This window comes from Schistocerca americana, chromosome 6, assembly GCF_021461395.2.
Source record: "Schistocerca americana isolate TAMUIC-IGC-003095 chromosome 6, iqSchAmer2.1, whole genome shotgun sequence".
Classification (NCBI taxonomy): Eukaryota; Metazoa; Arthropoda; class Insecta; order Orthoptera; family Acrididae; genus Schistocerca; species Schistocerca americana.
The window spans coordinates 503,351,743-503,423,831 of record NC_060124.1 but is presented as its reverse complement, the minus strand read 5'-3'; the positions used below and the strand labels follow the sequence as shown (position 1 = coordinate 503,423,831).

The window sequence follows — 72,089 nt, the reverse complement described above, 5'->3', positions numbered from 1 at the left end:
CCCCCCGCCCTCACCATTTACTCCTCCCCCAATTACGTGTGGGACATAGTGGTGTAGGGGCTCTTGCCTAGTTTGCATTTCCAGGAAAGTCCCTTGAACATTTGCAACAACAGTTGGAAACTGTGTACAACATTATCTCCTAAGATAATATTCACCGGCTTTATGCACGCTTCCAGATCCGACTAGTTGCTAAAGTAGGGTATAAATGATAATTTAACTGTTGATTGACAATCCGTCCACAGGTGTATGAACCATTCAGAATGTGTAATATGCGGACGAACGTCATTTGTGTCAAACTATTCCGTATGAAAGTTGAATTATATTCCTGTTTTTCCTGTGTAATTATGCAGAAATACCGGGCCACGCTTTTTCAGTAGTTACGTTCCCAATATCTATAGTTCAAGGGTCATGGGAAGAAATATCGCCTCCTACAGAGAGACATAAATGAGAATTGAGCAACTGCAGGAGAAATATAGTGGCCAGCTAAATGCTAATCACACCTACTATGCACATGCCTGCCTGTTGTACAGTTATTCTCCTGAACATACCATAGGCCTGAGGATGTGTGCAGTTCCGATGTTTGCTGCGTATGTATGGTCGATCAGTGCATTGTGCATTACGCAAGGTAAAACTTCCAAACATATAAGTTCATCATATATTGAGGAATATGAAACATCGAGACTATTTCGGAGATAACGTATCCCTTTGTCCAGTATGTGGTCTTCAATTCTGTGACCTCTTTTATAAGAAGCATGACCTGTCCTCACTGGGAACCCGCAAACAACAGCGACATTTGTGGATTTTTTCGACTAGCTGAAAGTTGTAAACATTTAGCGCCGTCACTTCACTGGCACAAAGTCACTGCTTGCTCCAAGAAGAAGACTTTTGTCAACTGTATCTATTTGCGTAAGTACAGTACATCGATTGAAAGGTATCTTGTGAATGAAGTTTTGCTCACGTATCAATCTGACAATCATTGTAGGAAAGTTATACATTCTGCACTGAAGGCCTAAATAAAACGTGTTCTACAACAACCTGTTTTGCCCGTTGTGCACACGAGTCGACCTTGCACACTGTGCAAATCAAAACAATCGTCAAAAAATGAATCTAGAAACGCATTATCGTTAAAAAATTACGAATAAAAGTTTTGAAGCCTGACAAACAAAATGTCTACTCTTGAAAATGTTTACAGCATAACTTACATGTTTGGCTCTGTAAACAGAATTATATCTACAACATTCCAACCGTACATTTCCTGGAAATTCTAGCGTTTCTAAAAATATCCACCCTTCTTCTTTTATTCTTCTGACAATTACTGAGACTCTTTTATCGATTTTCGAGGTTGTACATGGGGCACATTGAAACTGTGAAAGACAGTATCTCCCTCTCTCTCCTTTTTTGTGGTTTGTTATCGATATGAGTAAGCTACACGCCTTCTCCCGAGCCGTCGAGCATAAAATTCCTATTTGATCACTATAAACAGTGTCACCTAACCTGCTTTTGGACTTAATCCGAGTTAAAGGCACACAGTTTGGCAATCGTGCACCTAACACCACCTCCTCTCCATACCTTGATACTGTTCCACTTGTGTTGGAAATTTCTTCGACCAACAGTATTCGAATCACTTACATCAAACGAAAAACGCAACATTTCTACTACAAGTTTCTACACTTTGCAGCAATTCACTCCTCGGGTATTTACAGTCACTATGCTTAAGTATAGCTTAGTGACTCTGTAGTTAAGTGAGTGGTTTTCACACGACTTCATGTAACCCCACAGAGATAAATATACTGATGGGAAAAAAAACACAACACCAAAAAGTAATTAAGTAGAGTAACGAAATTTCGGGGATGAATATGTCTACGTAACATATTTAAGTGATTAACATTTGCAAGATCACAGGTTAATGTAATTGTGAGATAAGCCATTGCAAATTTGAAATGCTGGCACATTAATAGCGGTGTAACTCCCAAAATGTTGAAACTAAGCATGCAAACCCGCATGCCTTCTGTTGTACAGGTACCGGACGTCAGTTTGTGGGATTGAGTTTTATGCCTGTTGCACTTGGTCGTTCAATACAGGGACGTCTCAATACAGGGACGTCTAATGCTGGTTGTGGTGGACGCTAGAGTTGTCGTCCAGTAATGTCCAACATGTGCCCTATTGGAGACAGATCTGGTGATCGAGCAGGCGAAGGCAACATGTCGACAACGTGTAGAGCACGTTGGGTTACAACAGCAGTACGTGACTCAGCGTTATACTGTTGGTAAACACCCACTGGAATGCTGTTCATGAATGACAGCACAACAGACTGAATCACTAGATTGCCGTACAAATTTATACTCAGAATGCGTGGGGTAGCCATGCGAGTGCTCCTGGTGTCATATGAAATCGCACATCTGACCATAACTCCAGGTGTAGGTCCAGTGTATGTCGAAGCAATCTGTGCAGTGAATTACGCTGGCAATCAGTGACAAAATACAATGTGCAATAGTGTAATGTTGATCAACAGCTCCGCCACTGCACCAGTGATGCAAGTGAAGCAGCAAGATGATGAAATCGTAAGTCATCAACTGTCATGTAAAAGCCTTTCACACTATTTTCGTAACACATAACTGATGCAAATATATCTGCATCCTATACAGGCTGTGATATCATACATAGTCAACCACAAGGAAGGAAACCAGCAGAAGACATCACTGACTTCGATTTATAGCCATCAAAAATGGTTCAAATGGCTCTGAGCACCATCGGACTCAACATCTTAGGTCATAAGTCGCCTAGAACTTAGAACTACTTAAACCTAACTAACCTAAGGACATCACACACACCCATGCCCGAGGCAGGATTCGAACCTGCGACCGTAGCAGTCCCGCGGTTCCGGACTGCAGCGCCAGAACCGCACGGCCACCACGGCCGGCCCTTATAGCCATCCACTGCCCCCCTCCTCCCCCCGCCCCCCCCCCCCAATGCCACACCAGCCGCTACAGCAACAAACAATGGACAAATAGTTCTATATTAATTTAGTTTAAGACCGTTTATTTTTAAGCAGCATTTCTCTGTATGTATGTATGTACGTATGTATCTACGTACAAACGCCGGAAAATGAACAGAAGATATTAGAAACGCGTTGTATTATGTTATATTAAACATAAAATAAAAAAGTGACTGGTGGCAGAAGTCAAGAATAAATAAGGTCCAGTGTGGTTAGCAGCCAGACACGTTGGTTGCAGGCCCACAACGTGCCTCGTTCTAATGAATACATGGCCGTCACTGGCACCGAGGCAGAACCAACGTTCATCAGAAAACACAACAGACCTCCAACCTGCTCTCCAATGAGCTTTCGCTTGACACCACTGAAGTCGCAAATGGCGGCGGTTTGAGGTCAGTTGAATGAACGATACAGGACATCTGCTTCAGAGCAGTCCTTGAAGTAACCAATATGAAACAGTTCGTTGCGTCACTGTGGTGCCAAATGCTGCTCGAATTCCAGCTGCAGATGCAGTACAATGCGCCAGAGACATACGCTGGAAACTGGGATCTTCCCTCGCGGTAATTCCACGTGGCCGTCTTGTGCCCGGTCTTCTTGCGACTGTACATTCTCGTGACCACCACTGCCAACAATCATGTACAATGGCTACATTCCTGTGAAGTCTTTCTGCAATATCGCAGGATGAACATCCAGCTTCTTGTACCCCTGTTACATGACCTCATTCAAACGCACTGAGGTGCGGATAATGGCGCGTATGTCGCCTTAAGGGCATTATTGACTAACGTAACACGTCGAATCTCAAACGTAACTAACGCTCACGAGCGTTACAGCGTGTATTTAAAGCAAACCTGATTTGCATCATCATAGTGGCGCTACTAGTGACCCTCTCACCCTACTGGTGCGGATTTTGAGTAGACATCATCTATCAGATGAGGAACACGTCTACCAACTTTCGTTTATGTCGCACAACTCACTCTTGGCGTTGCGATATTTTTTCGTCAACGTACATTTGAGTGAAATCTGGTGGTCGCGCTGACTATGAGATGGGACATGCCCTTCCAGTCCAATGGAGACTGTTTCTGTTGTTCATATGCTCAAAGACAACCAAATCAGACCACGGTTTTGCACCGACGTGTTTAAACCACGTTGTCTTCCAGACAACATGATTTACGAACTCCAGTAACTGTCAGGAAATTTAGAATTGCAAGTAATGTGTGTAGCTCAAACGGAGTGCCAGTGTCATTTCAGTTGATCTTCAAAAATTTCAGATCACAAGCTGATAGAAATCGTGGTTGTTAATGGGGCACGAGAGTGACGTATGAATTTTCGTCTCTCCAGACATGGCGGTTGCAGTTGATCAAAGCATCATTACAGTTGATAGATACCTCATCCTTCAGCAATACCAACTGTAGATAGTTCGGCAGTGCAGTACAGTGCAAAATAATCTTTTGGTAGAATTGAATTTGGTATTCAGAATCTTTTTACCCTATAGCTTAAACACACGTTTTATAATAAGGGTTGTAGAGCTGCTTCGTAAGTACTCTCCGCATTGTATTTTTAGAAGCCTGCATTTTACGCGCAAGTTGCCGATTGCTTATTGATGAATCTTCTCCTACATGTGCTGGACACGCCCCCTCCTTGAATTCTACAATGTAAACGGCTCTTTGCTGAGACCCTCAGATATCTTCTGGCTTCAACGATCTAGTCCCTCGTAAATTTCTTCCAACGGCCATAAATTTCTAAATCTGTTCCATATGCTGAAAATCATTGTGAAGTGCATGGCAGAGGATACGTCCCATTTTATCATGTATTAAGGTTTCTTCCCGAACCATTCGTGAATGGAGCGCGGGAAAAATAACTGCTTATGTATATTTGTGTGCACGGTAGTTAATCTTCTCTTCTCGTCGTGGTACCTACGAGAGTGATACGTAGCAGGGAGTAGAGCATTCCTGTATTACCTACTCAAAACATGTGTTATGCTCCTCGCAGTAACACTCAAAATACGTGGTAACTTCACTGATAGTTCAGTATCTTGCTGTTTAAGCAAACAGAATCTACAAGAGTTCCTTTTGTTACTATAGGTAAACTTTGTGTTATAGGCAACACTATGGAACGGGGATTTTGGGAGGAGGCGAGAATAATTCAACACCCCACTAGTATGTGAGCAGAAGCAGGCCAGGCAGTCGACTCCACTGTCACGACTAATCAATCCCCACTCCCACAGACTCATTATCATCTGGGTAAACAAGGTAACAGCTCTGTGGGGAATTTACCAAGTATCAGAATGTTTCTCTGGCAGGCTTCTTCCTATTCTATCATATAGCTCATTTCCCTTCTGGCTTCCTTCAGAATGCCACCCACTTCCACTGCCACTGTCAGAGGAACAAAATGTTTTGGCTAGTCTTTAATAATTTATTTGTGAGATACATGAGCTAAGCTGCTTGTAACACAGGAAGGGAAACTGTGAATACTACGAATTCGCCATCACTATGTGTGGGCACACAAAGATAACCAGTAGTCTGCATACCCACTCGCTGTATTGTCCACCACAGTTAAACCCGCTTACGGACGCACGTAGAGAATGCTGGTTAGCCAGTTAGCCAAGGTGCAGCAGTGTCAGTATGAGTACAACGTTACGCACATTCTGCAGTGTCTGCGGTCTTTCTCACACGATTTTAAAGAAATTATTCGGTAAAAAATATTGTTTTCTCCTTACCTACAGCTTATACGTCAACTCTATGACGAAGCGGCTATCGTTTCATTAAGGGTCACAGGTACTGTAATATCACATTTAAGTAACACATTGGGCAAAATTCGAAAAGTTTGCAATGAACAATAGGGGTTGAGTTTGATTCATTTTACGGGTTTGTTCCATATGAAATTTAGCTAACATACTAAATGTTTCCTTAGACTTTGGAGGAGGTCTATATGTATCTACAATCTCGAGATAACGGATTATATGTAGCGCACTGCATGTGCCACAGAAGAGTAAAGGAGAACTATCTGTAACTTTTTCAAAAACTTTGTAAGACATTAAAACAAGTTTTTGGGAAATGACAGTACATAAAGAGGAGAGTATTTTGCCATATGGTTAACATGTGGAACTTCCTTTACGAGTCACTACAGACGTTTTCAGTGGAATAATGTAAGTTTTTAAGAGTAATCGATAAAACTAGCATTAGTGTTACTTTGCAATAGCATAAGCGAAGAAATTACATGTTTATTTTTATACTGATGACGTGCTTTTTTATAAGCTATTGACGTGACTACGTCTCTAGTTCCTCATTTAAGAAACCACTGTTCAGAATTCTGTCGCAACAGCAACTGAACTAGTATGTTAGTGAAGTGAGATTGTGTAAACCCTTCTGTGTTTTGGCAAAAGAAGAAAATTTAAACATGATAGCACAAGATATGTAGGTTTTTAATCTAAATTCGCCACTGATAATGCTTCTGTGAAGAAGAAAAAAGTAAGAAGTCTGGGGCAGTAAAATCACTCCTTTCGTTGATATTTCAGCAGGAGCCTGTGACCCAAGTGTATTAATAATGAACAACTAGGATTGAAACATACCCAAGGATTTTCTACCTACACTTCAATAATCTTTGAAATATGAAAAAGTACAGCAAATAGCGTACCAAATTTCCATTCCTAGCCCTGTACAGAGTGAGGGAGTGAATCTTCTTCACTTGAAATATCTTTTATTTCATCAGTGATATTGGCTATGGCGAACAACTGGCGAGGTTCTTAAAATCGTCAGTATGTTCAGAGCCTCAGATTTATGAAAGGTTTGTATTACCTTAGTTCTAATCTGCAGCGAAAATGCAGTATCACAAATAAGAATATTATAACATTACAAGTAACATATTTGATTCCTGTTTATCCGTGAATAATAAGGTTACAAAAACATGATGGGATTCCGCCAATACTGGGTAAGGACTGGTGATTTATTTTTGTCTGAATTGTTAACCTTTTTCCTTTGAAGAAGCATCAGGAAAATGGCCCAAAATGACATACTAAAAAGTTAATTATTTTTCACAGCTCATGTATACCAAATAAAATTATATAATCGTAATTTTGCATTATAGTAGCATAGGCATACAGAATTCACTACAAAATAACTAGTTGCACTATGAATTAACAATTTGAAAAAAGTTGTGAGCATGTCATTTTAGGCTACTTGGCACAGCAAAATGACACACATTTTCTCTTAGCAGAGTCATTTGTTTATTTTTACTATTAAAATGTTAGTATAAGCATAAATTATGGCATTAACAAATTTTATACCTTAATTGTTAGAACTGTAATCCTAACAAATTAACAAAACATATACAAAAATTTATGGCAAATTATTTCTAGAATGGAGAATCTTACAACCTGTGTTAAAAAAAATACTTTTTGTGCTTGTTACTGCATCACTTTCTAATAGGTTTTTCATAAACAGGTACGCTGCGTTTCAGATATGTAACACACCCATGCAAAGCGACGTGGTCATATGTCATTTTGCCTCTTCAACACAAGCATAATCTTTGGTCATAACCTCAAAAAATAATAAACACGCAATCAAAATATTTCTACACATTTAAAGACTTACCTTTAAAAGATTTTCCGCTGAGTAAACCTTCGGCACAGATAATCACTTTTAAAAGATTCCTAACGGAAATTTGGGTTAGTTGACTTTGAAAATGGTTTCCCGCGTTTCACCAAATGGGAACAGTCAAAGAGTAATGGCTTGTGCGGTGTAGCCATAAGCAATTAAGTAAACCAACGATTATGATCCGGTTAAAAAAAGGCAATACGTCATTTTGCCTTTCCGTGTCATTTGGGACACGGCTTCTTTCATCAAAAGATAGTATAATTTATGCAGTAGATATTGCATTGAATCCTGAAGTAGAGTATCTTGTTAAACAAGCAATTGGCAGCCAGAGACGCCAACAGCATGTGGAAAAATTCGAGTGTCGGTTTGCAGTAACATATGTGAAGAAACTGCATGTTCATTTTCGTATTAGCAAAGTCTCTTTTCAATAACTATCTATGACTTTTACAAAAATTTCAGTGCTGCACTGAAAAAAAAAAAAAAAAAAAAAAAAAAAGAAAAAAAAAAAAAAAGCTACCACTCTATCGCCGTAGATAAGGAAGTTTTGTATTTTAAGTGTACGGCAAAATACTCAGATCTTTGCGTACTATAATCAGACAAAATTCTATATTCAAATGCAAAAATCATAGTGAACCGCGTTTTTGATTGCAAGCTATTCGAATTTCGTCTAGCGCAGTACGTAAATGTGAAATATCACAATAGCCACGACCATTAACGAAATGATAGTCACTTCAACTTGAAGCTGACATACAAGGTATCTCAAACCTTTCGGGTCAAATTGAAGCAGGTGATAGTGAGTCCACAACCGATTGTATTGAGATATAAAACCAATGGTCGGAAATGTCTGTTTATGTTATTTGGACACAGATTGCATAACAGTAACGTAGCTCACAGAAAGTGTTCGAAGTGACAGCCACCAATCTCAATGCATACACGGTAAGGGCTCATAAAGTTCACTAGCACACTCTCAAAGGTCCCAGGCGTCTGCTATACCAGGAGACAGGCATCTTGGACCCTAGGAAGCAGGTCTTCAGCCATGTCCACGGGAGTTTCAAATACCAACGTCTCGACGTAACCCCAGAGGTGAAAGTCCAGATGAATGAGATCCAGCACTGTATGTGGGACAGGAACTCCTCTTCCAGTCCAATGATGAGGGTACATGTTGTTCCAGTGCTTATGAACATTAATATTGAAGGGGGCTGGTGCAGAATCATGTTTGAAACAACATTCGCGTGGACAACATGGGGTACATTCCCCAAGAACTGTGGCAGTACATCTCACAGGAACACCAGGTAATATTGTCCTCACGTGAGAAATGGCTGTTGCAGCTACTGAAAACGCCATCACAGTTGAATGGAGGCGCATCTGTAAACAATATAAACTGTACGAAGTTCAGTATCAGCACTCCAGTGGATAATCCACTGAGAGAAGTGAATGTGGGGCTCAAAATCTGTTGGTCGCAGTCCTTGCACATGTTATTTATGATAGGAGTGTAATACCTGTTCCATCAGTACTATATCCTTCGAAGTGTGCGTTTTACAGGTAAGTTGACAGGTGCTTATTGCATGTTGGTCGACCACATGATCTAACACCATCTCCTCAAACTCTAGTGTTCAGACATGTCTTTGACAGGAGTCTCGGCGTGTCGTCTGTGCTGTGAAAGACTCAATCTCTCATAAGTTGATATCCATGGAGATAAACTTCTTCCAGTTAAGATGACACCTGTGATAAAAGTGTTCTCTGTACATTTGTGCTACTTTACAAGCAGTACATACTGCCACACCATACATTTAATGCATGTTTGCCAAATCTCATGATGGGGTCTCACTACGTTTTATGCAGTATATGCAGTAACAGACCTTACCGTGACTATATCACAAGCTAACTTATGCAATTGACAACTGACAGCAGGGATAGTGGTGTGCATGCAACACAGGTTAATGCACCAGTGTGATGCACGCGGTCGTCACATGACACATGTGCTATGAGCTAGGTTGTGTACAGCATGTGTGTTTGGTGTTCAGAGGTGTACACTGTTTACCACCTGCTGCCTGTTCCAATGTAAAACAGACCCCCGGGCTCATTGCGAGAGTGCAACAGAACTTCATCTGCTGTTGCAGTACAGGCACTGAGACTGGCGGTTTTCGCTTTGATTAACTGCTATGAGCTACTCTGTTGTTGTACAGTGTTCACCGTGTATGTCCATAACACAACAAATGTGTGTTTCCGAGCATTGGTTCCCTATATCAGTCTAATCAGTTGTGGGCCCACTACTATGCCTTTTAATTTTATCCAAAACTTTTGACACACACTGTATAGAGCTACAAGTAAAGAAAGAAGAAATTTTTTACGGATTAGTTTCTATAAAATCGTTTGAGAAAGATTTCAGGGCAGCTGGCATGTGTCCGCCTCAATTCTGTCATAGGCCACCACTTCAAGCCGCACTGCACTGGCGTGTGCTACACTGGTATCTTGCTTTCTTTGTGTGTGTGGTGTAAGACTTCGTATCGGCTCCATCGTCATCTGACCAGCTCACAGGACAAACAGGTAACTCAATGGAGCAATACAAAAGAACAGAATGAGGAAATACAACAAAACAATTAACAAAGCCATTTGCTTGGGCACAACAGTGAACACTCGTATGTTAGCTTCGTTACCTTTATTAGCTGCTCTTTGTCATTCACCAGCCATGGCTGGACAGACAGCGTCAATTTTACAACAATATTATCACATTAAAATTAAGAAATATTCGTATTTTAATCTATGATACTAAAGTGGATACTACAAAACATATATTTAAGAACTAGAATATAATCTACACAACAATAATAAGAGAATTGCTGCTGTTTTCATTGGCATGGAGTTAGAGCTCAGGAAGACACAATTCTATAAATACAGAAATACTCTTCTGTACTACATACTGGCTGCTCTTTTAGTATACACAAAATTTTGGTCTATTGGTAATGACAGAATTTCTTTAGGTAGAGCATTAAATAACTTTAGGGCCGCCAATGGAAAGCTGTTCTGCATCTTGGCCTGTCTGTGCTGCCTTTATAGCGAATGCTCTATTGACGAACTTCATTTCTCTTTCTGTAGGTTTCATGATTTGTCTTTGTGTGAACAGGGCAGTTGAAAACGTATTGGCTGAAAACAGTCAAAACTCCTAATCTGTAAATAAATTGGTTTGTAGTGGTCAGTCTTTTTTTTCGTTGGGGTTATGATCATCATTGCTTTCTTTCGTAATAAAAGCATATTCTTGCAACCTGCAGAATGGCCCCACAGCCGATAGCTGATGTGATTGTGGAACATCGTATAGCACACTGTTAATAGGTACTGGTGTGGTATAATACTTTTTAATTTTCTCAAGATGTGTAGGACCTGTCACAGTTTGGAGCGTACATGTTTAGTCTGCTGTTACCACGTTAACTTTGCATCAATTAAAAAAAAAGCCCCGAAACTTAACAACTGCTGTGTCACCCCCAATGTTCCAGTATCACTTACGCTGCGTGTCATCCTCTGTGTTTTGTCTCCGTTAACTTTCATCTTGTTCATGATGAACCAGGCCGTGGCCTCACTCAATAGGACTTCCACCTGTTGAACAGTAGTTAAATGAAACATTATGAAGGACGTATTAGTAATACTTTCTGAGATACAGAGTTTATTGTAGCATCTGTGAGGTTTTGAAGGATGGAGCGTATTACTGGCTGAATCTGAAGTGTGAGGGAGGCTCACGAGTTAAGTGTGGATAGCTTAATCAGTATATGTTCTGTCTGTGAAAGATATGGTTACGAGTGTCGACCTACACACAATTTAAAACGGTTATGAAGACTCAAACTAGTGTACATTCCACTGCATAGTGAAAGACTCATTCTGATTGTGGTTTTTGATTATGCATGTTTACCAACAAACTCAATTTAAGTGTCGGCCAAGTTTTCAGTCACACACACACCAAAACTGTTCTAAGCAACTAAAAACAATTTGTTTCATATACCCTGCGCAGTATTATAACTCAAGGAAATGGGGTTGCTTTGTGTGCAGAAGGCCAAGCACCAAATGTGGGAGAGTATTACAGAGAAACACCTGTTAGTGACACGGCACTATCTGTAGTAACATCTATAAGCCGTGCACGGCTCGCACTTATCCCATTTGTTGCTTGTCATCTTCTATTACGGTACTGCCACCTCGTTTTCTTATTCCTTTTACTGGCGCACTAACTTCCTGCCTTACTTGCCCGTGAGCGGCAGCAGCAACGCGTATCGATAAGTGCACTGTCGTACCATCTCTGGAGCGACCGATAGTATTTCCAGGTCATCGTGTGTCTGGCAGTCAGTTCGGGATGGACCAGAAGTGCAGCTGGGACGCAGCAGCATTGAAGTCGGGGACGGAGCGCCAGTGACCCGCCGACAACCAGTGCTCGCCGACCGCTGGCGACACACATGAACTGTCCGACGGAGGGAGATTGTAGCAGTACGATAGTTGATTGTTCGTTCGGTTGGTGGTCTCATCGCCGATGTATATTTGGTCCTTTCACCGTTTCTGGGCCTGGGTAGTTGTTCGGTTGGCATGGAGCAGCGAGGAAATCTCCGCAGCGCGCAGTTCCGCCGAGGCCGCTGGCAGCGTCCACGCGCGGTCGGGGTGTGTCGTACTGTTCCCATTGCTATGAGGTCCGTAGCTCACCGATCCTGGACACGAAAGTTGAGTTTTGACTTAATCTACCAGCAAGTCTCAACTGTTCACATTATGTCGTTTGGATTTCATTGTCTGCTGTTGGGACATTCCCGCAAGCAACAACTTGTGTTTTCAAGTTCGCAAATTTTAGCCACCCTCCAGTGGAGTTTAACTGTATTTGGTTATTTTGAATTGAAATGCACCAGCAGAATCTCCTGCCTTATGGCTGTTAACGTTCCAGTTACCTGCCCTGGCAGTTGACGTAAATTCAGACAAAATCTGCAATCTCTGTGATAACTTTACATGTGGCAAATTCTTTTTGGTGTGAGTGTGTGTGTGTGTGTGTGTGTGTGTGTGTGTGTGTGTGTGTGTGTGTGTGTGTGTGGTGCTTTGCACAATATGGTGATGTACAAGTTACGTAAGTGCTGGATATATTTAGGAATATGCGAAAATTACAATCCTGTAACTTCGCAACAAAATCACGCGGAATTTTCGACGGCAACAACACACCAAAAATACTTCGCCACAGTGGAATAATAAAAATTATGTAAAGTGTATCTTCAAAATCATGTGAACAGCCGTCTGATGATGAACTTGCCAGTTCGAAACCGGTAACGGCGCTATTTACCTAAATAAATAGCAGTATTAATAGGTGCTGGTTGCTGTTTTCTTCTTTGTAAGAATTAACCTACATTAAATGATTCCCATCTTATAAAAAAGATTTCTCTAGGCGTTGTCTGGATTTATGCAGTTTTCCAAGTCATACATAGAATTCTGCCAAATTTATAACACATATTTAAGCAATAGTAGGCATTCATATGGGAAAATTACGGAAATCTTTTTGGTTAAATTGTTCTGCAAGATCACAGTATGAATGTGGCTCAAACAACAGATGCACTCAGTATTAACAAATTAACAGTGATGTACAATATCAAATGCCTGTTTATTTGACACTTTCATCTGTGCATTGTTCCACGTGCAAATACACGCCAGTAAAAAATACACAAGGATCAAATTATTAAGATAGGTGGTCCTCCACAGCCATGATTCTTATTATGGAACTCTTAATTGAAAACACGGCATTACATTATCAAATGAATCTCTCTATCATACTACCAGTTCCCACCTACAATATCATTGGTAGGTCACAAAACATCACTTGCATGTGTGTATAAAGCAAGATAATCTTTCTGTCTCATCTACATTTATTTCATTTTACGTGTCTACTTCTGTAGCACCAAACTGAAGGGCAAATCTCCCGGTCTTCTGAGTGGCTCGATGTGATCCACGACAAATTTCTCACCTGTGCCAAACTCTTCATCTCAGACTAGCACTTGCAACCTATGTCATAAATTATTTGCTCGATGTATTCTAGTCACTTGTATTCGTCTACAGTTTTTACCAACTATAAGACCCTCTAGTACCATGAAGGTTATTCTATGATGTTTTAACGGATGTCCTATCATCCTGTCCCTTCTCCTCATCAGTGTTTCCCACACATTCCTTTCCTCTCTGATTCTATGCAGAACCTCCGCATTCCTTATCTTATCATTGCACCTAATTTTCAACATTTATACAGCATCAAATCTCAGATGTTTCGATTCTCTTCTGTACCAGTTTTACCACAGTCCATGTTTCACTACCATACAATTCCAAACGTACATTCTCAGAAATTTCTACATCAAAATAAGGCCTTTGTTTGATACTAGTAGACATCTCTTAGCTAGAAACGCCCTTTTTGCCAGTACTAGTCTGGTTTTGATGTCCTCTGGCTCCATCCATCATTAGATATTTTGCTGCCTTGGTAGTACAATTCTTTACTTTGAACTACTTTTTCGACATCAAACCTGATGTCATCTTTCTCGCTCTCTCATTTTTGCTACTTCTCATTGCTTTCCTGTTTCTTCTATTTTCTCTCAATCCATATTCTGTACTCATTAGACTGTTCATTCCATTCAGCAGATTATCTAACTCTTCTTCAATCTCATATAGGGCAGCAATGTCATCAGCGAATAGTATTATTGGTATCCTTTCACCCTGAGTTTCAGTTCCACTCCTGAACCTTTCTTTTATTTCCATCATTGTTCTCTGATGTATAGATTGAACAGTAGAGGCGAAAAACTAAATCCCTGTCTTACACACTTTTCAATCTGAGCACTTCATTCTTGGTCTTCCACTCTTATTACTCTGCCTTGGCTCTTGTACATAGTGTATATTGCCCATGTCTCTCTATATCTGTGATGTAGGGGTAGCATTTTTGTTTGGTTATCAAAACGTTCTCATTCCAGGTTCGATCCCCACCACTGCTTAAATTTTGAATAAAAATCAGCATAAGCAGTGAAAGACTTACAGCATAAGAAGTCACTGTTATTCTGCCAACGGCCTTGTCAAAGTGGGTGGAGGAGTGGACAGAGGTTTAGGGCACACTCTAGCCCATGTGATGTGAAACTGACCCTAAAGACAAAAGGAGCAGCTATGATCATTGGCATGAGGATGCAGAAGACAAAGTAAACCACTGCATTAAAGACTAATATTGTATATCCACAGGACATGTGGCCTGTAATTGAAAAAGTTTCATGATGATCTCTCCACTGGCAAAAGATTCTGGAATAGTCCCCCATTCGGATCTCTGGGAGGGGATTGCCAAGGGGAAGGTGACAATGAGAAAAAGATTGAATAACTAACGAAAGGATAATGGTCTACAAGTCGGGGCAGGGAATTTCAGAAGCTTGAACGTAATTGGAACGCTACAAAATCTGAAAAGGGAAATGTAAAGGCTCAGTACAGAAGTAGTGGAGGTCAGTAAGGTGAAATGGAAAGAAGACACGAATTTCTGGTCAGATGAGAGTAGGGTGAAATAAACAGCAGCAGAAAATGGTATAATGAGAGTAGGATTCCTTATGAATAGGAAGGTATGGCAGAGAGAGTGTTACTGTGAACAGTGCATCCAAATCGACATCAAATCAACACCATCAACGTTGGTTCATGTATACATGCCAATGTCATAAGCAGAATATAAAGAGGAAGTATATAAGGACATTGTACACCTAATTCAGTATGTAGAGGGAGATAAAAATCTAATAGTCATCACAGACAGGAATGCACTTGTAGGGGAATGAGTAGAATAAAGGGCTATGGGAGAATATGGGATTGTTGCTAGGAATGAGAGAGAGGAAAGACTAATTGAGTTCTATAACAAATTTCAGCTTGAAACAGCGAATACTCTGTTCAAGAATCACAAGAGGAGGTGGTATACTTGGAAAAGGCCAGGAGATATGGGACGATTTCAGTTAGATTGTATCCTGGTCAGGCAGAGATTCCGAAGTCAGATACTTGATTGTAAGGCATATCCAGGAGCAGATATAGACTCGGATCACAATTTTGTAGTGACTAAAAGTAGGCTGAAAGGAAGAAACTATGTCCCAAGGAGTGGGTTACAGAGGTACTAAGGAATGAAGAGATACGCTTGTAGTTCTCTAAGCTTATAGGTAATACAATAAGGAATAGCTTAGTTGACAGTTCGGTTGAAGAGTAATGGTCATCTTTAAAATGTGCAATCACAGAAGTTGGAAAGAAAAACGTAAGTACAAAGAAGATAACTACAAGGAAACGATGAGTAACAGAAGAAATATTTCAGTTGATCGATGAAAGAAGGACGTTCCAAAATGTTCAGGGAAATTCAGCAACACAGAAATACAAGTCGCTGAGGAATAAAATAAACAGGTAGTGCACGGATGCTAAGATGAAATGGCTGCATGAAAAATGTGAAGAAATCGAAAAGGAAATGATCGTCAGAAGAACTGACTCAGCACATAAAAAAAGTCAAAACAATCTTAGGTGCAATTAAAAGCAACGGTGGTAACATTAAGAGTACAATGGGAATTCCACCGCTAAATGCAGAGGAGAGAGTGGATAGATGGAAGAGTACACTGAAGGCCTCTATGAGTGGAAGATTTGTCTGATGCGATAGAAGAACAGACAGGAGTAGATTTAGAAGGTATAGGGGATCCAGTATTAGAATCAGAATTTAAAAGAGCTTTGGAAGACTGAAGATCAAATAAGGCAGAAGGGATGGATAACATTTCATCAGAATTTTTAAAATCGTTGGGCAACGAACTACTATTCACGTTGGTGTGTAGAATATATGAGTCTGTGATATACCATTTGACTTTCGTGAAAATATCATCCACACAATTCTGAAGGCTGCAAGGGCTGGCAAGTGCAAGAATTATCGCATAATCACCTTAACAGCTCATGAACCCAAATTGCTGAGAATAATAATATACAGAAGAATGGAAAAGAAAATTGAGTTTGTGTGAGATAACTATCAGTTTACCTTTAGGAAAGGTAAAGGCACCAGACAGAGAATTCTAACGTTGCGGCTGATAATGGAAGCAAGACTAAAGGAAAATCAAGACACGTGCATTGGATTTGTCGACCGGTAAAAAGCATTTGACAGTGTCAAATGGTGCAAGACGTTCGAAATTCTTAGGGAAATAGGGTCAAGCTATAGAAATTAACATTAGAAAAGTTAATAACAGATAAAATAAAGTTTACACGAATTCTATGTAGATGACAAGCTGCTTAGTATACATAGCACATCAATATAAAGTAGAAGTTTGCTTTTTTTTTTCAGAAAACTCCCCAACGGAATAGAAGACTATGAAGAAAGTCTTCAGTTTAGACTTGAAAGTGCGTGGATTGCTGTTAAGATTTTTAATTCGCGTGGTATCTTTTGAAAATGGATGCAGAAGAATACTGGATGCCTTTCTGCACGAGATTCTAAGATGTTCAATCCAAATGCAGGCTGGATTTCTGCCTAGTATTAACTGTATGAAGGCTGCTAATTCTCGGGAATAAGCTCATGTTGTTAATGACAAACGACATTATAGAAAATGTATACTGAGGCGAATGTCAGACTTCCAAGACTCCTGATCAGGAACGGACAAGACATTCGCGAATTTGTACTGTATATTGCTCGAACTGCCCGTTTCTGAACCAAATATGCCCTTTGAAAATAGGAAATTTATCCCAGAATATTACAGTGTACGTCATAACAGAATGAAAATAAGCAGTGTAGACTAATGTTGGTGTTAGACTACCACTTATTGGAGATACTGTTCTGGTGGTAAATATAGAAGCATTTAATTTTTTAAACAGGATACTAAACATGTGATTTCCACGCCAGCTTACCGTCTATCTGAACACCTAGGAATTTGGGGAGCTCAGACGCTAACGATATGCCATTCTGTGTAATTAAAAAGTCAGTTTTAGTTTAACTGTGTGTTAGAAACTAGAAAAAATGATTCTTACTTTGATTTAGCATCAACTTATTTTGGAGAAGCCAAGCACTGTTGTCTTGAATTGCACAGTTTGATATGTTGCTTATGTTGCACTCATCATCGTTCACTACCAAGCTAGTATCATCAAGAGTCAGAAATATTTTACGATCACCTGTCATGTTAGAAGGCATATCATTTACACAGTATATATTAAGAACAGTATAACCCCAGCACTGACACCTGAGGCAACCCCTTTTAACCATGACCCAGTCAAACTCCACATCATACCTATTCTCCTTACAGTGGAAAATGACCTTTTGCTGTCTAGTCTTATAGTGAGAGAGAAACCAGTCATGAGCTACGCCTCGTATTCCATAATGTCTCGGCTTCAGCAGTGAAATTTTGTGATTAACACAATCAAACGCCCTGATTACCTCAAAGATGCTCAGTGTTTACAATTTTTTCTTTAATATGTCCATTGCCTCACCGAGAAAACACAATAAATCAAGTTGAATTATCAAACCACTGCTATTGACAGCAAATTAGGTGAACTGAAATTATCAATTACTCTTATATAGACAGTATTTTCTATAATTTTAGCAAATACTGGTGGCACATAAACCGGTTTAAAATGGTCCCTTCCTCCTCTTTTACAAAGGGATTTCACTACTGACTACTTTAATAGTTGAGGAACTGGCCATTCCTGAAGGAAAAAATTACATATGTGCCTAATTACTGAACTAACATATGCAGCACAGTGGATACCACATCGTATGCACGAGAGTCCTTAAACTGCAGTTGTTTAATTATTGACCAAATTTCCCCTTGCCAGTATCACGGTGTATTTCAGAAAGCAGTCTTGGAAAATCTTCGAAGAGAGTTAAATGATTCCCTGTGGAATCCACGTTTTATTTAATTCATCTACTTTACTCACAAAATTATTGTTAAATATTGTACATACAGCTGACTTATCAGCAAGAAAAACATATTTGCTACATATTGGCTTATCCTCGAACTTCACAGTTGGCCAGACACTTCCTTCACGTCTGACCACATGATTTCAACTTTATCCTGAGAATTAACTACTCTATTTTAATATCACGCCTTTTGCCTACCTAACAAAATTTTAAGCATCTTACAGTACTGTTTGTAATGGGTTACTGCACTTCGAATGCGACTATTTGTGATGTTTTGATGTATTTCCGTATAGTTCTACATGAGATCCTTATCCCATTAGTCACCTACCCAGACTGTCTGGTTTAGTGCTACTACTCTGTTTTAAACGTTCTAATGGAATGCAATTTTTAAAGGGCATAAGAAATGTGCTGAGGAAAGCAGCATATTTATCGTCTATATAATCAGCATTGTGAACATCCTGCCACCACTGTTCTTTAACGAGGTTCAAAAAAGTATCTGTTGTCACTAGATTAACATTTCTAAATATACCATACTTGTGCGCAAAACTGAAGGACGAACGTAGCTTTCGTGTCATGTGTCATTACCAATTAACACAGTTCGATAAAACATGGACCATACACAGAAAGAACTGCTACAGTATAGTACAGCTGAAAGAAATACGCAATGAAACGAACAGAATGACACTCTTATTCAAAGACAATAATTACAATCATGTTACCGTGATTTACGATAGCCCCCTGGACATTTTAAGGCAGGGTACGGTTCTCCATAGGGTGCGCGATCACCATGGACAGCAACGCACGCTTTGCAACCTGCTCCCATGTTGGCCACAAGGTTGATAAAAAGTTCTTGTGGTACGGCGTTCCATTCATCCATCAGCAGGGTTAAGTGATGGATGGGCGATGGTGTATGTGGACATACGTCTCCCCGACGCATCCCACCCGTGTTCGATGGGATTTAAGCCGAAGGAACAGGAAGGCCAGTACATTCGCCGAATATACTCTCATTCCAAGAGCTCCTCCACCTGCTCTGTTCAATGCGATCGGGAGTTGTCATCCATAAAAACACAGTTAGGACCGAGTGCAGCCCTCAAAAGACGCTCATGGGAAAGGTGTACAGTGTCGCAACAATGTTGCCTCCGGGCCATGTTGATATAAACCCCACCACCGCAGTGCACCATAACTGCTCGCTGCTTGACACACACGGTCTTCTTCCAGTTCCTTCAACTTCCTCGTCTAGCTGCACCAGCCCCATTTGGCACTATAGTCTTGCTGACCTATAGATAACTATAATTAAAAGTTCAGTTTCACTGAATTCAACTATTCCTACATTACATTCAATGATATGTTCGGTGCACTACTTTGATACCTGAATAGACTGAATTGGAATACTATTTATTATGTAAATGGCCACTCCCCTATTCCACAAAGAACTTCAAAAATAGCTAGCTAATGTGTACACCAGGATAGGAAGCCACTGAAACGTCATATTGTTTTTGTGGTGCGTGATATGCCAATAATACCACAAAAAAATGTCATCCCCACCGATATTCTGCAATCCATTGTTAAGTGTATAACAGAGGGTACTTCCTTCGCACTGTATCAGTTATTTTGACTTTTTCCCATTCAGTACAAGTACAGAGCGAGTGAAGAACGATTGCTTCGCGACCTGCACAGGAGCGATACGTAATGGACTGCAGTACGTTCCTAAATCCATCCCTTAACCCTAGAAGTGTACACTGGGATGCAGACCCTGGGGTTTTTGTTTGTTATTATGCATGCGCACTGCACACTCACAGCCCGCTGCCACCAATGCCAATTCAGCACTCAGTGAACAAGTACAGGTCGGACGTTCGAAGTCGTGGGACACTGCTGTTTACTGAAATCGACAACAGTAGTTTTTGAAGTAGTACACACAATGTTTAACTGTTCTGTCGCTGAGTATATAGTTCATTTATGTCAAAACAGCACATAGGAATTCCATTTTACTATTGGAAGCTGCTGTAAAAGTGACTTTCGTGATGAAAGTGATTCTGAAGCTGATGCTCCTGCAGCAATTATGGATAAAGGTGAAACTGTTAAGTCTGCCGAATCTTCAGACAACGATGACGAAAATACTGGCGTCCACGGTACGAGCTATTATTGATGGAACACAGCAGTCCCTAGTAGAAAAAGCCTGCCTGCTGCCAATGATATTATGGTCCATATTCCAAGAATGTGGAAATAACGAATGAACGGATTTATGAATAATTCATGTAATATGCGCATTTCATTAAATGAATAGCATCTTCGTCTAATTAATCTGCAAATAAAGTCTTTAGATCCGGATCATTTGTAAGTTTTTTCATTGAAACGTTTCTGCTTAGTCTCGAATCTTGGGTACAATAATACTAATATTGTATTGATTGAAAAAGTAGACTACGCAAGAGGTGAAATAAAATTACAAGTTTGCAAGTCCTGTTTTCTCAGTATTTACGTCAAATTGATTTTAACACGGAAAGTGAAACAAGTATTTTAAAAAACAATGTTCAATGAGTAGTACGAAAACACCTGCGTAGTTACTGTACAGAGCAGATTACAATCGCTGAAACACGTCCAAAACGTATAAACAGTTGTTAGTCTTGCCTTTTACTCTTCAATACAAGTACTTATTTGGTCAGATCTACTCTTCTGCTCCCAGTGTTTCCAAGAAATCTGCGAGGCATGAAAACAGAAAGAAGCGTGTCGTATTTGTGGGGAAACCAACAGCACAAGGAAAAAAGCACATGAAATTGGGAAAGTTATTTCAGTAACGAGGTAATAATTTAAATCATGAGGAATACGAACTGTTTTAGATACGTTTGCAACAATTTCAGATAATAAAGTTAGTGGATATCAATATTCAAACGTAGATGTAGTGAAAAGGAAATTTCTGAGAATGTATTCTTTTCATACGTATATAAACATGTGGTCTGAAATTGAGTGTACATAAAGGTAACGTAACTGAGATATTAACGTTACATTAAATGATAAAATTTTTGGAGGAGCTGGGATTTGAACCCAGGACTTTCTGCATGCGAAGCAGACACTCTACCACTGAGTTACACCCCCACACAAGATATTGTCGTATTCTCTGTCTTCACTCTGTGCGTGCTGTTTGTTTTTCTTTTTATCTTTAGGATTTTTCGAATGAATTTTAATACTTTATCGATTGTTCTGGTCGTTAAAGAATATTTCAGCTTTCGTTAATCACAGTAGGCAGTTTTCCAATCGCAGTTTATATGACTGTTAATGGTTCCCACATCAAATCGAAGTTAAACAGCTAAATACTTCTGTGAAATTACTGTAAGCCCAATTACTCATCCGAAACCTAAGCGACGATTAATTATGTGATTTCACTGATCACTAAGCGTAGAAACTAACTTTCGATAGTTATGGATGTTACTGTAAATAATTTACTCGGCACAGGAATGATAACATCGTTAAAATATTTGGTTTATTTTGCGTCAGTTGCCTTTCAAGGCTTATACTCTCTTCCATCAAGTCGACGTGTTTGCCTTCTGTTACGTTGCATTAAATCAGATCCCGTATTAATCGCAGCGAGCAAAATGTATAATCTGCAAGATAAACATCTACTGTTAAGTGAAATACTAGGATTATGAACCAGCTGCAAGACTAAAGGCAAGCACTTTGTTTGATTAGAAGCGCTGAGACGCAGGCAAACATACATGATGAACGAGATGAAAGCAGGAACTGAGGACTAAAAAGTTTTGTGCTTCGCGGGATTAGCGTACCTCGCATCTGCGCAATTTCGAAATAGTTCATAAGACAATATGAAATAAAGCGTTATTAAAGTACTTTGAAAACCAGTACTGATATAACAACAGTTCGCGGAAAGTAGCATTATTTTTCCTGCCAAGGAGTTCTAACAATTAATCTCATTATTTACCACTATGTTGGTAAAACATAGTACACTTTTAAAACAAAGGAAAAAAAATTTTTAAGCTTTGAAAGTATGACACTGATAAAAACCCATCAAACATCCAAAATGTGCAACTGTTTCCAAACAATGTCGTTACAACATTCAAAAAAATATTAATATATATAATAACACAAACAACTGATACGTCCAGTATTTATTTCATGTACGGTACGGAAACAATACCAACAAGTTCCTTCATTATGTGTAACTTTGCAAACACAAAGTGATGTGAAAGCTTCACTTGCAGCCGTATATTCTGCCTCCTCTGAAGAAAGAGCTGCAATTTACTTTTCCACATCATGCAGCTCAGTGAAACTCGAGTAGAACACAATTTGTTGATTCTCATGTACACTTGTTGCCACCAAGATCAGCAGCAGCACTATAAGTTTCAATACTACACTCTTTATTCTTCTCAAATTTAAAGCCAGCTGGTATCTACTCTGGTTCAGTTGTTAAAGATAATGATTTTGTATCCCTCATACTGGTGCAATACATTTGTATAACTATCTTAATGCCGGCCGAATTGGCCATGCGGTTCTAGGAGCTGCAGTCTGGAACCGCGAGACCGCTACGGTCGCAGGTTCGAATCCTGCCTCGGGCATGGATGTATGTGATGTCCTTAGGTTAGTTAGGTTTAACTAGTTCTAAGTTCTAGGGGACTAATGACCTCAGAAGTTGAGTCCCATAGTGCTCAGAGCCATTTGAACCATTTTGAACTATCTTAACATATGCTGACTGATTTATCTGAACACCAGTTGTCAAGCTTCTTGATCCATAAAACCCAGCAAGAAATCAACATTTTTTACAATGATCTGAAAATATTTACCCAACCGTTCAATAAATTTAGTCGTTGCACCAATGAAGCCCAGAGCCAATCCATCATAAGCATAAAAGAATAGTACCAGGTTTCCACTACTGAACAGCTCTCCCATAAATTATATTCACTAATAAGATTACAAGTAATTCATTCAGCATCTTGAGATATCTGTTTTGTAAATAAAAACCACCTATTTCCAAATCAAATATTTCTGTGCTTGTTTTAAACCATACAGACTCTTCAGCAACTTACATACATATCTTGTATGATCATCATAGCCCTCTGGTTGATACGAAGATACATGTAAATTTACTCTTTAAAACTAACATTGAGAAATGCTGTCTCTACATCAAATTGCCTCATCCATTAATCACGTGAAATTGCAACACTCATCAAGATTCTCAGCATCTCAAAACTTGCTACAGGACTAAATGTGGCTACAAATCTATTCCAGATCATTTAGTGTATAATTTTGCCAGCAATTGAGCCTTACATTGAACCACATCATCATTTACATTTAATTTTGTAGCAAAAACCCATCAATTTTCAGTCACATTTGCTTCAGTTTTGTAAGCTAATTCTCAAGTTTCTTCAAAAGTTGCATTTATTCCTCCACTACTTTCTTCTAGTCACCAGGATTTTCTGACTATACAGCTTCTTTAAAATTCCTTGGTGTCTCACAAAGAGGCATCACTGTTGGTTAATTGGCAGAATCTCCCTGGTTTTATGTTCACATAAATTGTGACTTTCTTTGTCTTCATTTATTGCTTCCAAGCTGCTCTCATGGTTTCTGTCAGCATCATATAAATGGTTGCTGCTTATAACTACACCTTGGTTTATAAATCCCATTGATTATCCTCTTCAAAATTAAAGTTTTTACGTTCAGTTTCTGCAACACATTTTTTCATCTATATCTGAAATATCAATAATCCTTTTAGTCTGTTGAGTCAATGGTTCCTTTAATTGTCAACAACTCAATTTGACAATTCTGCATACACAAACAAACATTTTTCCAATAAAATAAACATTACACCCACAGTCATCATAACCCACCAAATATGCTGACGAAGATTTACCATCAAAATACTTCTGTTTTTGTGTGGGAGCCTATACAGTTTAGCAGCTTTTATAGCAACAATGTAAACAACATTCAAAGCAACTGCATTACCAAGCCTAGCAGCCCCCCCCCCCCTCCCCTACATAAAGTGCTAAAAGATTGTGGGGCATACATTAAAAAAAGGGTTCAGAATATGTCATTACTGAGGGAGGAAATGGCATCTACAGGAACAAAAGTAGTGATGCAACCAGTGCTCCAAGGGAAATTTTAGAAAGAATTCCACATCCGTATTTTCTTGTTGTAAGCATTCCACAGAGGCACTATCTAACTGAAACCTCATGTGTAAATAAGGAAATTATCAGCATGAACAAAATTCAAGAAGATATGTACCTATTTTCAAAATGTTACATTTATTCAAGCTACAAGCTCAGTCAGAGAGCATTTCATGAAACATCGCCTGCACAAAAACAGTTTTGTGCAAAACATTTATGTGCAAAGAGATACTGGAAATTATTAACTACCCAAGGCAAGACAAGGCCAGCCACACTATCAACAATGAATGAAAAAGACATAGCAGTGCTATCTCCAGTGAAAGGAGGACCATTAATGACTCAAGATGAAAATGAAGAAGAAGAAACTCACTGTGCCATGAAGAAGAGGAAGAATCAGCATTGTATTCTCAAAAAGGAAGAAGGATCATCATTCTCTCCTGAAAAAGAAGGACAATCACAGACTCAGGATGAAGAAAAAAGAAAGATTTGACCTACAAAGGAATACACATCACTGATCTTGCCATAGGAAAAAGCATTGTCAGCAGAACAGAATGCACAAGCAAAATTGGGAAGAGGAGAAAGAACCAAGAAACACAAACACCTGAAAGACTAGGATTTTTTGTACCAGCAGCTGGGAAAGAAGGTGACATAAAAAATTTAGATGTAAATATAAATATCTTCAATACACAAGTGGAAGTTAATTCACAGGTGGGAATTACACCTACAGATACAGTCCAACAATGTAGTTTTACGATTATCCACAAAAACTTCAGAAGCCTTAGTAAAAAGCACAATGATCTGGACATCATAGCATGCATTAGTAAACCAGTTATGTTAGTTATCACTGAGTACTGGTATCCCAAAGAAAAAATTCTCACCACACACGCATTAACAATTAATCTTTGCTCAGCTTTCAGTACAGAAATCAAGGCTAGTGGTGGTGGTGGTGGTGGTGGTGGTGGTGGTGGAGTGTTATTTGCAAAAAGAGATACTGGTAGTAATTACTGTCCTGTAGATGTACTGTTAAGTTCTTTAAGTGTTGAAGGTGTCATTGAACTGTCTGTGGTAAACTATGGACAGGAAAGGCAATGTATTATAGTTGTGGATACACGCAAAGCTCCATGTGGAAGTGCAAGTATAATATTTATCTAGCTGATCTCTATCAAATGCTTGTAGAGATAGACAGTAAATACTCTGGGAAGGACAACTGGGTAAATACTTTGTATTTGGTGACATAAATATTGAAACTCTACGCAATAATTCCCCCAGAAAAAGTTTTCAGAACTTATTACATGCATTCAGCTTAAATTTACTCTGGATAATATTTTCACTAACATGGACAAGTTTACTTGTATGACAGGGAAACTGCTATCCTCAAATGTGCTCTCAGTATCATACTGTGGAATTTCAGTGTGTGTCAATAATATAAACTCTCCACCATATAAAACAAAAAGACACATAACAAAAAGAACAATATGTGATGAGAACATCAAAACCCACAACCACATGTAGGATGTACAGCATAGGCTGAAACTCTTACACTATGAAAATTTTGCTAGCGACCTTTCCTACTATGAGGAATGTTCAATAAGTGCTGCACCACTCTTCTTCTAGAAGCTGTTTGGTTTTATTCAGGATTCCAATACACCAAATGTTTCCCCACTCTTTTAGCTATGAAACAATGTTTTTCAATTAATTTTCAATGTAATCTCTGTTCAGTGCAACAGCCTTACGTCACCATACACTGAGAGGGCCTGTAAGCCCACATTGCACCAGTCTACAGAGTGACTGCAGAGCCAACATCTTGCTGCATCAATAATCTTCCCATCATCAATGGACTGCTTCCCATAGAGTCCATCCTTCCTTGGACCAAACAGATGTATGACGGAAGGTGCAAGATTCGGGCTGTAGGGTGGATGAAGAAGAACAGTCCAATGAAGGTTTGTGAGCTTCTCTTGGATACACAGATGTGTACATGGCCTTGCTTTGTCATGGAGAAGAAGTTTTTTTTTGTCGTTATACATGCTGAAGCCATTTCTTCAGATTTCTGATGATAGCACAATTAACTTCACAGTTTATCATTGCGCCATAAGGGAGGTCGTCAAACAGAATAACTCCTTCAGAGCCCCAGAAGACTGTCATCATGAGTTTACCAGATGAGAGTGTGTCTTTGAACTTTTTCTTCAGAGGAGAGATGGTGTAGTGCCACTACATGGATTGCTTTTTTTCTTCTGGCTCAAAGTGATGAACTCGTGTTTCATCACCTGTGATGATGTTCAACAAAAAATTGCCACAATCAGCCTTTTAATGCACAAGCAATTCCACATAGATGGTCCTTCATTGTTCATTATGGTCTTCTGTTAGGCACTGAGGACCCCTGTGGGCACACAAATTTGAGTACCCCAACTGGTGGATGAGTGTGTCAGCAGTGCCAACGGGCACATCAAGTTGAGCAGTGAGGTGTTCGATTTCGACAGAGAGAGTTCACACGTTCCAACATTGCTGGAGTCCAGCACGCAAGTGGCTGGACAGGCAAATGTGATTTTGTCGCTATGATGACAGATGCCTTGCTCAATGACTCACCATGCTTTTGTTCACTGCCATGTCTCTGTAAACATTCTGAAACAGCCTATGAATATCTGTGAAGGTCTGGTTTTCTGGCAAAAGAAGCTCAGTGACAACAATCTGCTTGAAATGCACATTTGTTACTGTTCCACTATGCCCCACAACATATTCCGTATTTTTTCAACTAGAATTGGCTGAGGGAAAAAAGTATTCATTAGTTGTGGAACGCTCCTCATAGTTTGAAATCAGAAGCCCAATAAAAACCATACAGTAAAAAATAATCAAATATGCAGAAAAGTATCTGGACAGTGTGTGAAGTTGTGCAAAGAAGGAAAAGGTTAATGTTGTGCCAATGAAAAATGTTACAAAAATGTGAGAATGTAAAGGTGAAAGAAGCATTCAATAGATATCATGAATATCATAAAAACTTACAAGCACACAAGAAGCAAACATGTTGTTGTTGTTGTGGTCTTCAGTCCTGAGACTGGTTTGATGCAGCTCTCCATGCTACTCTATCCTGTGCCAGCTTCTTCATCTCCCAGTACCTACTGCAATCTACATCCTTCTGAATCTGCTTAGTGTATTCATCTCTTGGTCTCCCTCTACAATTTTTACCCTCCACGCTGCCCTCCAATACTAAATTGGTGATCCCTTGATGCCTCAGAACATGTCCTACCAACCGATCCCGTCTTCTGGTCAAGTTGTGCCACAAACTTCTCTTCTCCCCAATCCTGTTCAATACTTCCTCATTAGTTATGTGATCTACTCATCTAATCTTCAGCATTCTTCTGTAGCACCACATTTCGAATGCTTCTATTCTCTTCTTGTCCAAACTATTTATCGTCCATGTTTCACTTCCATACATGGCTACACTCCATACAAATACTTTCAGAAATGACTTCCTGACACTTAAATCTATACTCGATGTTAACAAATTTCTCTTCTTCAGAAAAGCTTTCCTTGCCATTGCCAGTCTACATTTTATATCCTCTCTACTTCGACCATCATCAGTTATTTTGCTCCCCAAATAGCAAAACTCCTTTACTACTTTAAGTGTCTCATTTCCTAATCTAATTCCCTCAGCATCACCCGACTTAATTCGACTACATTCCATTATCCTCGTTTTGCTTTTGTTGATGTTCATCTTATATCCTCCATTCAAGACACTGTCCATTCCATTCAACTGCTCTTCCAAGTCCTTTGCTGTCTCTGACAGAATTACAATGTCATCAGCGAACCTCAAAGTTTTTATTTCTTCTCCACGAATTTTAATACCTACTCCGAATTTTTGTTTTGTTTCCTTTACTGCTTGCTCAATATACAGATTGAACAACATCGGGGAGAGACTACAACCCTGTCTTACTCCCTTCCAAACCACTGCTTCCCTTTCATGTCCCTCGACTATTATAACTGCCATCTGGTTTCTGTGCAACTTGTAAATAGCCTTTAGCTCCCTGTATTTTACCCCTGCCAACTTTAGAATTTGAAAGAGAGTATTCCAGTCAACATTGTCAAAAGCTTTCTCTAAGTCTACAAATGCTAGAAACGTAGGTTTGCCTTTCCTTAATCTTTCTTCTAAGATAAGTCGTAAGGTCAGTGTTGCCTCACGTGTTCCAGTGTGTCTACAGAATCCAAACTGATCTTCCCCGAGGTTGGCTTCTACTGGTTTTTCCATTCATCTGTAAAGAATTCGTGTTAGTATTTTGCAGCTGTGACTTATTAAACTGATAGTTCAGTAATTTTCACATCTGTCAACACCTGCTTGAAGCAAACATACGTCACACATTAAATAATGGAAGCAACACTGCTGCTAGCATTTGGAATGCTATAGTGAGGGAATATGGAATAGTTGTAGGTAAACAACCAGAATTCTCTCGGATACAGATTTATTCACACTTAGCTTCTACACAGATACAAGTCTGGAGGCTAACTGCCGTTAGCGCCCAACATCCTCTCCAAAGCCCTCTCCTCAAAGATAGCACACTTACGCACAGAACAAATATCGATTTTTATGGCACTCTACGCCACATAGCTCCCCCCCCCCCCCCGTCCCCCCCGCGCAATATGGAGTACGTCCCTGTGAATGGGGGGGTGAGAAGTTAGGAAGGTAACGCACAGTTCTTCTGCGTCAGGCGGAAGCGGTCGACTGGTAGGAGACCGGGGGGTGAAACCCGGTACGTTGACGGTGAAGTCAGCAAGCGACGCCGGCGGCTGAAGACGACGTCCCGTCGTCGGCCGGCAGGTGGAAAATCACCTTGCCAGAAGGCCTAACAAAGGCACGCAAATTGCCACACGCAGCACTTCTGCTCAATTTAAAGTGGCGCACCACATGAGATTCTGCACTTCCTCCCTCAATATTGTCACACGCGAGTACCACGCACACTGTATCGCCATCTACGACAACAGATAATTTATGTATGTCATCAGGGTGCACAGGTGTTGTGAATTCTTGGTTGGCACCTGTACGAGCAATGGTAGGGAGGCAGGGAGGTGTGGGAAAGCCATGGCAGGGGGAAGCATCTGCTAAGAGGGGGGTGGCAGGTGCACTGGACTGTGCAGGAGACAACCTCAGGCGATCAGCTGACAGACGAGGGAGTGTGACCGAAGGCAATGAGGAGCCAGCGTGGATTGAACGGCGTGACAAAGAGCTGTCACACGAAGATGGTAACACAATGGTAGAATCCGAGTGGTTGGCAGTTCGACTGCGAGGGCTATGAGGAGTGAGGCCCCGAAAAGATTGGCCACTCGAATTAGATGAACACGGAGAAGGGGCAGTGCTCGGCAGAGAAACACGCTGTGGAGAATCAATACCCAAATGCATGGTGTGGGAAGATGGATGGCCGCTCGAAGCAGGAGTGGGAGAAATAGGGGCAGAATCAGGGAGGTTCACCTGAGGCTCAATGAAAGCTGGTTTCACTCGGTTGAGTGAGACCATGGTTACAGAGTCTTTTATGAGGAGATCCATGTTATTCTCAGAGCGTTTGACGACCTTGTAAGGACCTGTGTAGGGCGACTGAAGCGGGGCTTTGACTGAGTCGTCTCTGAGAAACACGTACTCACAAGAGTCTAGCGTGCGCGGTACGTACACTCGCGGAGGTGTATGAGCAGCCGGAGGTGGCAGCTGAATTTTGCTGCAGTGCAAGTGCACCCGCTCGAGAAGTGAAGGGAGTTCAGAGGGCTGTGGAAGTGGGGTCGGAGTGACTAATTCTCCAGGCAAAACCAGAGGTTGGCCATACACAAACTCGGCTACGGAACCCTTGAGGTCTTCCTTGAAAGTTGCACGAAGGCCAAGAAGCACGAAGGGCAGTGCCTCTGTCCATAGTGAGTCATGGCAATGCAGGGCAGACTTTAAGGTGCGATGCCATCGCTCGACAAGCCCATTGCTTTGGGGGTGGTATGCAGAAGTATGAATTTTGACAATACCACACATTTTAATAAGTCATAGAAAACTGAAGACTCGAATTGTCGCCCTGGTCAGTGGTGAGATAAACAGGTGAGCCAAATCTAGAGATCCACGAATCTAAGAATGCTCGACTTACTGTCTCAGAGGTAATGTTCGGAATAGGCACAGCCTCAGCCCACTGAGTCATCCTGTCAATAGCTGTAAACAAGTAACGGAAACCCTCGGAGGGGGGCAAAGGGCCTACGAGGTCGACATGAACATGGTGAAACCGGCCTGGCGGTTGGGCAAAACAGCCAAGGGGTGGAGAAGTGTGCCTGGAAACTTTGTTCTGTTGACACACCATGCATGCCCTTGCCCAAGACTGACAGTCACAGCGATGTTTCTCCAGACAAACCATTCAGATACCAGACGGGTGGAGGCTTTGACACCGGGGTGTGCTAATGTGTGTAGTTTGTCAAAGACCTTGCGTTGAAGAGGCTTAGGAATGAATGGCCGCAACGTATCAGTCAATTCATCACACCACACTAAGTCAGATATGCCAGGGAAAGTAGAGCGTACCGGTTGGAGAGAGGAGCTGTGGTCTGAAATTAACTGCATGGTATCGGGGTCTGCCGATTGCAACCGAGGTAGGTCCGTTAAGTCAATTAAGGTTGTGATAGCACCAACACGCGAGAGAAAATCAGCTACCACATTGTCCGCTCCTCAGATGTAGCGAATGTCATTTGTAAATTGCAAGATGTAATCGATGTGACGAAAGTGTCGTGGGGGCAGATCAGCCGCAGGATTTTTTATGGCAGGAACCAATGGCTTGTGATCAGTGAGCACATAGAAATCTCGTCCCTCAACATAAGTTCTAAAGTGTCTTATGGCCTCGTAAACTGCAAGTAATTCTCTGTTGAATGCTGAGTATTTCTTCTGCGCGTTGTTTAGCTTTTTTGAGAAAAACTGCAGGGGGGTCGTAACATCGTTGTATGTCTGACTCAGTACTGCGCCGATAGCATTGTCACTAGCGTCAGTAGTGATAAACATTGTGGTGTCCGCCCGTGGGTGAGCAATAGTGACAGCGGAGGCCAACAGCTGTTTGAGTTCATTGAATGCCTTGTCCATGTCTGGTGTCCATGGTACCTGGCAGGTGCTAGAAGTTTGTGGATCAGCGAGAGCATCTGTGAGAGGAGCCTGCACCGCAGAAGCGGCTGGCAAATGTTTCCAGTAATAATTAACTGTTCCGATGAACCTGCGTAATTCCCTATAGGTCTGAGGGCATAGCATCTCGAGAACAGGCTTGATCTTGTCCTGTGGTGGTGTCAGACCGTCCGATGACACAACATAACTTAGGAATGTGACGGATGACTGGTGCAATTGAGTCTCTTTATTGTTCAGTTCAATACCAGCGGCTGCTAAAATATGTGTCACGACTTGAACACGCTCCTCACTCTGTTCCAAAGTAGAAGCAAAAACCAATATGTCGTCCATGTATACGAAACAAAAGTCTAGATGGGATAAAGTTTGATTGATAAAACGCTGCCACGTTTGGAGGGCGTTTTTCAACCCAAACGGCATAAATTTGTATTGGAACAGCCTGAAGGGAGTGGTTATGGCAGTCTTTTCAATGTCCTCTGGAGCCATAGGAATCTGATGAAATGCGTGCTTACAGTCCAAAAAAGAGAAGTGCTTTGCACCTGCGAGCACATGATTGAAGTCTGCGATGTGTGGGACCGGATATTTATCAATGATGGTGCGGGTATTTAAACGCCTATAGTCTCTGACCAAATGCCAAGTACCGTGATTCTTTTGGTCAAACAGGATAGGACTAGCCCAGCAACCGGAAGAAGGTTCAATTATTCCCTTTTGTAACAGATCGTCCAATTGTTCTTTTGCAATTTTCATAAATTCCGGCTTGAGGTGGCGTGGGCGTTGCGATGCGGGCAGCCCATCGGTTAGATGTAACCGATGAACTGTGCCGTTAGTGACTACTGCAATACGTGGCACGGCACGACAGTCAGATGTCCGTGAAGCGGAGCAGGCCGTGGCGGACGGGCCAAGCTGTGGCGCTGAGGGCACGGAAGTACAGGTGTGCCACCCGCTCGTAGGCTGCGTAAAGGCTGCACACGTGTTAACATGGGCGAGGTTGGTACACTGGTTCTTGCTAGTGGGCCATGCCGCTACGAGCGCTGTAGGCACGAGTGGGCGTGGCCGAACAGCAGATGGCCGTAGTTCATTGCCACGAGCTTGGCAAGTTAATTGTCCATTCGGTACGCAAGGAGCATGAACACTTGCGCATACCCTATCATTATAAATGGGGGTGCTGACACAGTTTACAGAGTTCACAACATTGTCGTTAACGTGCGCAGGCACGGGAACACCAGATTGGCACTGACTGACCTTGTCTGTAGCCGACGAGTCGTCTGCTTGTAGTGCCGTGAGGCGTTGTTATGTGGAGGCCAACTCGTGGTGTATGTCGCGGAGATGCAGCAGCATTTCCATACGTTCCATCCGCAACTTCGAAGACTTGGCGCACTCCACTAGCCACTTGTTTGTCCAAGATTGCAGCTCCAAGGATAGGTTTACACACTTCTGAGCACAGCACACATGTTTGGTGTTAGCCGAACTGTCACTCGGCGAAGCGAAAGGAATATGTTTGTTAAGGGGGGGGGGGGGGGGTAAAACACAGTATTTTGCACAAAATCTAGTGACAACTGATACTGGTGACCCCGTTTCTGTGTAATACGCGTCCGAGTTACCGCCCGAAGGTTATTTACGCGCAAATCACGTCGGGGTCACCAGTGAGGGAATATGGAATAGTTGTAGGTAAACAACTAGAATTCTCTCGGATACAGATTTATTCACACTTAGCTTCTTCACAGATACAAGTCCGGAGGCTAACTGCCGTTAGCGTCCAACATCCTCTCCAAAGCCCTCTCCTCAAAGATAGCACACTTACGCACAGAACAAATATCGATTTTTATGGTGCTCTACGCCACACTATAAATAACTTCCAAGTTAGAAATGATAATTTCATTAATAACCTTATTATCAAGCACAATGGTACTATAACAGAATGTCAACAGAATATTGCAAATATTTTTAATGAATATTTCTCTACTGTTGGTAAATCTATCAATGATAACTTCAATAACTGTGAATATAACCTTATGGGAAGTGCATCCACATACAGTATGTACCTCTGTCCAACAGACATCAATGATATAAAAAGCATAATAAAGACATCACAAAATTCTAAGTCTGTAGGATATGATGGGCTAAGTATGGACATCCTAAAATCCTTCTTCATTGATAACATACCTGGACCCCTGTCCACTGCAGTTAATAGCATCTTAACATAGGGAAGCTTTCGTGACCCATCAAAAGTAGCGCCAGTTTTCAAGATAGCAGACAGACTGGAAAGATAAAACTATAGGTCAGTCCCAATCTTTCCTGGCTTCTCAAAGATCATGGAAACGTATTGAAAATCAGAATGATTTCATTAAAGACAAATAAACTGTGGTAGCTTCCACAAACTTTACTGATGAGTTAATAATTAAATCACTAAAGACCAAGAACTCTCATGGATATGACGGGGTATCTAGCAGAATACTGAAGTATTGTTCCACGTATGTTAGCTCAGTACTTAGCCATATCTGTAACTTTTCCTTTAGGAGTGGTCGGTTTCCTGACCGATTAAAGTACTCGGTAGTGAAGCCACTTTATAAAAAGGGAGACAGGGATAATGTTGACAATTATAGACCTATTTCTATGCCATCGGTGTTTGCTAAAGTTATCGAGAGGGTTGTATATACAAGGTTACTGCAGCATTTAAATTCACATAATTTGCTGTCAAATGTACAGTTTGGTTTTAGAAATGGCTTAACAACTGAAAATGCTATAGTCTCTTTTCTCTGTGAGGTTTTGGATGGATTAAATAAAAGGTTGCGAACGTTAGGTGTTTTCTTTGATTTAACGAAGGCTTTTGACTGTGTTGACCACAAAATATTACTGCAGAAGTTGGAACATTATGGAGTAAGGGGAGTAGCTTACAATTGGTTCGCCTCCTACTTTAAGAACAGAAAGCAGAAGGTAATCCTCCGCAATATTGAGAGTGGTAATGATGTTCAGTCCCAATGGGGCACTGTTAAATGGGGCGTTCCCCAAGGGTCGGTGCTGGGGCCACTGCTGTTCCTTATTTATGTAAATGATATGCCTTCTAGTATTACAGGTGATTCAAAAATATTTCTGTTTGCTGATGACACCACCTTGGTAGTGAAGGATCTTGTGTGTAATATTGAAACATTATCAAATAATGTAGTTCATGATATAAGTTCGTGGCTTGTGGAAAATAATTTGATGCTAAATCACAGTAAGACTCAGTTTTTACAGTTTCTAACTCACAATTCAACAATAACTGACATTTTAATCAGACAGAATGGGCATGTTATAAGCGAGACGGAACAGTTCAAGTTCCTAGGCGTACGGGTAGATAGTAAGCTGTTGTGGAAAGCCCATGTTCAGGATCTTGTTCAGAAACTAAATGCCGCTTTATTTACCATTAGAACAGTATCTGAAATAAGTGACATTTCAACACGAAAAGTAGTATACTTCGCATATTTTCATACGCTTATGTCATATGGTATTATTTTTTGGGGTAATTCTTCTGATTCAAAAAGGGTATTTTTGGCTCAAAAACGGGCTGTTCGAGCTATGTATGGTGTAAGTTCGAAAACCTCTTGTCGACCCCTATTCAATAGTCTGGGAATTTTGACATTGCCCTCACAGTATGTATTTTCTTTAATGTCGTTTGTTGTTAGCAATATTAGCTTATTCCCAAGAGTTAGCAGCTTTCACTCAGTTAATACTAGGCAGAAATCAAATCTGCATGTGGAATGCACTTCTTTGACTTTTGTGCAGAAAGGAGTGCAGTATTCTGCAGCATCCATTTTCAATAAGCTACCACAAGAACTCAAAAATCTTAGCAGTAGCCCAAACTCATTTAAGTCTAAACTGAAGAGTTTCCTCGTGGCTCACTCCTTCTAATCTGTCGAGGAGCTCCTGGAAGAGACAAAAAATTAAGCAAATTCCAGTGTTACATTCTTGATTTTCTTTATTTAAACTAACGACTTGTCGCCTGAATATGTTTCTTATATTTCATTTTATCTGTTTCTACAATCTTGTTATAATTTCATGTATTGACTCGTTCCATGACCATGGAGACTTCTCCTAAATGTGGTCCCACGGAACAATAAATAAATAAATAAAAAATAAAAAATAACTGCTGACAGCAAAAAGGAAAGCATTACAGGCATGTTTAGGATGGCAAGTGGCACACACAGATCTATTATTACTGATATAAACTGTGGGGTACCCCAGGGCTCAGTACTGGGACCCCTTCTTTTCCTGATTTACATAAAAGACTTAAAATACTGCTCCCCAGCTTCAAAGATAATTCTGATACTGATGATACATCTACTGTGTGGAAGCATACAGATTATGACCAATTAAATTAGAAATATTGTGGATCTGTATTACAAATGAAATAATTCAGCAGATCAGTGGAAGTCATTTTACAATTAGTGTAAACACTAAGAAAACTGCAATAATGAATTTTAGCCCAACAACAAGACAGACAGATTTTTAAATTAAATTGCACATTGGAACTGATATTGCCATCAAAGACAACTATGTAAGATTCCTTGGGATATCAATTCAAATACACTTGGATACACATATTCAATCTCTGGAAAGGCAATAGGCTAGAAATATAAGCTATGTGATCGAAAGTATCTGGACGCCCTCAAAAACATATGTTTTTCATAGTAGGTGCATTGTGTTGCCACCTGCTACCAAGTACTCCATATCAGCAACCTCAGTAGTCATTACACATTGTGAGAGAGCAGTATGGGGTGCTCCGCAGAACTCAAGGACTTCGAACGTGGTCAAGTGATTGGGTGTCACTTGTGTCATACATCTGTACACCAGATTTCCACACTCCTAAACATCCCTAGGTCCACTGTTTCTGATGTGATAGTGAAGTGGAAATGTGAAGGGACACATACAGCACAAAAGCATACAGGCCGACCTCGTCTGTTGACTGACAGATTGCCGACAGTTGAAGATGGTTGTAATGTGTAATAGGCAGACATCTATCCAGACCATTGTACAGGAATTCCAAACTGCATCAGGATACACTGCAAGTACTATGAATGTTAGGCAGGAGGTGAGAAAACTTAGATTTCATGGTTGAGAAGCTGTTCATAAGCCACACATCACGCTGGTAAATGACAAACAACGCCTCACTTGGTGTACGGAGCGTAAACATTGCATGACTGAACAGTGGAAAAACATTGTCTGGAGTGAAGAATCGTGGTACACAATGTGGTGATCCAATGGCAGGGTGTGGGTGTGGTGAATGCCTGGTTAATGTCGTCTGCCAGCGTGTGTAGTGCCAACAGTAAAATTCGGATGTGGTGGTGTTATGGTGTGGCTGTGTTTTTCATGGAGGGGTTTGCACCCCTTGTTGTTTTGCATGCCACCATCACAGCACAGACCTACATTGATGTGTTAAGCACCTTCTTGCTTCCCACTGTTGAAGAGCAATTCAGGGATGGTGATTGCATCTTTCAACATGACTGAGCACTTGTTCATATTGCACAGCCTGTGGCAGAGTAGTTACATGACAATATCATCCCTGTAATGGACTGACCTGCACAGAGTCCTCACTTGAATCCTACAGAACACCTTTGGGATGTTTTGGAATGCTGACTTTGTGCCAGGCCTCACCGACCGACATTGATACCTGTCCTCAGTGCAGCACTCCATGAATAATGGGCTGCCATTCCCCAAGAAACTGTCCAGCACCTGATTGAACATATACCTGTAAGAGTGAAAGCTGTCGTCAACACTAAGGGTGAGCCAATACCATACTGAATTCCAGCATTACCGATGGAAGGCACCATGAACTTGTAAGTCATTTTCAACCAGGTGTCTAGATACTTTTGATCACATAGTGTATTTGCAGTAAACATGCTTACCAAATACTGCAATGATGTCTATGTATCTCAGACTGCTTATCATGCATTGATGTCATTCACATAAATTACAGAATAGAAGTGCAGGGTGGCAAAAGTGAAGCAAATTTTACAGGATTTTAAAGTTATAGAAGAAGGCTCTAAGAATAATTTGTGGTGCAAAGTAAAAGACTTATGTTACAATTTATTCTCTAAAGCTTGGCTATTAACTATTAGACAAATATGTGTTTTTAAATCAATCATGTTAGCCCTTAACACTTAAACAAAATGCAGAGTCTGACCTGCACAAACACAGCACCAGAAAAAGATCAGTTTCAGATCTTGTGCCACACGACTGCACTCCATGAAAGAAATCCACTGTATGCAGTGCTGCTGCTTCTCAATACATTATCAATTTCAGTCACATCTCTCCCCACTGGAAAGACTATTGATTGACAACCTACACTACTAACAAGGTGAGTATCTTCATTTTGCACAGAATAAAGGCAACTTTATTTAGGCTTCATCACTCATGTCTAGTATCATGTAATATAAACAAGTGATCACCCAGTTTTTGCTGTCATTTCTTAGGTAACTAATCTAAAATAAATCTTAGCTGTGAAGGTGAAATGATCTCTACCTTTAAATCAAATCTAGCTATAAGTAAATTATTTGTAAAGCTGTCTTCTTGTATCACTGTTTGTTGAGGAATGAAAGTATGTTTGTATACTCACTTGTTGTTGTTGTTGTCTTCAGTCCTGAGACTGGTTTGATGCAGCTCTCCATGCTACTCTATCTTGTGCAAGCTTCTTCATCTCCCAGTACCTACTGCAGCCTACATCCTCCTGAATCTGCTTAGTGTACTCATCTCTTGGTCCCCCTCTACAATTTTTACCCTCCACGCTGCTCTCCAGTACTAAATTGGTGATCCCTTGATGCCTCAGAACATGTCCTACCAACCGATCCCTTCTTCTGGTCAAGTTGTGCCACAAACTCTTCTTCTCCCCAATTCTATTCAATACCTCCTCATTAGTTATGTGATCTACCCATCTAATCTTCAGCATTCTTCTGTAGCACCACATTTCGAAAGCTTCTATTCTCTTCCTGTCCAAGCTATTTATTGTCCATGTTTCACTTCCATACATGGCTACACTCCATACAAATACTTTCAGAAATGACTTCCTGACACTTGAATCTATACTCAATGTTAACAAATTTCTCTTTTTCAGAAACGCCTTCCTTGCCATTGCCAGTCTACATTTTATATCCTCTCTACTTCGACCATCATCAGGTATTTTGCTCCCCAAATAGCAAAACTCCTTTACTACTTTAAGATTCACTTGTTATGAACTAATAAATATAGAAAACAATTATCCTCATATCATTTGATGTTGAATAAAGTTATAATTATAATTACAATAATGTAGCTTTCTATTCCAAATATCAACAAATTATCAAACTGACTTTCCTTCTACAAAAATAAGTAAATTGGAGTTTATCTTTCATGCAAGCAGTTTGATTCAAAGTGTATATTGCTGCCAGAATTGCGTCACCCCACAATGCCTTTGTTATATATTCAACAGAGCAAGAACATGTCATCTCTATTCTATTTTCTTGCCCAGCAACAACTTTCTGTTGAGCAATATACAGAACCGTAACTGAGTGTTAAGAGTCCAAGTGAGTCAGCAAACAAATCTATGTATTACATTTTTCTTATGAAACTCCTTGCAACCATCTGTGTGTAGGAATTTTACAGTATCTTCAGTTTGAGCCTTTATCATTTTAATAAGCACTGGTATCTCTTCTTTATTTTGTCTTTGTGTGGCAAAACAAACTGAGAAAATAATCCTTAGAAACAGCAAAGTAGCAAAGACCCTGTAAATACTATTCTTCGATTGGTCTGCAAACATCTGCATTAAATAATTCTCTGTGTTTAGTGAGTTTCTGCACTCTTTCACCAAATGCTAACCAATGATGTTTAGCACGGGGGCACTCCTCACAAAAGCTGCTATCAACTGTTGTCTGTATGCATACACCACAGTACTTTAACAACTGGCACATGTACTGTTTATTTGGATGAATCTTTTTTGTGCCGTCTCTATAAGGTATCATCAGTTCCAGCAAAAACACAATACTTTTCTCTAAAAAAAGAAAAAATACCAAACAAAAAAGATCATTGTTTTCATCACTGGATGCAGCAACAGTGATTTCGATACTTTTTTTGAAAAATAGCAATGACTTGCCATTAATTTAAGTTATTTGGTCTATTCCTTTTTGATCAGCTAAGTTACAAGATCCATCTGTACAAAACCAAACATCTTCAATACATCAATTTGTTCAGTGAGTAACTTTATATTAATGAGGTACATACCAAACATTTCAATTTGTTCACCAGTTCTGGCACTATTCTTCTTTCGTTGAGTTTCAAATGCCTCACACATGGCATACTAATCACAGGGATTTGTTATATGGTGCATCACACCACTGCGAATGTACCACTTGTCACAGTCCAGCATGTTTATATCTGTAGAAACATGGTTGCATCTCATAATTAAAACTGTCTTTTCAGTTTCTGAAGTATCTATGTGGCTGCAGTTTTTGTTTAACTTCCCACTGATGTTGCACAAGTTTACTACATAACACAGTCCTTTCATTTGTCTACATCTACACCTTTACTCTGCAAACCACCATGATGTGCATGGCAGAGGGGTACATCCCATTGTGTATGTTATTAGGGTTTCTTCCCAGTCCATTTACAAATGGAGTGTGGGAAGAATGATTGACTGAATGCTTCTGTGCATGCAGTAATTATTCCAGTCTTACACTCACAATCCCTACATGAGCAATATGCGCGGGATTGAAGTTTATTCATAGAGTCATCATCAGCCAGTTCTTGAAACTTTGTTAATAGACTTTCTGTAGATAGTTTCCATCTATGTTCAAAAGTCTGCCAGTTCAGCTTCTTCATTATATTGGTGACATTCCCCCAAGGATCAAACAAACCTGTGACCATTTGTGCTGCCCTTCTCTGTATATATTCAGTACCCCTGTTAGTCCTATCTGCTATGGGTATCACACACTTGAGCAGTATTCTAGAAGTGGTTCATAAGTGATTTGTAAATAATCTCCTTTGTAGATTGGTTGCACATCCTTAGTATTCTACCAATAAATCAAAGTCTACCACCTGCTTTACCTATGACTGAGACTACATGATCATTCCATTTTATATCACCACAAAGTGTTAAACCCAGGTATTTGTGCGAGCTGGCTGATTCCAACAGTGACTCATTGACATTGTAATCATAGGATACTACATTTTCTCATTTTGTGAAGTGCACAATTTTACATTTCTGAACATTCAAAGCAAGTTGCCGATCCGCTCTGTAATCTTATCAAGATCTGACTGAATATTTATGCAGCTTTTTTCAGACAGTACTTCATTAAATATAACTGCATCAGCTGCAAAAAGTCTGAGGTTACTGTTAATATTGTCAGCAAGGTCAGTAACATACAACATGAACAGCAAGGGTCCCAACACATTTCCCTGGTGCACACCTGAACTTACTTGTAAATCTGACAATGAGTCTCCAGCCAAGATAACATGCTATGTCCTCCCTACCAAAAAGCCTTCAACCCATTCGCAAGTTTCACTCAGCACCCCATACGATAGCATTTTTGATAATAAGCCTATGTGTGCCCTTGAATCTAATGCTTTTTGAAAATCAAGAAATACTGCATCTGCCTGGCTGCCATGATCCAAAGTGCTCAGTACGTCCTGTGAGAAAAGTGAGCGTTGGTTTCACATGATCCATGTTTTCAGAATTCATGTTGGTTAGGGTTGAGGAGGTCATTCTGTTCAATATATCTCATTACGTTTTGAGCTTGGAATATGTTCTAAGATACTACAAGAAATTGATGACAAGAACACTGGACAGAAGATTTGTGGTTCGCTTCTACTACACTTCTTGTAGACAGGTGTGATCTGTGCTTTTTTCAAGAATCAGGCATGGCTTTTTGCTTGAGGGTTCTACATTAATACTTATTTCATTCACGTTATGGAGCTAAGCATTTCAGCTTTTGCTTTGGTACCCTCAGTTTCAGTTTCTGTCTCATTCACTAGAGACTGGACTCTATATTAGGTGCCACTAATAGCATTTACATATGACCAGAATTTCTTTGAGTTTTGCAAAATATCATTTGACAATATTCTCCTGCAGTAGTCTATGCTAGGACACTCATTTGATTGACAGAGTTCTTTCTTACATCTAACACAAACCAAACCTGTGCCATGCTTTTTTGTCACATGCAAAGCATTTCATATTCTCATTCCTTCTATAATAAGATGTTTTTGATACATCTTTTCAGATATAGTTTGATCATGCCTTTGTTACTGTTTGTTAACCTCCATTTTTAACATCATTGCTGTATCAACACTTTCGTCATCATGATCTGTTAGTCTCCACTCATAATTTAAGACATTTATTCCATGTTTTATCTTCAGAAAACAAATCATGCCATTTAGTATAAATATAAACAAACTGTTTGGGCAAAGTTTCCAGAAATTGTGCACAAAGGTCACCAACATTGATCAGCATGTCTAACATAGGAAGTTATGTTTGTATTTCATCTAACCTGGATGGATGGCCTTGCATACAATCAAATGCTTCCGAAATGATTATAAAATCCATGTCTAAGCAAATCGATGTTTTTGGATGAGTGAACATAATAAATCTTATGAAGCTTATCCCCAGTCTCTTTAGTGGTCGCTTTGTGTTGAGTGGCAGAACTAGGCATTTCCTTTCCTTTCCATTGGCCTTGTTCCAATTAGCAAAACTGGTCAAGTAATTCTGAGCAATTTCTTCTGGTTTAATCAATTCTCCATTAACAATATCCAAATTTTCATCATACTCTAACATAATTTTCATTGTAAAACTCCAGGTTTCCCAATTTCATTCACGAGTCAGTTTTTGAATTTGCTGTCTTGTGTGCCATTGTCTTGCTTTTATACTTCTATAGCTTTGCGTTATCATCAAAATCATTTACAACTGTCACTCTATGAAAGTTTTATCAACCATGCAACTCTACTATCATGTTGGTAAAACATCATAGGCCATTTTTAAAATAAAGTATTTATTTCAAAATCTCTTGTGTGGCAATATTGAAAAGCCCATCCTACATCCAATGCACAACTAAGAGTTTCTATAACGTCAAATCAAAGTTTTTCTATAATATTAATATATATGAGATGTGGCCCAGTTATATAAGACCTACGATTTTTTTTCCCCTCAGGACTGGAAACAGATAGAAACTTGCACTGTATGGCACACTCAACTTTAGCGGCAGTGGTGAGAGTGAGGACTGTTTTTGATACTTAAAATGACAATGTTTTCATTACTACAACAGCATGTAATCATTTGTTTTCTGCATTTTGTGGTGTGATACCAACTGAAATTCATCTGTATCCGCTGATGGCGGCGGATGTATTGGACAGCCTGGAGAACAGCGTAAAGCTCCACAGTATAAACTGAACACTGATCGGGAAGCCGAAATAGATTTGGGGTGTCGCTAACAATATAGGCACTCCCTACACCTAACGATGTTTTCGAGCCATCAGTGTAAATAAATGTGGCTTCCTTCATTTGTGCACATAGAGCAGCAAATGCCCGACGATAAACAAGTGAAGGGGTACCATCCTTGGGAAATTGACAAAGGTCACGGAGCAGGCAGATCCGGGGACGGAGCCAAGGCTGTGCTGTACCCCAAGTTGTCAAAAAGGTTTTAGGAAAGTGGAAGGAGAGAGAATGGAGCAGTTGACGGAAGCGGACTCCCGGTGGTAGTAGGGAGGAAGGGCGACCTGCATACCCTACATCCAAGGAGGCGTCGAAAAAAATGTCATGGGCCGGATTAGCAGGCATGGAAGACAGATGGCTACCGAAACGACTCAGAAGGACAGCTCGCTGATTGGACAGCGGAGTTTCAGCAGTCTCAGCATAAAGGCTTTCCACAGGGCTGGTGTAAAAAGCTCCAGACACTAAACGTAATCCACGGTGGTGGATAGAGTCGAGACGCTGAAGAATAGACGGCCGAGCAGAGGAGTAAACTATGCTTCCATAGTCCAATTTCGAGCGCACTAAGGCGCGATAGAGGCGGAGAAGGACCACTCGGTCCGCTCCCCAGGAGGTATCATTCAGGACATGGAAGGTGTTGAGGGATCGCAGACAGCGAGCCGAAAGATAGGAAACGTGGGAGGACCAGCACAGTTTTCTGTCAAACATAAGACCCAAGAATTTAGCGACGTCCGAAAATGGAAGGTTGACAGGTCCTATATGTAAGGAGGGTGGAAGAAACTCCTTACATCGCCAAAAATTAACACAAATGGTCTTACTGGGAGAAAAACGGAAGCCAGTTTCGATGCTCCAAGAGTGGAGGCAATCGAGACATCCTTGAAGACGTCGTTCAAGAAGACTGGTCCGTTGAGAGCTGTAGTAGATCGCAAAATCGTCCACAAAGAGGGAACCCGAGACATCAGGAAGGAGACAATCCATAATCGAATTTATGGCAATGGCAAACAGTACAACACTTACACGGAGCCCTGGGGTACCCCGTTTTCTTGGGAGAAAGTACGGGAGAGAGTGGTGTTCACCCGCACTCTAAATGTGCGCTCTGCCATAAACTCGTGAAGAAAAAGGGGCAGCCGACCTCGAAAGCCCCAAGAGAACAGTGTGCGGAGGATGCCTGTCCTCCAACAGGTATCGTAAGCTCTCCCCAGTTCAAAAAATATTGCTACTGTTTGGCGTTTCCGGAGAAAATTGTTCATGATATAAGTGGAGAGAGCAACAAGATGGTCAACTGCAGAACAATGCTTTCGGAAACCGCATTGGGCAGGTGTTAAAAGACTGTGGACTCCAGCCATCAAGCTAAACGGCAATTCACCATACGCTCCAAAACCTTACATACACTACTCGTGAGAGAAATGGCGCAATAGCTAGAGGGGAGATGTTTGTCCTTTCCAGGTTTCGGAACAGGAACGACGATAGCTTCCCGCCATCATCTGGGAAAAGTACTGTCAGTCCAAATTCGATTATTAAGGCGAAGGAGGTAAAGCAGACTATGGTATGATAAATGCAGCAACATTTGGATGTGGATACCATCCGGACCTGGGGCGGAGGAGCGAGAAGAAGAGAGTGCATGTTGGAGTTCCCGCATGGAGAAAACAGTAATGTAGCTTACGCGATTTCGAGAGGAGAAAGAAAGAGGTCGCACTTCCGCTGCACGTTTCTTCGGGAGAAACGCTGGCGGGTAATTTGAAGAGCTCAAAATCTCAGCAAAGTGGTGACCCAATGAGTTAGAAATTGCGACAGGGTCCGCTAATGTATCATGCGCGACAGTGAGCCCAGAGACCGAGGAGAAACTAGGCGCGCCTGAGAACCATCGAATCCGACTCCAAACTTTCGAGGAGAGAGTGAAGGTGTTAAATGAGCTAGTAAAGAATTTCCAGCTTTTCTTCTTGCTATCGCGGATGACGCGACGGCATCACGCTCGGATACAGTTATAGCAGATACAATTGTCCAAAGTAGGATGATGGCGGAAAACGCGAAGAGCACGTCGCCGCTCACGTATTGCGTCACGGCATGCCGCGTTCCACCAAGGAACTGGGGAGCACCGGGGCAATGCGGAGGTGTGTGGTATTGAATGCTCCGCAGCTGTAAGAATAACGTCTGTAATATGTGTGACCTCATCGTCGACGCTAGAGACGAAAAAAGTGTCCAATCGGCTTGGCCAAACTTCCAGTGTCGCGGGCGCATATATGGCCGTTGAGGCTGCAGTCTAAGGACACATGGAAAGTGGTCACTCGAGTGTGTATCACCAAGGGTGAACCATTCGAAGCGCCGAACTAGCGGAACAGTACCGACCGAAAGGTCCAAATGAGAGAAATTTGTCGTGGAGGCAGACAAAAATGTAGGGTCCCCAGTGTTGAGGCAAACTAGATCCGCTTGGTGGAAGACGTCTAGCAATAGTGAGCCACGCGGACAAGGATGTGGAGATCCCCAAAGCGGGTGATGGGCATTGAAGTCCCCAACTAGCAAATAGGGGGGTGGAAGCTCACCAAGAAGATGAAGGAGATCAGCTCGTGCCATTGGTGTGGACGATGGAATGTATACAGTCAAAGAGAAAAGGTATATCCAGAAAGGGAAAGACGGACAGCGACAGCTTGGAAGGAAGTGTTTAAGGGGATTGGGTGATAATGGAGAGTATCATGGAGAAGAATCATGAGTCCTCCATGTGCTGGAGTGCCTTCAACAGAGGGGAGATCAAATCTGACTGAAAAGGAGACTGAAAATGTGGGAGAACAAAGTGGTCATGGGGACGCAGCTTTGTTTCCTGCAGACAGAAGATGACCGGCGAGTAGGATCGTAAGAGGATCGACAATTCATCTCGATTGGCTTGAAGGCTGCGGATATTCCAGTGGATAATGGACATAGGGTGAACAGAAAATGGAGGAATGTGACCAAGGTTGCCGTCAACTCAGCGATTGCTCAAAGCTTGCGACCGACAGCATGGAATGGCATTCAGCCGAAGGCAGAAGATCCTGATCCATAGGTTGTTCAGGAGCAGCTCCTGCCACCAGCGATCGGCCGGTTGATCGGCCACCAGCAGTGCACATCGGCGACACAGAAGACGGCCGAGGGCGATTACCGCCAGGTGGTGCTGTAGATGAGACACGCCTTGGCGGAGAAGGAGATGAACTGGGTTTCCTACTAGCCTTCTTCGAAACATGATGTTTAGATGAAGGAGGAACCGATGGTAGTGAAGTTGGGGTACGTAAAATATCTTCACGAGTATGCTCTTTTTTCGAAGTCTTGGTGTCTGACTTTTGGGCTCGAGATTTAGCAGAACCCGATGAAGGGTGAGCCATAGAGTGGGCAGGCGAAAGTGGGGAGGTTGAATGGACGATCTTTGCGCTGGCTGATCTGACGACCGTGCCACTAAAGGTAAGGTCACAAGTCTGCGTGGCTGCCTCCTTTGTTGGCCAAGGAGAGGCAAGGACAGTGCTGTATTTTCCTGTCTAGGGCACGGTGGGCTGTCGACTGGCGAATAATTTTCGAGCAGCAAAGGTCGACACCTTTTCCTTCACTCTGATTTCCTGAATGAGCTTTTCGTCTTTAAAAATGGGGCAATCTCGAGAGGAAGCAGCGTGGTCACCCATACAGTTGATGCAACGAGGGGATGGAGGTGGACGAGCACCCTCATGGGTGGCACCACAACACCCTAATTCAGTAGTTAACCTTTCCTCCAAACCTCTCTCCCAATCTGAAACCTCTGTCCTATCCAAAGGCCTCACCTTCAGCTCCACTCCCAGATTCAACCAAACAGCCCTCGTCAAAGATTTACTGTCCTACACTCGTACTCTCTGCTGGAAGTATCACTTTGCCATGAAGAAAAATGATCCTAATCCTACCCCTAATGATCCAACTCCCCAAGACACTATCCAAATTGAACCCTGCCTGGAACAGTTCTCTCTTCCGTCACAGCGGGACCCACCTCCTCTTCCTCAAAATCACCCTCTCCAAACCTTCCAGGAATTTCTGACTTCCAGCCCTGCCTCTCAATCCTTCTTAAAAAACCTTAATCTTACTCCCAACATCACCACTGCTGAAGCCCAGGCTATCCGTGATCTGAAGGCTGACCGGTCCATCATCATTCTTCCGACGGACAAGGGTTCCACGACCGTGGTACTTGATCGTCAGGAGTATGTGGCTGAGGGACTGTGTCAGCTTTCAGACAACACCACATACAAAGTTTGCCAAGGTAATCCCATTTCTGATGTCCAGGCGGAGCTTCAGGGAATCCTCAGAACCTTAGGCCCCCTACAAAACCTTTCACCTGACTCCATCAACCTCCTGAACCCACCGACGCCCCGCACCCCTACCTTCTACCTTCTTCCTAAAATTCACAAACCCAATCATCCTGGCCGTCCCATTGTAGCTGGTTACCAAGCCCCCACAGAACGTATCTCTGCCTACGTAGATCAACACCTTCAACCCATTACGTGCAGTCTCCCATCTTTCATCAAAGACACCAACCACTTTCTCGAACGCCTGGAATCCTTACCCAATCCGCTACCCCCAGAAACCATCCTTGTAACCATTGATGCCACTTCCTTATACACAAATATCCCGCACGTCCAGGGCCTCGCTGCGATGGAGCACTTCCTTTCACGCCGATCACCCGCCACCCTACCTAAAACCTCTTTCCTCATTACCTTAGCCAGCTTCATCCTGACCCACAACTTCTTCACTTTTGAAGGCCAGACATACCAACAATTAAAGGGAACAGCCATGGGTACCAGGATGGCCCCTTCGTACGCCAACCTATTCATGGGTCGCTTAGAGGAAGCCTTCTTGGTTACCCAGGCCTGCCAACCCAAAGTTTGGTACAGATTTATTGATGACATCTTCATGATCTGGACTCACAGTGAAGAAGAACTCCAGAATTTCCTCTCCAACCTCTACTCCTTTGGTTCCATCAGATTCACCTGGTCCTACTCCAAATCCCATGCCACTTTCCTTGATGTTGACCTCCACCTGTCCAATGGCCAGCTTCACACGTCCGTCCACATCAAACCCACCAACAAGCAACAGTACCTCCACTACGACAGCTGCCACCCATTCCACATCAAACGGTCCCTTCCCTATAGCCTAGGTCTTCGTGGCAAACGAATCTGCTCCAGTCCGGAATCCCTGAAGCATTACACCAACAACCTGACAACAGCTTTCGCATCCCGCAACTACCCTCCCGACCTGGTACAGAAGCAAATAACCAGAGCCACTTCCTCATCCTCTCAAACCCAGAACCTCCCACAGAAGAACCACAAAAGTGCCCCACTTGTGACAGGATACTGTCCGGGACTGGATCAGATTCTGAATGTGGCTCTTCAGCAGGGATACGACTTCCTCAAATCCAGCCCAGAAATGAGATCCATCCTTCATGAAATCCTCCCCACTCCACCAAGAGTGTCTTTCCACCGTCCACCTAACCTTCGTAACCTCTTAGTTCATCCCTATGAAATCCCCAAACCACCTTCCCTACCCTCTGGCTCCTACCCTTGTAACCGCCCCCGGTGTAAAACCTGTCCCATGCACCCTCCCACCACCACCTACTCCAGTCCTGTAACCCGGAAGGTGTACACGATCAAAGGCAGAGCCACGTGTGAAAGCACCCACGTGATCTACCAACTGACGTGCCTACACTGTGACGCATTCTATGTGGGAATGACCAGCAACAAACTGTCCATTCGCATGAATGGACACAGGCAGACAGTGTTTGTTGGTAATGAGGATCACCCTGTGGCTAAACATGCCTTGGTGCACGGCCAGCACATCTTGGCACAGTGTTACACCGTCCGGGTTATCTGGATACTTCCCACTAACACCAACATATCCGAACTCGGGAGATGGGAACTTGCTCTTCAATATATCCTCTCTTCCCGTTATCCACCAGGCCTCAATCTCCACTAATTTCAAGTTGCCGCCACTCATACCTCACCTGTCATTCAACAACATCTTTGCCTCTGCACTTCTGCCTCGACTGACATCTCTGCCCAAACTCTTTGTCTTTAAATATGTCTGCTTGTGTCTGTATATGTGTGGATGGATATGTGTGGGTGTGTGAGTGTATACCCGTCCTTTTTTCCCCCTAAGGTAAGTCTTTCCGCTCCCGGGATTGGAATGACTCCTTACCCTCTCCTTAAAACCCACATCCTTTCGTCTTTCCCTCTCCTTCCCTCTTTCCTGATGAGGCAACAATTTGTTGCGAAAGCTTGAATTTTGTGTGTATGTTTGTGTGTCTGTCGACCTGCCAGCACTTTCATTTGGTAAGTCACATCATCTTTGTTTTTAGATATATATTTCCTACGTGAAATGTTTCCCTCTATTTTTATATATATATATATATATATATATATATATATATATATATATATATATATATATATATATATATATATTTTAGTTCCTTCTCTTCAGTATTCATGGAGTATTTAAAGGTGTGCTTTTCAGAGAAGCCGTCAAGAATCAAACTTCATGCTAAAACGAAAGCAAATTTCTGGATCACATCTTCCATTAACAATTTTTGTAGAACTCTGGAAAGACTAATTTTTTAAATGAAAACATCCACAAATCAATAATCTGTAGAAATTGTTAGGTATTACAAGAGGGTGTACAGAAAAAGTAATCGATTATGCAAAATTTCTGATTAATGACGACTTAATAAGACAGACTGACAACATTTCAATAGCTAATTTAGGAACTGTGAAGACCGAAAAGGGAATACGTAAAGAACGGGATATATCAAAAAAAGAAAATCTGCCAAATTATGTAAACAATTATTTCATTACTGCAACAACTTCATTGAGCTCAAAATTCAGAAATTAAGAAAAACCAAAATGCTAAATATCCACTTTTGCATGAGGCTAGATCCAGCAAACATCCACGAAATGTTAAAACTGATAAAAAGCATGAAAACAAAAATTTCAGCAGAAATAGAAGAGGTGCCAGTGCCTGTCCTAATAAACACTGTCCCATATATAATAAGGTCCTTGAGATATATTACCAACTTATCACCAAATCAACAAATTCCAAAATAATCATGTTACCAAACAATAATCAGCAAGGCTTTCAGGCACACAAAAATACAAAAACAGTAGTATGATAGTACACCAAACAAATAATCAGAAATCTGTAGGAAAAAAGCACCCGTAGTGTAGTAGGAGCTAGTTTACATTTCTCCAAAATATTTCATATTGCCAATCATGACATCATTATAGAAAATTTGGAAGCACTAGGTATTCAAGGGTCTATCAAAAGTGATTCAAGTCATACCTACAAAATCAAACAGAGGCTGTAGGACTGATGTCACCTTACTTCAACCATAAATTCAGTTTACTTTCAAATGCATACAAAAACTGGAAAGAGGAGTATCACAAAACAGTATTCTAGGTCCAAAATTATATGTTATCTGTATACATAATATACACAACTGAGACAGTGCAGCCAATGTCATGCTATTCACAGATATAACTAATATGAAAGTTACACCAAAGGAATTGTTGCATACAACTACTGATAAGAATGCTCATTCTTGGTTTAATGCAAACAGATTGACATTCAGACATTCAATGTGAATATAACAAATTACATGCAATTTTGAAAATTATGTCAAAATGTAAATCTACATCTGGTATTGGGTGACAAGACAGAATAACATCTACAGAATTGCTGGTGACTAATGCTGATGAAAATTTAAATTTTAATGACCAAGTAAAACAATTTGGACAAAATTTGAATTCAGTCTGTTTTGCTCTTAGGATTATCACAAATACTTGTGCCTCCGAAGGTGCCACAATGGCATACCTTGGCTATGTTCATACGTTTATTTGTACTTCAAAATTTTCCCTTGTGCAATACCACTTGTGCAAGACGTGTGTGGTAATTTGAAATTCTAGATTCATATATTTTACTGTTCATGTCACTTCTGCTTAATCTTTCATTGATTGTATCAATACTCATTTGTATTATGATATATTGAGAAATTACAAACATCCACGAGTGCTGTGATAAACTACTGTTATTGTCAATTGCAGGCTTAAACTTACTTGTATACTTTTAACATTTTTGGAAACAGTAGGCCTATCCTGATTCAAATAAATGTTTTCTAATTTCATTGCACAATTACATAGCGTGAGTTTTTTTAGATAACTTATTTAATTGCAAATTAGCATTTATGATTCACAGTTACTGCCAAATAACAAATCACTCCAAATCTCGGAGTATGTCAATGCAAATAAATGCACAGTTTTGAGAACTTTCATAAGTTGTGATGTACATAATCTAATTTGTAGTAAATCAGCATTTGTGATTTGGTTACTGTTTCAGATATTCTAACTAACATAGTGTGTTACATCTAGTTTTTCCTTAAATAAAAGTAGATATTATCTACATTTATCATAATTTAACTCTGTTTTTGATATAAGTAACCACAAAAAGTTTTAGGAAATCAGTAATTTTTACCACAGGTTTTTCTGTTGTCTTAAGAGAAATCTTGTTTTGTGTATTTGCTTCAATTCTTATAGGGAATTAGTAATGTTTTTAGATCAAGATATATAAAAGATTATCAGCCAGCTTTGTTTAAAGTTATTTGGTTAATGTCCTGTAAGTCACTGCACCAGCCAAAATGCAGACCCACTATGAATGCTGTTCTCAAACACAGGATGAGTTGGTTGATTTTTGCAAGCAGCTGGAAATTGCCCTGACTACTGTCAAATGACTGGCAGCTACTGCCAATTGGTGTGTTGGAAGAGCTCCTGAGAGATATGTACTTGTGACATTTGTACCAAAGGTACCTCAAGTGCAATCCTCTCTTGTGGATCCTGTCTCCTTTGCAGAAAGTATCGAATCTGGCATTACTCATTCACTTAACTGCCAGGGGTGTTTCTGTGATAGATCCAGGAATCCTGTATGGTGTGGATAGGAAAACATGGAGGGCTCATGGTATTATACTGTTCCCCTTCACTGAAACTGAAACTGAGCCAGTGGAACTCACTTCACCTGTGCTGGGGAAACCTGTGTTGCCCAGTGTCATGAGGAGGCAAACACAGAAGGGTAGGTGTCTATTAATTATCAGCAGTTCAAATGTATGGCTAATGACAGTGCCACTTAGTGAAATGGCAGCAAGGGACAGGAAAGGACATCAAGTGCACACCTGTATATGCCTGGAGGCATCATTCAACATGTTGAAGAGGCTATTCCTGCAGCCATTGAGGGAAGAGGTGCAACTAGCTGCAGATTGTGGCACACACTAGAACAGATGCTGCCTGTCATCTGAGTTCTGGATTATTCCAGTGACTGGCAGAAAAGGTTGAGAAGACAAGCCTTGTGCATGGAGTTTCAACAAAGCTCGCAATTTGTAGCATTTTCCCCAAAACTGACCATCGCCCCTTGATTCAGAGTCGAATGGAAGTATCAGTTACGACCAAAAGAAATGCCTCCCATAGGTGACAGTATTAAAATCCTAATGGGTAACTGTCACGGCATTATCAACACAGTACCAGAGTTTAAAGTGCTTCTGAAAAGCAGTGAAGCTCACTTATTACTAGGTACACAAACTGAAATTGAGAGCAGTGAGATTTTTTGGAACTGGGTCCTTCTGTCACCCACCAGACTCATCTCTTGATGTAACCAAAAACTTTAGAGAAGACCTCAGTTTGCTCGTACTTAAGTTTCCCAATCATACTGTAATCATTGGTGGAGACTTCAATCATTGAACAATCAGTTGGAAAAATTACAGTTCTGTTAGTGGTAGGCATGATAAAACATCCTGTGAAACACTACTAAATGCCTTATCTGAAAACTACATAGAACAGCTAGTTTGAAACCCCACTCATGATGGACACATATTGGATCTAATGGCAACAAACAGACCTCACCTCTTTGAGGATGTCCACCTCAAAACTGGTAGCAGTAACAATAATGCAGTTGTGGCATCATTGATTATCTAAGTACAAAGGGCAAGCAGAAAGATATATACATTCAGTGGACTATAAAATATCAGTAGTGTCATACCTCCATGAGGAACTTGAAACTTTCAGCACAGGAAGAAGCATGAAGAGGAACTATGGCTCAAGTTGAAGAATAGTTGTCCGTGCACTGGATAGACATGAACCCAGCAGAACAGTTCATAATTTGAGGGAACCTGCATGCTATAGAGTTACTGTAAGGAGACTTCTGAAGAAACAAAGATTACTGAAGTGTAGGGCAATAGATAGAGAAATGCTGAAGGCGTAGTCCATATTAATTCTGGCAGGTTAGGAAAAAATCTTACCTTCACCTTCATAGTCTCAGATGTTATTGAATTTTGTGTATGTTGAAATGAAGGACTAAGTAAGGAAAACATATTTTTTTTATTTTCTCCTAAAAAATTTCTGATCTGAGATACAGCTCTCCAAAGATGATACTGCACATATAGTTCTGAAGATGCAAATTTTTAAAAAAGTTTTAAAATGCTGTATCTCTGGAACAGTTCTAGATATTTTGTTGTTTTTTTATTCAAAAGACAATTGCTTTATGATTATAAACAAATTCTCTATTTGGACTTACCTGTCACAGTTTTTTTTACTATAGTGCTCTGAACTTTTTTTTATAATTTATGATTTTTTTTTTTTTTTTTCGAAAATGTCAACCTATAAAATTTTGATTTTTCTTCTGTTTATTAGTACCATACAGTCCTACATTCCCTGAAACGGAGAGCTTCCACTTCTAGGTTGAACATGTTTTACAAACAACTGAAATTTTTGCCATACATTAAACCTGTTTTATTACCACATTACCTAGCCTTATTTAACATAATTTTAGTTTTGAAAGATGAGTAAGAGACTCATTTTTCAAACATTTTAAATGGTTCCAAAACTTAAGTGAAAGGTCCAGAGACTTAAAGGTTTCAATTTATACAACTTCTGTGTCCTCTGTTTTGTACTGAAATTAGCCAGTCAATGCACTAAAAATGTGTTCCAATGCTTCAGTATATTCCTTTGATATAGAGTGATGCCTTCCTGTTGAACCAATAGGAACTGGAGCACTTACAGTCTTCAAAACATTGTGAACAGGAAATGAACACTAATGGCATTGTTGCTTTCCTTCAGCTGGAAACCTATATACAACAGCTGGTCCAAGTGGTAGCATAAAGTTCTCTACAATTTCATTTAACTCATAACTGGCGTCTATGATCTCTGCAATCCATCTCTTACTTACACACACACACACACACACACACACACACACACACACACACACACCCCACAAATGTACCCCTCCTCAGGTTGTGAATCTGAATATTATCCTGCTGTTTCTGAGGTGTTGGCAGAACAAACAAAATTTCTTCTTTCTTGCTCCTTAAAGTGTGTGCAATATGAGTTCGCCCATCACTTTGAGTCCAAAAATGTATCCTCTGAAATCCTTTCACAGGAGTATTTAGTTTGGACCATTCTTCTTTTTTCTGCTCATGGAGTTATTTGATTTCCTCTTTGGACAAAAGAATGAGAGCTGTGGATGTGTAAGATTTCACAACTTCCATAAAATCCTCAGCATTCTGAATCACAGCTGTATTTGGTCTGGAAAGATTATGTTTTATAGCATGGTGCTTCAGCAGACCACCTACACCATCAAATGCCCCTTCCCATGACCAGTAGCACTGTCTACCCAGTTAGTTAGCACCAGTGACTTTCTCAATTCAAACAGCTGGTAACAATTTTTAAAATGACTAGGAGCACCATCAGAAATAACGACGGTCATCTCTGCCCCTGTTTGCTGTTGAAGAATTTTGCACATTGCTAGCAATGCATGTGCTGAGACATGTCCTGTGTCATCACTTATAACTGCAATACTTTATTTATTTCTGTATTTATTTACCTACACATCAAGTTCCACAGGACCAAATTGAGGAGCAAATCTCCAAGGTCATGGAAAGCATCATTACATGAAATTACAACATAAAGGTAAAAACAGATAGAGACAAAATGTTTATGAACCTAAAAAAGTCAGTCCATAAGTTTAAGTAAACGCAATCAACAATACAACGAGAATCAGCTTAATTTTTCAAGGAACTACTCGACTGAATAGAAGGGGTGGTGACCAATGAAGAAACTCTTCAGTTTCGAACTGAAAGTGTGTGGATTACAGCTAAGATTTTTGAATTTGTGTGGTAGCTTATTGAAAATGGATGCAGCAGTATACTGCACAAGAGTTAAGGAAGTCCGATCGAAATGCAGGTTTCATTTCTGCCGAGTATTAACTGAGTGAAAGTTGCTTATTCTTGGGAATAAGCTAATATTGTTAACAAGAAATGACAGTAAGGAATATATATATTGAGAGGCCAATGTCAAAATACCCAGACTTGTAAACAGGGGTCGACAAGAGGTTCGTGAACTTACACCACTTATTGCCCAAACCGCCCATTTCTAGGCCAAAAATATCCTTTTAGAGTGGGAAGAGTTACTCCGAAATATAATACCATGTGACATGAATTAACGAAAATAAGCAAAGTAGACTAATTTTTGTGTCGAAGGATCACTCCCTTGAGATACCTTTCGAATAGCAAAAATGGCAGCATTAAGTCATTGAACAAGATCCTGAACATGGGCTTTCCATGACAGTTTACTGTCTATCTGAATACCTAGAAATTTGAACTGTTCAGTTTCACTTATCATATGCCCATTCTGTGAAATTAAAATGTTAGATTTTGTTGAATTGTGATTTAGAAACTGTATAAACTGAGTCTTACTGTGATTTAGCGTTAGTCTATTGTGAGCCCTTCCTTGCAGTGTCTATTCTATTTGTCTTTTATTGTTCAATAGATTGTGATACTTTGAAGTTTCATCTAACTTTTGGAACTAATGTTCCACCGCTTTGCAGATGAGCTACGTCTACTGTCATTTTAAAAGCATTTATTTCCCTGTTTTCTTTTAAGCTGCCTAAGATTAAAAAATGATTGTGAGTTTTTAATTCTCATGCCGCTGACCAGACTATAACTCTGAGGGGAGTTTGGAAGCAAGCAAACTCCAGCAGATGGAATTTGAAGCAGAAACACATTTCAATAATGTACAAGCGTGCGTGCCATTATGGGGTGTCTTCCTGTGCACTGCCATTTAGTTTGGTGGCGTTCTGCATTTCTGAGCCTCCTCTGAAGTATAGTACCACCGTACCACCTTCTGTCTAGTCTGACGCATCTTAAGAACTGACTACCTGCCCCTTTTTCAAATTCTTAAATGGTTTCACCATTACGTACCCATCACAGCTCTGGATTCTAGATATGTTGCACTACAGCAACACTCATTACGTAAGATTCCCCTTCAGTCATGATACACTATTTTGTAAGTTAGTGATTCCGAAATCCCATTATGAGCCATGTTTGTGCCCAGAGGTGGACTGATATGTTTAGAACAACGTGAAGCACCTGAGTTATCTAGGATACTCAATGGAGAAGAGTCGAATGCCCCCCTGAAGTTGAGAAGATGTGCGCCACCCTCTGCTGCAGAGCAGTAAGGGAAATAGATTTTGTGTTAGGATAAAAGTAATTAAGTTCACCCAAGTAAGTGAAGAATAGTAGTTCGCACCCCACGTGCGTTTTGCACATTTAAGAATTCACCCAGGTGAACACAAGTTTCATTACTGTTCACCCTACTTCTTATAAAGTAATTTAATGATGAAAGTGAGGAGGTTACAAGTGAGCACGGAAATCAGCACTGCTACCATTTTCATACAGTCCTCCGCCATGTGTTTAGGAAGTGAGAGATACCCATTTGTTTATTCAAACAGATACACCCATGACTTAATAAGATTGAAGCAGCTGCTGAAATAAGCACCTGATTGTTGATGATTAGCACCCATGATGTGCCGTCATCATCCAAGTACAGTAATGCGTTATATTGTTGGAAATATAGTTAGCAAGAATAAAAGTTTTCATTGTACAATGTTGCAATAGTTCGCGCCCCCCTTTTTCATAGCTCACCATGTTACTTCATGGATTTTGGGAATTTGGTAGTGGTTAACCCTCACGAGACGTAATAGCCCCTATGGAGACAGAACACAGTTCCTCCCTCACCCATGCATTGCACTGCGTTACTACCATTGCTCTGAGTCATTCGTCTATTTGTTACAACCTCAAACATTACTCTGTACCTCCCTCCTCCAGGGCCGAGTGCCTTACACAGTGTGGTTCCTGCCCAAAGAGTGCCCAGCTGATTGGGTTATTCTTTCAGTTTTCGCTTTCATAAATTGATCACCTGCCTCTCTCTTCCAACTTTGCATCATTGACACATCATGACGAGGCTCGCCTTCATCTACAACCTGGTCAGTAGCCAAGGCTATGCAGACACATTCCGTCCCCCTCTCACCATTCCTCATCCCTCACGCATACCTCTCCAGTTTTTCTCCTCCCGTAAGACGTGCATTATGCCACAGATAATACCCCCTCCATCACCGAACTAAAGAGAAGCACCATTTAAGTTTGTCAATGTCACATGCGTATCTCTTCTTCCCCATCGTACAAGCCATGTGCTCTTCTCCCGTCAGTCAGAAGTTTGTTTACAAACAGTGTGTGCGCATCTGTCGCACAGAACCACATCCCAGCTGTAAATCTTTTCGTATGTTATGTTATCTGATTATAAACTCACTGCATTCTTTCCTTTTTTTATGTGAAGTTTTATGAATAGGACAAGGATATTGTTAGCTGTTCTTTTACTATGGGCGCACATTTTAATTATCTTTTGTAGAGTTTTGCCTGTGTGTTTCTCCATGTATACAACTTTGTTTTACAAGCTTATTTTATGCTATGTGACAGTACCCTGATAATCTCAAAACTGCAAACTCTAAGAACAGTTGACAGGATATAAATTTTTCTTGAACTTTGTCATTTTAGAGGAAAAAATTAGGCTGTAACTGATATTCACTGTCAATTGATAGTCTAAAAGGTGTTGTTTTGGTCCTGCCCTTCAGAATTTCTTGTTGTAATTTTAGTTTTGTAATGTGTTTGCAGAATATTACGGTTGAGTGGCACTACTGAGAAAAACATTAAATCAGTATGTTCCATGTTAAGCACTAACTTATAAGAAATATTGATTATAGCTTCCTATTATGAGACCTATAGTATTTGTTGTGCAAACCAGAAACCGTTTAGACCACAACGTGGTCACATTTTAACCTCGTTAATTTTTATTTGCCTTTCTTTAAACTAAGTAATTTACGTGTAAGACTAAGTGATGTACATGATCAGTATTATCCCATGAGGTAATTTAAAATGGTTTTTAAATGAATAGGTGTGTCTTATCTTTTGCTTTTCTGAGGTTTTCACTACTATTTGGCTGTATGGGCCATTTCAGATGATGTATCCAAGTTGAGGTAGTGACAGCACGTCAGATGCTCTGGCTACTTTATGTTACAATTTTTTACAGTTGAAACTACTAAGTAATTTTGACCTAGGTGTAATATTTCACTGTCTTCTTCTATTACTGTGTGTTCCTATGTATTCCAGTATGCCATGTTTTGAAGGATGATTGCTCTATTAAGTAATTTAAAGTACTTTAAAGTGAGAAGATAGCATTTTGGTATTAGATATTCATGGGTTTTGATGTGTAGCCTTTGTTATCCCCTGAATTCATCCATAACTTCAGTGTTTTACAAGAAAACTTTTGTAACTTGTATTTTAACATGAGTTAATGTGGTTAAAGATTTTCATGTGATTTATGGAACATCATCTCTTCAGCTTGCTAACTGCATCCTCCATTCTACTGAAATATGTTCATATTTTGTAGCCTGTGAAACTTTGTGCAACTATTACCCATAACTAATATGTGGAGGATATAGCATAATTTTATGTTTGTTATCACTCTTTTTAAATGTACTTCACCCAGTTCTTACCCAAGTCATATGTTAAGAATTGCATTAAGCTGATTTATTATATTTTTTACCCAAATACTTTGATTATCCTAGAACTGAGTATTCTGTCATGTTGTAGATGCATTTTAATTTTGGTGTTAATCCCACTACCTAGCAATGAGATAAATATTTGCCAAATAATACAATCAATGTATGTAAATCATTAAAAGATCGGCGCTGACCCAGTTTGGCCACCATCTACTCCCTATGACAATGAGTTTGAACTGCAACAGCAGATTAATAACAGATTTGTTCCTGAACCTAACAGAAACCAAAATAGTTTATTCCTCTTTTGTGAAGCTTTCTGGTATGATTTTAACATCATATGTTTTACGATCTGATTATATGGACAGTGATGATTTCTACTATTACAGGAGATATTGTATTGTAATTTGAAAAGTTAATATTTTACTATTTTCTTAACTCATGAAATTTGATAAACTTGACTATTTGTTAGTCCCCTCCCACTTACACTAAATGAAATATTGTAACAGATTCCTCCCATAGTATTAAGACCCCTACTAGGGCAAACCGTCTTTCCAGGGAGTGACTGACACCACTTTCTAAATAATGTTTGTCACCACTTCTCTGGAAGGGGGAAGGAATGTACATGGTGGCAGCCAGTCAAGGAATATTTTAGTGAATTGATTAAAAAATTTATTTCAAAGGTACAGTGAAATGTTTACAAGTTTTCTCCCAGAGTAACTTGCATGGTATCTACATGACATAAGTCACCAAAACCAAGGCAGTTCCGGCCAGTTAAAGCTGCTGACAAGAGGTGCCTGAGACCTCTGCTGAAACTGCTGGTGAATTCATGCCATTGGTTTTAGCCAATAGTGTGCGTGGGATACAGGCCACGTGTGTGGATGCTGGAGTGTTCTGCAGTGCGGAACACAGTTGCCTCTCTCTCTCTTGTAATCCAGACCTCAAGCAGAACAGAAGTCTTTTTGGAAGGCAGAACCTCTGGCTCCGTTTTTCACAACTGGCCACTAATGTAAGTAAATATGAACCGCTTCCCCTTCCGTTGCCCATTTCAATTAATTGTTCGACCTCCTCGACTGGCCTAAACCTGGTAACTTCTGACCCTAGGCCACCACTTGTACACCGTACATTGAAATGTATCCTCTTTATTGTACCTAATTTCCTGTTTTGTCATTTAACAGCAACCCTGGATGCTCACTCTCAAATCCTGACCACTCAACCTCCTGTACTCTGTCATCATGAGGCATGTGTAACAACCTTCTCACCCCTTCCCTGCCCTTATACATTAACACTGGTGACCAGAAGTGGGATCATATACATTAACATTGGTGTCAGATGTGGGATCCTAAACGTTAACAGAACTAACAACATGCAAGGACATATGAGCCACATCGGTGTTAAACTTTGTGACCGGCTGTCAGGCCACATCAGAAAGTTGAAACATGAAAATAAATTTATAGCAGAATTTTAAAAAAATTCTACTGGAACAATGCTTTTACTCGGTAAGTGACTGTGTTGACCAATAACATTTCTTCTGGTAATATTTATATTAAGCCAGAACTGAAAAGACTGTGTTTTGGTCCTTAAATTTTCATTACATTTATGTATCTAAAGGAGAGCTGTTGTATGATGTAAATCCTTCACTGAATCATTGTTGTGTATAAAATGATTTGCTGGGAGAGAAGGCTACAAGTGAAGGCCTCTGAGTAACTGATTATAACATTTAATAAGAAAAGCATATATGTATATATATTTGTATTACTTTAAATGATATGAATAAGTCTTTCTGCTCCCGGGATTGGAATGACTCCTTACACTCTCCCTTAAAACCCACATCCTTTCATCTTTCCCTCTTCTTCCCTCTTTCCTGACGAAGCAACCAGGGGTTGCGAAAGCTCGAAATTTTGTGTGTGTGTGTGTGTGTGTGTGTGTGTGTGTGTGTGTGTGTGTGTGTGTGTTTTTTTTTATTGTGCCTATCTACCAGCGCTTTCCCGTTTGGTAAGTCATGGAATCTCTGTTTTTAATATACTTTGTATTACTTTATGTACACAGGGTGAATATTAATAAAACTGACAAACTGCAGGGACAAATTACTGACTCGAAATAGAGGAAAAACGATCCTATCAACATGTGTTCAGATATGGACAGTGTGAGGGCAATGACAAAAAATCATCCCGGAAAACAGTACAAAGCTGCAATGCATACACAGCAGAACAGATGTTCAGAGTGGCCTCCATGGAATTGCAGATGATAGGGATACTAGCGGCTGTCATGCAGGACACACATGACCATACTTTGGCTTACACCATGTAGGCAGGCCACCTGCCCGGACCTTGTTGTGTGATATGGTTGGTGTCTGTGAGAGTACTTGTTTTGGTATAGCCATGCTGCCTCTTCACTATTTCCATCTGCTGAATTGTACACAAACATGATATCAGCTTGTTTCTGACATTAATACTGTATCATTCTGCTGCTTACACTGTGCTGCAACACACAAAGAACACATGGCACATGGTCAAAGGATCAGAGCCATTTACTGTGGCAATGATGCATTTCTGGACAAATGTTCACAGGATCTCTTTCCCTCCATTTCCAGTTCGGAACCTGTCACTGCAGTTTGTCAGTTTCATTAATGTTCACCCTTATTTGTATGTTCCACTTCCTTATAATGATTTCACATAAAATTTGGATTTACATCTGGATAAAATCCATACATTATATATCATCTACAGATAGACAAATAAATAATTGTATCTGTACTTCTCAAACACTGGAGGAGACAGAAGGAAAAAAGACAGGCAATATTTCCTGTATTTCCCCTTCACCCTTTCCTGTAGGGTGCTTTTATTTTGGCATATTCTAATGCATTTGAGAAATAACCTTGTTCAAAGAACTGATTTTTTAATGTAGCTAGTGGATGACATTATTTTATATACTGATTTAATTATCTTTATGGATTTTCCATCCAAACCTGCAAATTTTTGATTCCTAATGAAAATATAATATTTTCTATGGCCATTATTGAAATTATTGTGAAGATTTTCATTACAGTGTTCCATCAAGATCATAATTTTAATTTCCTTAATGATTAGTTTCTGCTATTGCCATCATCAGATTCCTCTCTGCTCCCTTTTTTCCATTCCCCTCCCTCTCCCATAGCCTCCCAATGCTGCACCAGGTAGTCTTGTCTGCCACCAGGTTCCACCAGGCTGCACTGTTCCCTTTTCCTCCCACTGTACCCTGCTCCCTGTTATCCCTCCTCCCCCACTCCACTAGAGATAGCTGCCCCCATCAGTTTCAGTCTGGCTTGAGCAGCCAGAGATAGTGGTCATGTGTGTGTGAGGTGTGCTTCCTTGTGTGCATGCATGTGTGTTTTTCTTTCCTGATGAAGGCTTTGGCCGAAACCTGAATGTGTAACAGTCTTTTATTGTACCTGTCTGCAACTCAAAGTATCATTCAGAATGAGATTTTCACTTTGCAGCAGAGTGTGCACTGATATGAAACTTCCTGGCAGATTAAAACTGTGTGCCGGACCGAGACTCGAACTTGGGACCTTTGCCTTTCGCGGGCAAGTGCTCTACCAATTGAGCTACCCAAGCACAACTCATGACCCGTCCTCACAGCTTCAATTCTGCCAGTACCTCATCTCCTACTTTCCAAACTTTAAACAAGCTCTCCTGCGAACCTTGCAGAACTAGCACTCCTGAAAGAAAGGATATTGCAGAGACATGGCTTAGCCATAGCCTGGGGGATGTTTCCAGAATGAGATTTTCACTCTGCAGCAGAGTGTGCACTGTTATGAAACTTCCTGGCAGATTAAAACTGTGTGCCGGCCCAAGACTCGAACTCGGGACCTTTGCCTTTCGCGGGCAAGTGCTCTACTCATTCTGGAAACATCCCCCAGGCTGAGGCTAACCCATGTCTCCGCTATATCCTTTCTTTCAGGAGTGCTAGTTCTGCAAGGTTCGCAGGAGTGCTTCTGTAAAGTTTGGAAGGTAGGAGACGAGGTACTGGAAGAAGTAAAGCTGTGAGGAGAGGGTGTGAGTCGTGCTTGGGTAGCTCAATTGGTAGAGCACTTGCCCGCGAGAGGCAAAGGTCCTGAGTTTGAGTCTCGGTCCGGCACACAGTTTTAATCTGCCAGGAAGTTTCAATGTATCATTGTTAATAGTAACCTCAGACCCTTTGCAAATGATGCAGTTATCTATAATGAAATACTGTCTGAAGAAACTGCATAAATATTCAGTCAGATTTTGATAAGATTTCAATATAGTGCAAAGACTGGCAGCTTGCTTCAAATGTTCAGAAATGTAAAATTGTGCACTCACTTCACGAACTGAAAAAAACATAGTATCCTAATATCAATAAGTCACACTTGCAATCAGTCAACTATTGCAAAAACCTGGGTGTAACACTATATAATGGAATAATTACATAGGTCTAGTTCTGGGTACAAGAGGTGGTACACTTCGGCTTATTGCTGGAATACTGGGGAAATGCAGTCAGTCTACAAAGGAGATTGCTTACAAATCTCTCATGTGACCCATCCTAGAATATTGCTCAAGTGTGTGGGATTTGTACCAAATACAACTAACAGAAGATACTGAACATATAAAGATAAGGGGTGAACAAATGTCACATGTTTGTTTGAACTGGCTTTAAATGATGACTCTAGGAATATTCTACAATCCCCTACATAATGCTTCCATAAGACTCACGAGGACAAGATTAGATTAACTACAGCATGCATGTAGACATTTAAACAATCATTCTTCCCACAATCCAAATGTGAATCCAACATGGGAAAAAACCCAATAACTGGTACATGGCACCCTTTGTCATGCAGTTCACAGTGGTTTGCAAAGAAGAGATGTATAAGTAAAATCACATGATCATACTAAGTGTAGTAGTTAAAAACAACTGTGTGGTTGTTTTAATTACATTGCAATATAGAAAAGTCAATATTTTAAATATTTATTGACAAAAAAAGAAACAAAGAATGAAAATACAGAATCCCTCTACCCTGGGGATTTGTATACAAATTAAGCTGCAAAAATATAACAAGCCCATAAGTCATATAATCAATAACATGTTATGTCCAAATTACTAAATCAATAATGTGTGTAAAACCAGTGGGAAAATGCTCCTATCAGAGCACAAAAATGGGGAATGGCCTCTTGTTTGACTGACTGAAAAATGGGATACTAGCTGTCTCGTTCTACCTTCTTCAGAACCTTTAAAAATATTCCCAAAAATTTTAGCATGTGAACATATTCACGCTCTTTTTAACATGCAATTGCCATCGCACTCCCACAAGCTACCCTAGCTGTAACAAGCTCACACCCACTAGTCCACTTCTGTAAGCCATTCACACCTATCCATTCCCACTTGCCCATTCTCATTCCCTCTTTTACCCCAATTCATTGTCGTTATCTCTTTGTGTCTCTCTAACTGTCACTCTCTCCCATTTCACAGCCACAGTCTTCTTAGTTCTGACCTACTACTACTGTCTCTTCTCACTGTCGCTGTCTCCCCCTTGCTTATTGTACTCTCTTACTTCTACTATTTCATTCAGTCCTTCCCACGGCCACTATCTCTCTCTTCCTTATTGTCACTGTCATAGACCATCTCTCATTATCACTGTCTCTTGCCCACTTCCACTTTCTCCTCTCTTTGTTCTTCTCCAAATGGCACTGATACTTTCACCCTTTTCCTACCACTGTTCTGTCACTGTCAACTATGTACAACCACCAATGTGTCCTTCACTTTATCTCACACTGCCATTGTCTCCTTTGCACTTACTGTACCACAGTAACTGTCTACTATCTTCCAATATTTATTACTTTTCTATTTCCCACTGCCACGGTCTCCTTTTCTCTCAGAATAAAAAGGTGTAAATATAGTCACATGCCAAAATTTTTGGGGAAAATTTTTAAAGGTGCTGAGAAATGTAGAATATGACAGCATGTAGCCCACTTTTCTGTCAAAGTCTTTTCAAACAGGAGTGTATTCACCTTTTTCGTGCTCCAATAACAGCATTTTTCTGCTGCTTTCCTTCTTTTGTCTGCCACAGCAGGGTATATCTCTTATCTCACTTATATGAAAAGAACTTTGTGGGACAGTAAAACACTAATGGTCTACTTACGTGAAATTCAAACAGCGCACATTTAATTTTACACCTCAGATGATTTTACATGCAAAAAAATTTTGCATGTGCTTCAGTACAACAACATGGTATTCCCAGATGATAATAGACACACTCTACAGCACATTTCTCCATGCTAAATCACTTTATGAACCTCATTTTCATCTCACATCGGATTTTATGTATGTATGAGGGCTATCCACAAAGTACATTACGTTTTGGAATTAAAAATAAATAAAGTATTGGAATTTTTTTTTATTATATACAGATGAAAGCCACACTTAAATACTACTTTTCTACATAGTTGCCATTTAAATTAAGGCAATTATTGCAGCGATGGACGAGCTTGGAAATTCCTTCGTCGTAAAATTCAGCCGCCTGCGCCTTCAACCACATGGCGACTGTCTTTTGGGACAGAAAAGGTGTGATTTTTGTGGATTTCCTGGAAAGAGGCACTACAATAAACTCTCAAAGGTATTGCCAAACTCTGCACAACCTCACAAGAGCAATACAAAACAAGCGCAGGGGAAAGTTGGGCTCAAAGATCTTGCTGATTCACGACAACGCCCGGGCCCACACGGCAAATGCCACTCGTGAAGTTCTTGAATCTTTTAAGTGGGAGTTGTTTCCTCATCCGCTGTACAGTCCCGACCTGGCACCGAGTGACTTCCACTTATTCCCAGCAATGAAGAAGTGGTTGGCTATGCAGCATTTTGATGACGATACACAGCTTCAAGAAGAGGTAACCACGTGGTTGAAGGAGCAGGCGGCCGAATTTTACGACTAAGGAATTTCCAAGCTCGTCCATCGCTATGATAAGTGCCTTAATTTAAATGGCAACTATGTAGAAAAGTAGTATTTAAGTGTGGCTTTCATCTGTATATAATAAAAAAATTCCAATATTTTATTTATTTTTAATTCCAAAACGTAATGTACTTTGTGGATAGCCCTCGTATTATGCACTACATTTTGCAATGTACTGATGGCTCAGACTGTTGCTTGGATACCAATAAACTGCAGAAAGATATTTACATATACAACTACATATAACTTTACAAATAGTTTAAAATTTGCAAAGGATGTGAAGGCCATAGAGAGCCTGACTGGATCAACTTTTGCATCACTTGATATTTGTAACTTATACATGAATATTACAATGATGTAAACACTCGCAACCATAAAGAAAAACTTAATGACACACAAGAGCATCAGTCAAGGACAAATAAGTGTGCTAACTGAAATGTTAGAGTTGGTGTTGCAGTTCAATTATTTTACATTTAATGGCCAGCTATGACAAAGAGCTTGACAGGAACCTGGTGGATATTTTTTAATAATTTAGATAATATTTTCTTTGAACAAGATTCTAACATTGTGTATTAAGGACAATATCTCAGGGGTTTAAGGTAATGAGAAATGACACGAGGGAATCGGGGGGATTAATGTGGTGCACTCCAGAATTAAATTTACCATAAAATTAGAGGCAGAAAATATAAAGTTTCTGGATTTCTTATTAATTAAAAATTCTGGAAAACATAAGTTCCAGATTCTCAGAAAGCCACAAGTATGGATATAAACATTAACAAAAGTCCTTGACATCCTGAAAGGTCTAAATTGATGTACTTCAAAACAAAGACTAACAGAATGGAGGAGCTACTGACAGTTGGATGAACAGGTATTTGGTGGGAGAGGGGATCGGGGAGATAACTATAATTATAAAAGGAGAAAAAGCTAATGGTTGCAAAGAGAATGATCATTAAATTATATGATGAAATTAAACTAAATGGGAAAAGAAAAGAAAGCAGTTGTATGATACCTGAAAATATCACAAGTACCATTAGTTCAAGATTGCACTGTAAAATTTGGAGTAATAGACATAACATTTTAACATTAAGATTGTACAAACATATAAGGGAACATTCCCAGGCACAAATAAACCATCTTGATGAAACTTGGCAGGTATATAGAGGGGTCAAATAATGAAATACATATTTTTTGCATTTTCCCAACTCCAGTTTTAAGGGGTAAAACCCAACCAACAAGGTAATTTGTCACTTGAGCTTTAGTAGAAATCTTCAAAACTATGATATATAAAAAAATGTGACTCATATAAAGTTGGAATTTAATTAATGCTCTTGAAATCTGTATAATGATCTTTTGTAATAATTTGAAATTTTGCACAATGCTCCACTGCCATCAATTAATTTTGAAAAGAGGAAAACTTTCACTAGAACATAAATTAAAGAAGCTTTCATGCCACATTCACCCAGATGCATTGAAGTTGATTTCTGAAACACCACTTTGGGAAAATAAGCTGTACACAATGTGCTGTCACAGTATTTTCAACATACCTCATTAAAACGCCTTTGGTGGCAATTGACAGTAGGTTAACTAGCAACCTCACCAACTCAAGGAATCCCTCTGCGGCTGATTGTCTTGGGACAGTTCTTTCTTGACTTGCTTTTTAAGCATATGCTGTTTATTCTGTTCTGTAATATATCATTAGTAAACTGTGATTATTCAAAGTTGTGGTATTTCTGTTACACATCAGTCATATGTAGTCCTGAAATACCCATATTGGTGACCCGAGTTATTAATTTCATGCAATTTCTTCTGATTCTGCATCTCTGACGGTTCATGTTAACAGACAACGGATCACCAGCAGTAGAGTAATTCAACGCATGTGTTTCTGAGTTTCTCACCTGGATTCAAAAGTGAAACCACACTGGCATCACAGGCTCAGCTGACAGACTCTCATTATACTGTATTTTCCTCTCCACATGGAATTTCTACAGACACCTAACCTCCACAACCCCGCCATGGCAGGCGCATGGCCTGCATCATCGCAAACACATAGCCACACCCGCCAGTACCTCGTCTCCTACCTTCCGAGTCCCGAGGTCCCGACCTACCTACCGAGGTCCCAAGTTCAAGTCTTGGTCCAGCACACAGTTTTAATCTGCCAGGAAGTTTCATATGAGCACACACTCCGCTGAAGAGTGAAAATCTCATTCTGGAGACATAGCCACACCGTTCGCCAGTTCACATCAATGGTTTGCTTACATTGAAGAAATGATTTATGTTCCCTTCTATGCTCCTAAGGGGCATACATGCTTACAGAGGCTTGCTAATTAATAAAGACAACAATAAATAGTGCGCCTTTCTGGAAGAGGAACATGAGCTGGTCCAGAGGTATTATTCCTAAAAGCTAACAAACTACAATAAAATTTAAGGAGTTACTACATCTTAATCAATGGGGATCCTTGCTTGTGGCAGGTTCTTTGAACAGGGCAGACTATGAATGGTTTATAGTACTGTGTTTGGTGCCACCCGGCAGCATTGAGAAACTCGCTTCAGTGGCGCACTTGACGGTGAAGGGATGCCAGAATAGCCAGGGATGGAATGGTAATAAACCCACCTGGTACTTCTGGCACACACTACACTTCACTTCACTGAACTATTTACAAAACACTGCTCATTGTATTCCAGGTGCCGATACTGGGAGGGGGGAGGGGGGGGGGGGGGGAGAACGAGGCATCTCCAGGCATCTGGCATCAGGCTTTGTACAGCCACAGTCCAGGGAATGTGGCTTGGGAAGGCAGAACAGAAAACATGGTAACACTCCTCTTGTTAACTGAACCATGAAAAAACACTGACACTAGATACAGGTGCAAAGTCCTCCTGCCTGCATATACTCTGGCAAAGTGCACCAGGTGGAGTCATGAGCCATGTGGCATTGCATGGGATGAGCTGCCGAGAACACAGCCAGGTGGTGTTGCCTCATCAAAGTGGAAGAAGAGACTGCTCAAGCAATGGTTCAGCACATGTTCAGGAAAGCATGGCAGTCTAAGCTCTACCTCCAGCAAAAGTGACCAGAGAGGGTGCTGGGGAGATGCGGTGGTTCCTTGGCCAGCAGGTGCTTCACTGATTTCTGTTTTGCATTCAGCACAGCCCATCATCTGCTGCTACAGGAGGAGGCAAATGGAAGGAGTTGCCACACAGATCCCCCTCCTGAGAGGAAAACTCTGGTGCTGACCACACAGAGGGGTATTTGGAGCTGACTGAGGATGCTTGCTGGGGGTCATATAAGGTTGTTGCTGCTGTGCTCGTGCTCATGCTGTGGTTTCTGGTGAAAGGAGGGGTATGGGCAGCTCTGGCAGCTCCCAGGCATGGCATTGAGAGGGTGTGAAATAACGTCACTGCTCCAATGGCACGGGTGCAAGCAGCAATGGTGAAAACACTGTCAAGAGTGGTGGGCACTTGTGGAGGCAGGGCCATGTCTACATCAGCTGGAGGCTGCAAAACGGGCAGTGGGGTGATGATATCGGAGTTCTAGGCACTGGAGGGTGTGTCAGTCATGTAGTAGATTTGGTGGTGGGCCAGAGGTGGTGTCAGTTGGCAGTGTGTTGTAGACAGTGTTGGGGGTGGCATCAGCTGGTGGAACATCGGGAATAGCATAGGGGACAGTGTTGATCTGCATTGTATCAGAGGCAGTGTTGGTGGTGCTGCGACTGGGGTCCATGGTAGGTGGGGGCAACTCCCCTTGATGGTGCTGTGTTCGTTGGAAGAAGGGGGCTCTGGGACATAGGCCACCTTGAACCTTTCTATGGAGTTGGGGTTGTTGCACCTGTTCAGATGAACGGAGAATGTCTTGTCCCCACATTGCAGCATCAAGTGCACTCTCGAATACTGAGAGTGGAGCAGTGGCTGGGAGGGGTCCACATGAAGCATGGCATGTGCATGCTATGAGGTCATGGTGGGAGAAGGTATTGTGCTCACCATGACATTGTGGATGAGTTGGTAGCAGCTGAACCATGAAGTCTTTGAGCTACTTCATGAAACCTGGGATGGTGCTGATGGAAGGAACTTGGGTAGCTTCCAAAACGTCACTGGCAACTGCAAAAGGCTATCTGTATACCAGCTCCGTGGCAATAGTTTCCAGGCTGGTTTTGTGTGTTACCTGCAGGTCTAGAAGTACCAGAGGTTGGACAGCAGATCATTTGGAATAATAACATGTAATGGTGGCTTTAAATGTGTGGTAAAACCACTCCACTATGCCAACAGCTGCGGGTTGGTAGTGGGTGGAATGGTGGAAGTTGGAGCCACAGGTGGCAGTCAGAGATCAGAAGAGGGTTGACGTGAGCCGGCACACGTGACCTGTAGCGATGTCGCAGGGGCTTCCAAAGTGGGATACCCAGGTCCAAACCAAGACTGCAACTACAGTTTCCACTGGAATGTCAATCTGTAAATCTGTCGATAATTGTCAACAGATATCAACATCCAGATGAAGAGATTGGCACAGAAGAGGAATTTGTGGCGGGCCACATCTAACCAGTCAGAAGCCTGGTGTCTCAAAAAAAAGTTGATATCCACTGGAGGAGGGTAGTGGGCCAACAATGTCAAGGTGTACATGCGTGAACCAGTGTTGTGCAGGTGGAAAAGCAGTCGTAGGGGAGTGTTATGCCATCTGACCTTGGTGCACAGGCACAGAACACAGGACTGAGCCCAGTTGCTGCAGTCGCATTTAATGCCTGCCCAGACAAAAGGTTGTTTCATAAGGTTGCCTGGCTGTGTGAGACTGTGGACACTGTCAAAAGCCTGTTTACAGAAGGTGAAAAGGAAAAAAGCATGAGGGCAATCATTGGAACTATTAGGTTGTGAAGGATACACGAGGGTGCCAAACCAGACTTTATGGTCAAAGCCACGTATGGATCTTAGCTGGCAATTGAGGCCAGAGTTGGTGTTCTGAAGGGTGTGGGCTAGGTCCAGGTCACCCTCTCGAGTGGTGTCATGACATTGTTGGATATGGCACAGGAGCGACTAACCAATCTACCACAATATTGTCGATGTTGGAAAGAGCCCAGATGTCAGCAGTGAATTATGCAATATCTCCTGTAGCCTAAACTGTTGGGGTGAGATCTGATCTATGTCTCTCCTGCAAGAACCAGAGGTAAGGGGGTGGTTGTTTATAAAGATCAACTGAAGATCAGAAATAGTGAATGGCTTCGTGGACTGAGAGCAGCTCGCAGTCATATGTGCCCCAGTGGCATTATGCATCAGAGCGCTTTGATGAAATGAAGGCGAGTGGCTGGCAGACTTTGCCCATGCATTGTCGTAGGACAGCTCCAATAGCCACCTGGCTTATGTCTGCCACTATTGTCAGGGAGGGCACTAGGGTGTGGGTGGGCCAAAAGGGCTGCATTGGCGAGGTTCCATTTTTTTTTTTTTGCAGCCCTACATCATGGTGTTTGTCCAAAGGACCAGTTTGTTGCCTTTGTTTTTATTGCAATGGAGTGCTGTAGTATGGAGCTCCTGGGTGACAGCACTGTCAGGATGGTGATGGGAAATGTTGATCATGCTGATGAAACACCAGAGGCATCTGAAGGTAGTAGGGCATGGAAAGTCCACTATTGGCTGTGCTGTCACGGGGAGGGGGCACATGCCAGCAGCAGAGACTATGTGTAAGATGAATTCAATCTCATTCGCTCTGAAAATACAAGTTGCCATGTTGAGGGTCACTTCAGCTTTAGTGTTGATGTTAGTGGTGTTCAGTAGGATTCCTGGAGTAGATGAGTACATCACCTAGATAGGCAAAACACTCTGGTGGACCCTGGAGGCTACTGTCCAAAAATTTCTACCATGTTTGAGTAGCTCTGCAGAGGCCTAATGTCATGAACACACTCTCAAACAGGCCAAAAGGCATAATTATGGCTGATTTCTCAATGACCTGCAGGGCGACTGGGATTTGTGCGTAGGCTGTAGCACAATTTATCTTACTGAAGATAGTAGCCATGAGATGGCATCACTGTAGTAGTGGAGGAGTGGGGCAGGATAGCATTCAGGGATGGTGTGGGCATTGAGTTTACAATAATTGCTGCAAGGACACCAGGAACTGTCCTCCTTGGGGGTGACATGAAAAGCTGAAGCCCAGGGGCTCTTGGAAGGGTGAAATACGCAGG

The 72,089-nt window shown here is 40.9% G+C and overlaps 1 non-coding gene across 1 annotated transcript; it reads right to left on the bottom strand.

Moving 5' to 3' along the window:
- Positions 1-21,469: 21,469 nt before the first annotated feature.
- On the bottom strand, positions 21,470-21,541 carry Trnaa-cgc. Its single transcript has one exon. It is a non-coding gene; the product is annotated as a tRNA-Ala (tRNA).
- Positions 21,542-72,089: the final 50,548 nt, after the last annotated feature.